Source organism: Pagrus major, chromosome 19 (assembly GCF_040436345.1).
Source record: "Pagrus major chromosome 19, Pma_NU_1.0".
Taxonomy (NCBI): Eukaryota; Metazoa; Chordata; class Actinopteri; order Spariformes; family Sparidae; genus Pagrus; species Pagrus major.
In genome coordinates, this window is record NC_133233.1 from 11,586,893 (window position 1) to 11,658,981 (window position 72,089).

The window sequence follows — 72,089 nt, forward strand, 5'->3', positions numbered from 1 at the left end:
GAATTAGCAGAGTATTTAATCAGCTCCAATAGATGCTATCTCACATATTTGTAAAGCCTTCCCTTTGTAGATTTTATTTTACTTCTGTACTGACTTTGTGATTATTTGGCAAAAGATTTCTCTGTACACCTTTTATATGGCTTAAAGTGATCCCTCAGTGCAACCGTTGTGATTACGTAAATGAGCGCATGATGCCATCTGGCAACTATTAGCAAATGTTGGGGCTGGTGCTAGCTACTTTTATTCAGATGGCGACCCCGTGACCACAGCTGCTTTGCGCCACAGAAGCATGAAATGAAGTGCGTCACATGAGGCGCGTCAATAATCGATAACCTTACCACCGGCTCATTTTTCAGCCAGTCACATGCCCCCTTACATTACGCAAAAAGCTTAACAGCTGCTAGCTACTAAATTTAGCCGGTTAGCACCTGTGGCTGCTGCTAATGTTACCTCAGCATTGTTTTGATTCTATCAATGTTCCCCGAAGAAAAATATACAAGTCTTTGAAGAGCAGAACAGAGAAAGATAGCTAAAGGGAGCTCGCTAAAACTGCTAACACACTAGCCTAGCTAATGAATCCGCCAGCTGGGTAGCATTATGAGCCTTGGTAAGCTGAGTAAACAGTTTAGTTCCCCTGTCAGTGCGCTGTGTTTGTTTACAGCCGTACTTCAACATTGTTGTTGCTAACTGCTAACAGGAGCTAACCAGCTAAATCAGGTAGCAGCTGCTGAGCTACGTTGCTTACGAGGCAGAGCGAAAATATAACAATTTCATATACAATATCACAATTTTTAGGTTCATTAATCATTTACTTTATCTACACACTTTATTCATATAACTTATTTTAGATTTTATTTTTTAAGATTTTCAACTCTGCTCACCTCGGGCATCTTACTGTAACCTAATAAAGCCACTGTTTTTGAGGCTGCGTTAGCTGGAAAGACGTCATACAGTTCTGACTCAGAGAGTTGGATGGCAGGTCAGACAGGGTGCGGCTCAGTTTTAGCCTCAGAAAACAACTTTTTTTCATGCGATGGTTGTCCAATTAAAGTATTTATGAATTCTGAATATCGGCTACATATTCATGGAGAAGAGTCACTCGCAGTTGAATTCTGAATTTCTTATGAGCTTTGCCCAGTCAAATCCTAACAAAGTAAAGCTTCTCCTGTCCTCTGTCCGCTGACATGAGCTCTGCCGGGGTGAGGTGAATTTAATCAAACGATTCTCTGTAAATGAAACCTCTCATTAGACCCACTGAGTCAGAGAGACATGGAGAATTGATATGGGCAGCAGTTGGTTGCTACCCTCAAGTGCTGTTATAATTAAATTCACCTTTATTCCTTTTACCATCAGTTGTTGACATGGTGTCCATGCTCTCCTCCCTCTTCCCTAAAGACACATCCACTAATGGTCACGTCTCGGCAACTGTGTGGGGTATTACTGGGAAGAGATAACCGATCAAGTTTGTCTATTGAATGAATACAAGCCCAGAGATCCACTAATGTTCAAGGCACAAGAGTAAGTGTACTTTAATGAGCATGTTTTACCTGAGAAGCATTTCAAGATAACCATTTTGCTGAAGATGATATTCCTATAATCATAAAGCTCCGGTATCGTAGAGAGATTTTGGGCTTTGCTTGTTGTTTTAATGGCTTTTTTAAGTCAATTTTGACATTGCGTCAGTGAGTTACAGTAGTCCTGTTGTGTGTGGGCTTTCTGCTGAGTAAACTAGCATCCCTATCATATCAACAATGAGCAAGCACAGGGACTCAGGGAAAGACTGCTACTAACTCCTTTTCACACATTCAGGCAATCCCTGAAATGTTCAGGAACATTTCCTGCATGGCGTCGTGTGAGAATGTGAGCAGGCATCAACATTCAGGGATATCCGTACCGCTAATTTTCCACGTCTAGACCTAATAACATGTCAGCGTAATGCAGGTTAGGCTTTGGTGTGAATAAAAGCAGTAACATTACAGGGACGAAGCACTTAAAGTGTAACGTCCGTCTGGTTAAAGATGCTATGGCTTGGAGAGAGCGACCCAATCACAGAGCTCCACTGATGATGCAGCTGAAAATTGTATATTGTTTACGGTCACAGGAAACATAACTTTTGTTAATGGTTCTAATATTTAGTTTAATGTGCAGTTTTAATGAAAATAATAAAAGAGGCATCTTCCACCACGTGAATGCACATCCAGTCTTCTTCTTCTGTTGAGTTTTATGGCAGTTGGCATCCATAAGTGTTGCATTAGCGCTATCTGCTGGACCGTCCCTTACCATGTCATGTGTAAAAAGGCGCAAGATGGAATTTGTGTTTGTTATTCTAATGATTTGGCAACATTACGGAAACGTCTCCTACGGAGAACGACCTTTTTGTCTCGTTCAAGTCTTATTCGATGTGAGTTATTGCAGGAAGATGGAGGTGGAAACCTGAGTCAGAGCTGGAGAGAGGACTTTGGAGTTGATGTAGAGGAACTGCCGGCGAGAATTCATTGCTAAAGTCACGGCTGAATACTGAACTGATTTTGTTGAATCTAGCTGAGGCAACAACTGTAACAACTCACCTCACAAGATTTCAGAGCGAGACTTGTGTTACTGGGAACAATACATATCTATCTTCATAGGAATCATTGCCGTAATGTTAGAATCACAAGCTCAGCCCAAAACAAATACTTAGTGACGGTCGGAGTTGCCCCAAAGGATTATGTTGCAGCCACAGCAGAAGTGTCGCAGCTGCCTGCTGAGGACTGATCCTAAAACTTTTGGTAAGTATGAATCATTTACACACCAAAGTATGTAAATACAGGACCCGGGTTTACAAATACTGGCGCTCCGCTTTAAGGGTGTGGAGGTGGTGAATGTTTGTGTTGAGCTTTCCAACAATTAATATAACTCATAGTCCTATCACCAGGCAACAAACTGAGACTCTCAAAGGTTTCCTTTTACAACAACACAGCTCATCTTATCTCATCATACACAGCGAGAAACAGTTTGTACTTTTGTCAGTGATAATACATGCAGGAAGGCTTGTGAATATGCTGATAAAAAAAGTTGTTAAAAATGGATGGAGGAACGGTCACTCTGCTGTATCTAAGCTTTCAAATCCATCTCAGTGTCCTGAAAAAGCCTCCCTCAGTAACAAACAGCAGAGCAGAGCTTTAGCGGATGGCTGCGACCACAAATGAACTCCACCAACAAGACAAATGAAGAATACCACAATTCTGCCGCCGATGGATTATGTCCTAATGTCCAAAGTCAGGCGAAGGTTTCCATGGACTTTAATCCCTGTCTGATTTGAAATCTATTTATGTGGAGACACTATCTTTTTTCCCCAACTTCTCCCTAACGCCCGCAGAGCTTCTGTTGATGGTATTTTAAGGAGTGGAGGACTTAAATCTCATCAAGACTTCTGGGGAAGATTAAGAATAACATTTTGGGGGTTGACAGCTGATCCCTGAACAGCCTGCGGTGTGGATGCCAGCGTAGCTGCAATCCGTGTCATTAGGACAGACATAATCAAGAGTCTGGCCTGAATTCACCTCAGCGTGTGATGCAAAAAGATGAAAACACGACACAGTTACCCTTCTAACACCCTCTGCCTGACAAAATCTCACATTTGTCCGACCTTATTTGGCATAACGGTAAGAAAAGGGAGCAATATGATATGTGATTTTTTATCACTTCCACATATTTACTGGGATTTTATTTTTAATCTGAAGGTGTTATAAGCTTGCTCTCATATATTCTGGTGACCACATGACAGTCAGAATATTTTGCACACGACTCTCCATCACTGACCGCCCCGGATTATAAATCTCTCTGATCTGGTGTGCAGATTAGCATTAGGATGAGTGTGTGTTGTTGTCGTGCATCTCAGACCTCAGCTTTATCAGCTGGCGTGATGGTGAGTTCATACATCATATTAACAAGGAGCGTGTCAACAAACACGTATACACCAACAACAGGCTTACTGTACGTTTAAGAGGAGCGGTGGTTAGCAGATGAAAACAAGAACTTTAAACCCACAGATGACTCCTACACACAGCAAAGAGGGATTTGTTTCTCTTTTGCCCTGTCGACCACTCTCAACACGCACACACACACAACAGCTTACACATGTGTTCGGTCGGCCTAGGGATGCATAAATCAAAGCAGGACTCTAAACGTGCCGTGCTAAGTGAGGAGTCTAACCCGCAGCTTTTTTCTCAGACGCCTCTCAATTTAAGAACATCTTCAGCAGGGGGAAAAACACTTTAAAAAATGGGTGAAAGGAGAGCTAACAGCCTAAAATAAGGCTTTTCTTCTGCCGCTCAAAAGAAAGACTGACATCCGTTTGCTACACGGAGACAAGTGATGTGTCTTGTAATTGAATTCCTGTCAGATTTGCTTAATGTGCTTGCTGTCAGCTTGTCAAGACGTTGTCATCCGCACATCTTCCAAAACGTTCATTATGCATGTTAGTGTGCCCACACAATTGTGCCCACATGGAGGAAGACACAGTTATGCACACATACATATGCACGCCCACAAACCCTTTAAAATCCTGTCTTTTTCTTCCAGCTACAGTTCCAGCCCTAACCATCCGTCTTCTGCTACGGTGGTCTTTATTCAAAGCCGTGTTTGACGTGTCATCCAACTTCCCAGTGACTCACTCCAGGACCACAGATGGAAGCAGCCCTGGCTGGCTTTGCTTTTTTTTTTTTTTTATGCCTTCACAATTTGCAAACTCCATACCATGAAGACGTTTAAAGCGAGCTGTGGCCTTATAAGGCAGGAGAAAAGGCTCTTCAGAGGCAGTGAGGGGGGAAAAAAAAGCAACAGGTTTTATTTCATTTGCTGCCATTCTGCCAGTAGCGCCGGTGCCAAGGCGAGAATGGACTGAGCGCTGTTTGCATCTGCAGGCACTTTGGTGTAGCATGCAGGAAACAGAGGCAGATTAAAGGGCGGATTGTGAAAGAAAAAACACAAAGAAAAGATCAAAAAGCCACACAAATTGATATTTCAGGGATGAAAAGAGGGATTTTATCATATTTCTTTCATGTGCACTGTGATTTTGTAAAATAGGCCTGCCATGGTGTTCATTTGTGTTTTGTCTCTCTTCCAAAAAGCCTGCTTTCACCCCTGCCAGGGGTACTGGCACATGAATTAATAGCATGTATAAATCAACGATGCTATACGCCACTTCAGGTGTCAGGAGAAAAATATGGAACTTTATGTGAGCTCTTTTGTCGAGACACATAATAGCACCAAACGTGATCACGCACTCACGTTGTTAGCAAGCCGGGCATGGATAGAAAAGCACAGAGAATAATGAGAGACCTGATGCAGCACTGCAGTTTCTCTGGCCATAGACTGATGGGCCGGGGAACTCATTGCATTAGGGAGAGAGGGATGGAGGAGGAGAGCACTCTACAGTGAAATAGTCACCACACACACAGCAGTAGAAAAGCATCCCACAAACACAAATTACCTGCCAGCATCAATTCCAGCCCCTGTATGTCACGTTTATGTGAAAGGTTAAACAGAAACAAATGGTTGATTCGGCCCTGCTGCTGCTGACGCTTGGCAGGAGACAGACTCTATTTGGCCGGAGGATCCCAGGACAGAGGTGACCACAGTCGAAAGGGGCACGACTGTAGTGCTGATTTAAGAGCCACGTTAGAGAAAAAGGAAGAGTTGTGGTTTGGATGCAGATGGATTGAGAAATAAAGTAGTTTTGTTTCTAGACTCAGTTTGCTGTGACACTACTGTCTCGTCTTGACTCTGAGTTTGAGAAACACCTTGGTTAACCTCGAGTGCTGCTGACAGCCGGTGACTTTGTCAGGGGATTTAGTGACTGTTTCAGTATTATATATGGGTAGCCTATTGGTTTTATCAACAGCACAACATATATTTTGAGCACATGTTAGTGTAATGTGTAATTTAGGTCATTTGTTTTATAATAGTTCAACACTTTAGATATAAAAAACATTCCCTCTGTAGCAAGGAATTAGATCAAATATTCATACAACTCTCATTTATGTTCACTAAAGGTAAAGCTACAGCCGGGAGATGGTTAGCTTAGCCTAGCATAAACGCTGGCAGCAGGGGAATACAGCAAGGAAACTTCTTTCATCTTACTACTGATGAAACAAAAATAAAGTGTTAATTAGAAGGCTTTAGAGGTGTCACTGGTGTAGCCCCATAGATGTCAGTATAAGCAGTATGAGCTGAACATGTTACTTTCGTAAAAAGTTCCAAGTTTGCATTTTGCAAATTGTAGGTTGACTATTGTGTAGGAAGTGGACTTCTTCCACTGGATTTACATGCCTCCTGGCACAATATACACATATGTGACCTCTATGGCTCTATACCACTGAACCTTGAGGCTTTATACTGAATACATTTATGCACTCGGAAAGAAAAGACACTCTCATCTTCACTCTTACTGTACACTGGCACCTTATTAACAAATAAATTGCTTGACTGACTCTCATTTTTGTAGGCTCTTTGAGAACTAAGCCAAGAATGTGGGAGGCAAACATGCTTTCAGCACGTACCGTCACAAGTGAGTAGACCTGACAACATTTCTTACGAGTTAAATATACAACTGCTGGCAGCAACTTCATGAAGATTCAACTGATGTTGAGGACTTGCAGTGGGAATGGATGCAGAGAAATGGAAATGAATCACCCCAGAGGTCAGAGTGAGGACGGGTAGGCGTTGCAGCTGATCTGTTGTACTTTTTCCCTCTCTCAGATATTAAGCCTAACCTACCTACTTCTACTAAACTACTACTGCTTCTGCTGCTGTGTCAAATGCAGCAAATACTACAGTTGTCATTTGAATTGTAAATTAAATCATAAATTAATTAAAGCGGGATTATCAGCTACAGTTGTAACCATGGTTTTAAATCTACTAATACAATACCCCGCTGGTGTAAAGCCTGAATGTGCTGAAGCTGATTGATTTGTGCCTTGTTCTCAAAGAACTGCAATAATCGAATCGGCGCTGTAGTTAAACTTCTCGCCTCCGCACATACAGGAACATGCTGGCATTTCCAGTGCGCTGGCTCATCCCCTTTCCCTTTTCATTTAGTTTTTCAGCTCTGCCAGATTAGATGAAACTGATGCACTGACTCAAATGTTGTTACTGACGTCTTTGATGAGTTAATTATACATTTGCATAAAGGTCAGGGCAACAGCAGACGTGAATAACTAAAGTGTACAGTAGGGGGTCGATACCCCCCCTCCCTACCTCTACGCACATCTCTCCTCTTCAGCCTGCATGCTGGAGTTTATTTTCACACGTCACGTCATCAGAAAAGATCGTTCCTGTTATAGATGTTGAGAGCGTCCAATGAAGCAGGTTGTTAAAGGTGTCAAGGATGAGTGACGCTCAAGAAACAAGGCTCATCAGTTATGTAAAACCAGTATTGTTAATAGCAGGTGTCTTGTTACATTTGTTACTGATACACAGTTTGTCAATCATCCTAAAAAGAAAAAAATATCAGTAACAGCACTTTGTTGACTGTTAAACCGAACCATCAAACAGCATTTAGCAACTGTACTCCAGGCCTGTCAGGCTTTGGATGTCTCCACGTGTTAATGCAGTGTTCATGGGGGCTGTAGGAAGACCAGCTCAGAGGATGATGTCTTACCAAAACCAAAAACGTGTGATGGATGGATAAAACTGCTGTTTTGTCTGCACGTACATACGCAGCAAATGTTAGCATTTCTAGCTAACTACAACAGTAGGAGCCTGTACTGGTTGTTTCCAAAGTTAAGGTGCATTAGGTGTTAGCTGAGATGCTGGGTCTACTCACAATTGAAGCATAGGCTTTGAAACTATGAACACTAATACAAAAATCTGACCACTTACTTGTCCAAGTATCGAAACAACCAAACTAAAAAAATAAATTAAATTAGAACAAATTACATTTTTATTACATTTGTATTCATAGTACTGTACTATAAAACTAGGGCATGCTGTTTTCATTATGTCTCCTGGCCTTCATGGATCATCTGCTGGTGAGAATGCTAAGCTTTTGGCTGCACATAGCTTTAGCCTCAATCTTTAAAGGCCTAGTGTACAGGATTTATGGGCAGAAAGGAAATATAATATTCATCATTATGTTAATATTAGTGTGTAATCAACTAAAACTAAAAAATATTGTGTTTTGTTCTCTTAGAATGAGCCTTTTATACCATCAGTCTGCCATGTTGCACTGCCATGTTTCTACAGTAGCCCAGAACGGACAAACCAAACACTCGGTCCAACAAGATTCACGGTCGTCAGCTGGAAATTACAAGTCCGCTGTCACTTATTTCTATGTTAGTTTAAAGATCTTTTGTTTAAAAAATAAATGCAAATGTTCAGTGTTAATTCTGCCTCCTTTATAATATATTATAATTGTAAACTGCTGTGCGGGAACAGAAAAGGCGTAGTTAGGGGGGGCAGGGTCAGTATGTGTTCTCAAAGGTTTTGGATGAAAATAAAGGTCAGCGAAGCTTCAAGCATGATGACTTTTTACTGAGAGAGTGATGAACTGACAGAAGCCAGAAAGAGACTAAATGAAAAGAATTGGCCCGGCTTATCTCCTCGCAGAGTGGGCCGGTGTAAAATTGGGTTAGGAGAGTCTACAGGGCCTGGAGAAACGGTGAGTTTTTGGGGAGACTTCAGAGCGAGAATGCGATAAGAATAACAGCTCACCACCCACAGCTAGCCAAAGGGGGACGAACACAAAAACCAGAGCCTACCTGTGAGGAGGAAAGAGTAAAAGAGACACACAGAGAAATGCAACAAATCTGAAGTATGTGGCCTAGGATGCAGAAAGCGGCATTGATTCAAACAGGAGTGACAAATCATTAAACCCTAGCTGTGCATTTGCTCTGTGAGAAACACAATCAACAACAATTCACAGGAAGTTCATTAATTTCCTACAGAGCCGAGGGAGCGTGGGGGGGAAACTGGCAGTCGATGTCAACAAGCCTGTCAACTGAGATGTTTGCCTCAGCTGAACTTTTCACAGCGACTGGCTGTCAGATTTGAAATAGTCATGCAACCTAGTAACTGGATTTTCATAACAGCCAATCGGTTGTTCATGAAATTGGACCAAACAACATTTCTGATTAAATGAGGCTGGAGGGATAAACCAAAACAATGGTGCATATTTATTTTACGTATAACTGAATTGCTATTTAAAGGTCTGTTACAATAGAGATTTAAAGGTTTCATACCATACTTCTGAACGCTCCATTTTATTACCTGTCTCTTTCAGGCCCATCGTCCAGAAAAAGCTCATACTATCCTGATTGGTCAGCTCTTGCAGGCCTGAGCCAGTGTTTTTGCAACCTCGGACCTTTAAGCTACGATATTAAAAGACACATTAAGAATGAATTAACCTTATTACAAATGACATAATTTTAAATATTTGATGGTATATTCTAGAAAATGCATTTGGGCCAGTTTCTTGTGAATTAAATTAATTATTTCAAACAATAAACATATAACTGTTGATTGCATTGTGTAAATACTGTATGTACAGTCATGAATTTGAGACGTAAAGGTTTATTTAGACAGAACACAAAGTTTAACTTAGTTTAATTTTAGTTTTGCATTCCATGTTAAAGGTATGGTGTTTAGCAATGTTACACCTGGGACCCACAGGGAAAACGCCACAGGGCATCTTTAATTGGGCACAAATAGCCACAACACCAACTATGCAGATGTTAACTGTAGCTAGCTCGCTAACATTCGTGCTTGTGCTGGGTTTTTCCGACATGCAAAATGAGTTGAAGTTAATGCTGTAAATGTCGTGTTTTATGTTCTGAGGTCCAACAAGCAGTAGTACCGACAGGCTTTATGCAGGGTGTGACACAGAAGCTGACTGATCACTTTTTAATACAATTTACAGTCATGAATTCACCTCCAACAGCTCTGTCTCGGAGTAATATCCACATATTAATGGCAATCAATGAAATTAGGGAAAGTGCGGCTCATTTTAGCACTTTCTCCTTTGGCATGTGCTCTTTTTAATAAAGGAGCTGAAGCTTATATCAGTGTTAATCAGTCTATAATCTATGAAGTGTCCATACACTCAGAGCTGAGCTGTTCACCCGAGCTGCCAACAACCTCCTGATAGGCCCAGTTAAAGAAACACACACACACACAGGCGCGTGAATGACTCTGCAGTATGCAACAGATGCCTTATGTAAACTCACTCCCACACACACTTAAGACTTATTATCATCATCATAAGAACACAAGCAGACACATGTAGGTGGTCAACTGACCAGTCTTTGGACGACTCAGTACAGTTGTATAATTGCAGAGTTCATGTGAGCGTGACTGTGCATCGACAGCACAGCTCTTTATCTGTTAAACTTAAGTTTGATTGAGCCTGAATGACAAACTTGCTCTGTTGTGAGACAGACATATTTGTTCGCCTTTTCGGGGAAAGTAAGGAAAATATATTCACATACAATGAAGTTTCAAAAAGTTTTACATAACACATTGAGGCCGGTGCAATATGTCAGACTGTCAGAAACTAAAATTATTATCAACAGAATGTAAAAAAAATAGCCATTTTAACGTCATAACATCTTTGTTTTGTGTTGCAGAGATATCTACACAAGCTAGCATGCTAACCAGCTAGCCTCGGCCCGTCCAGTCCTAATCTCCTGTGCCATCAGTGTCAACACTAACACTGCCCTGGTGCTCTGAGCTCTCAGTCCGTACCACTACATGCACAGCCAAACAAGCTAACTAGCTTACCAGCAGTTAGCAGTTACTCTGGTGTTTGGAATGTGAATTAGACAGCTGGCCAAATCTTACATATTGCACCTTTGCCTTTAAAGGGAACTAAAACTTACATTGACCACCAAGTCTGATAAAATCAGTTTCCCCAGTTGTAAACTTGAATGTTGACATGATACTGTTAACATGTGTGAAACTGGACAAAATGGTAAATGCGATATGACATAAACACAAGATTATTCTGCAGCCATGACCCCAGGTGAGCGCCGAATCACTCATGCACTCCTTCAGTTGAAAAGTCGAAAACTACAAACAAGTGCAACGCTTTTTGTGGAAAATGGTCTGAAAGTCTACAACGTTATGCCCACGAAAGATCATCGTGTTTTGCCCTATGACGGCAGATTTTTGACTACACCTTAAAGTGTGGCATTTAGAAATATAAAAAAAGTAAAACAGAATGAAATTGTTTTGTCCTTTAAGGTCAGTTTGTTTATTCAGTTTGTTTAAACAGATAAAATCCGTCAATAAAGATCTTTCTCTTCTGATTTAAATCCCTTCCCCAAAACTACATAGTGCACCTTTAAGTTTAGACGTGACACTAATAGATTTTGTAATTTAATTCAGCCAGAACACCCCAAAGTAACATAAATTACAAAATGCAGAATGCTCAACCTTCCTCCTAGTTTCTACATTAAAAAAGTCTATTGATTACATTTAGATGTTCCGAAAGATATTAAAAAGAATAATTTCACATCTTCTTGATTTTTAATTGCATATCTATGTGAACTGACAAGGAACATATTTGAGATTTATTCCTCCAGTGGCAATTGTGATCTAATGTATCAATGGCTGAGCAAGGCAATTAGATAACCATATTCATATAAACTATCTATGGTATATGAGCAGGAATTACTGCAGTTAAAGGTGACTCATGTTATGAGTGTACTGCAATCTTCTGGTAATCATATACTGATTAATCATCACTTGAGCTCACAGCATGCAGTTGCACATACTAATCAAATAGGTGTTTAGCAATCTTACAGGCAAACCACAATTAAACTCAGAGCAGCACACAGTCTCTGTGGGCAACGATCTCGCCTCATCTTATTTTTTCTCTGTGAAAATAAGAGCAGTGAAGGAGCCACATGCAGAAATGTTCTGATGACACAGCAACTGCGAGGCGCTTCAGCAGATGGAATAACTAATAAAACAGTAATAACTGGATCTTTTGTGAGAGGAAAAACAAGTACTTTCATCATAATGTCCAACTATGAGGATATATACAATTATATACAACAGAACCAGAGGTATCACTATTTCCCCCAGATATTCTTTTTTCCTATTTAAAACCTGCTGCCTACATTACCCACAATGCAACTTAGCCACTGAGTGACATCACTGGAGGCAATTTATCATGCAGCTCTGGACTACTTTTTCACATATGTAGTAGTACTCCAAAACCTTTTTTACCTTAAAATGACATTTTGATGGTACAGTGTCTTGTAATAGTGTGAATGGTGTCTCTGTCTCAGCCACTCCGCCCCCCTATCACTTGTTTCTGCACTATGTATCTTCAGTGAGAGGGTAGGATCACAATGTTACATACAAGTTTACTTCAACATACAAGTTTTCAACATGTAACATTGTTATGATGTAATGAGTTTTGTTTGTAGTTAGCACCTACATAACGCCTGACATATTTTTACAGATCTTGGATCTTGGATCTTGGATAATGTTGCTTTAAAAAGGAAAATATTACTTAAAATATGTTGCACCTTTCGTTCACTCGCTTCCAAAACAATCGCACAAGCTAGCCAGATCAAGATCTTTACAAGGCAGTGTTTTCAATACCTTTGCTGTCCACAGGGGGCGCCATACTCAACACAAAGTTAAAGCTCCTTGTAGCTGCTTCAAAGAAAAACATGTTTTCATGTGTGAGACAGGATATGATGTTGTGACAGTGTGTTGGCAGCTCTTCAGAGCTGTGCTTTGTTGCCTTGGTATATTAAATTTGTCAAATGAGGACAGCTCACTGGATGCAGCATTGAAATACAGCATCTCGGGTAATGCATACGAGACTAGAGGCTAAAACACTGACAGTTCTGAGAGGAAAATCACATCATAATACCAGCTTTGTTCAGTACAGATGCAGCTTCAGCAGCAGGTTTCTGTCCGGCTTTATGCGCAAAAGAAAACTGGTTTATATAGTATATACTCTACATTTTACATCAAGTAATCATCTATAATGAGGACAAATTAGCCTCCATGTTTGAGCTCTATTATGATACTGCCTCAGCTTCCAGACCTGACTGGATCAGACCTGTACCTGACATTTAATCCCAGCTGGAAAATGGAACTAGCATTGATGAATTTTACGCAGTGGAAGCAAGATACCCGACCAGGACCTGTTTGGACCCGACAACAAAAGATTAAGAAATGATGTCCAGTTTGGTCATATCATAGATATAAAATATATGTTTGTATTTTTTAATTTTATATCTATGTGCATAGAACAATGCATTTTCATGGTAAACTGCTCAGTACATGTCTGTAATGGGTAAACAGGCATCTGTATCCATGGCAACAACTGAGTGCTTCAGCTTACATTACCCACGTCAGAGTCAGACGTACAAAACAACGCCTGTCGAGTTCAGGATGGGCTCAGTTACCAGTCTCGTCCAAATTGGACTCTAAAGCCAGAGGCAATTGGGTAAAACTGAAAAACTTAATTACCCAGAAATCACATGTTGACAAACCAGACAGTGTTTTTTTTTTAGGATAGTGAGGTGTCACGTCTTATATTGTGTCATGGCACAATCTTGAAATGTGACTGTGATAAAAGTTCTTCCTTGCGAGCGACACCAGCTCTATCTGAAGGACAGAAAGCAGGGTACAGGTCCAGGTCGAACCCACGATTTCAGAAACATAGTTCGATGCTCAAGGTAAGTCACTGGGAAACCTACAACAAACCAGAGTTTATCCACTGTTTTAGCCTGAAATAGATTTATAGTACAGTCTGTATATGTTATCAGAACAGCAAAACCAGAAAAGAATAAAAAATAAATAAATAAAAAGCAGCGGTGGTAGTCTTGACTTTGAGTTGGGGTCTAAATAATATGTATAATGTTCTGTTTTTTTTTTCGTGTTATAAAGTAAAGTCAAATTTGCATTAACGAGTTGTAAATAATGCCAAAGAGGCTTTAGTATTGAAGTGACACGTTCAAAGACTTTATCAGCCTTCGGAAATCCATAGACATCAGAGTAACGCTGCCTTGAATTTTAAAATGTAAAGACATTAGAATCTACAAACGCTCCCTGGTGAGCCTTTAAACTTCCTCAAAATCGAACACACCTCCAACACAACACAATACATCAAGGCCTGGCGTCTTTTCTACATATTTTTTCCGCCTCTCTGTTTGACTTATCGAGTCCTCATTGTGATTCGCTGAGCCGCGTTTATGTGGGGTGGGTAGTATAGAGAATCGAGTCAAAAAGTTTCTCCAAACAAGTGCTGTGCCTCGGGGGGATTCTCCTTGTGTCCTTGAGAGGCATCATGGAGTGTGACTTAAAGACTTTTTATTCCTCCTCCGCTCCCTCGTTTCACCCCTCCGCCTCCCCTCCATGCTTCTGCTCCCTCTCTCTTTCTCCCTCCTGTCTTCTCTCCTCCTCCCACCATCGCTCGGTCGCCGGAGGGGGGTCTCTCCACGCTCTGATTGGTTTTATTGGCAGCAGTTCAGTCGTGGAGGATGCCGCCGTGGCTCTCGATGTCGTGCTTGATAAAGATGGATCAGCACATAACATTAGGCAAAGCAGTTCTCTTTTCCATCTCATTAAAAAGACAACATTCGATGAGAATAGGAACATCCTCCGGTGTCAGAGAGATTCATGTTGAGTTATTCATCTCCTAACTGTGTCTTTTCGAAAGGCTTGCAGTCAGGCGACGTGTTTTTAAAAAAGCACAGGAGTCACTTCTGCCCCAAATGAATTTCTGTGTGTATGTGTTGTTAAAAGGACACCTCTGCATGTGGCCCACATCCACAAGTCTCCTTTTTCTGGTGTTGAAAGAGTAAACACAGCAGAGCAATAACTGTCATGATGAATAAACAAGCTTTTTTGCAGTGAAGATGGTTTGTATGCCGTATGACACAACAGAGAAACTGCATTATGCTTGAAAAAGGGTCAAACTTTATATGAAAAGATGTGAGGTGGCAGACTGCAGTGGTTGAGTCTGGTCTTGGAAGCTCACAAAAAAATAAGCTTTTAGTTTACATTTTTAAATAACGAGCTATTTGCTGTTGCTTCACAAAGGCACAGACGTACCACAGAGGCAGTAAAGACTTGTATTTTAATCCAAAAGAATATAATACAACCACATGGTACCTAAATAATGCAGATACTACACTGTCTTTTCATGATTTTCACAGAATTCAAGCATTAAATGCAGTTTAATGCTATTTGGTTTGTACCAAATAGCCTACTCAAGTGTCCTGGTCTGTCTTGTTTGTTAATGTTGTCTCTGTTATGCATTGTCTGCTATTAATAGGACAGGAAGGTCGCCCATCACTGGTACCCATCTACAGAGCATCAGTGACATCACTGAAGTGAGATGTCTGCAAAGAGCCCAAAGGATACCAAAATATGACACCCACCCAGCCACAGTCTGTTCACCCTGCTGCCGTCTGGCAAAAGATACAGAAGTATCCGCTGCTGTACCACCAGACCACAGAGCAGCATGTTGTGGGGCCCAAAGAGCGCAACGCACCTGGGACTTCCGTCGACCGAGCCGGCTAACTTCTGGTTTAGCGCCTAGCTAACTTGAATGGGGATAAAATAATTTAATCATGCGGCTCTTCTCGACTCTCAAAATTTTATTGGACTGAGTGGCTCAAAATGTGACGGTGAAACGAGCCATTTCACAGAGGTTGTGATGCTCAAAACAATATATCCACCTTTTCAGATTGTCCTTCATGACACAGTGTAGCAGCTTCTTCTACTTCTCTTGGAGTGGAAACAGCTGATCAGTCATGTGAGTTAGGTTTGTAAAACCAGTTTTTCTTCAGCTTGACTTCACTTTTTTTTATTTTGCTGTTACCATCAACTTTTCTAATGTGATACTTCAAAAAGCATATAAAAATACGTTGATGGAAACCCAGCTATTGTTACGGCTGCTCATTTATTGCAGGTGCCAAAAAGTCAGGGAACCCTCTTGACTCAATTTTGACCAAAAATGTAGTTTCTTTGTAGGACAGCGTGTTCAATAATGCTTTGACCTGATCTTGACCCACTATTGGCCAAGTCCAGACGAGACCTGTCTGAGTTGAACTTACACGGATTCGACAAGGTAAAGGGAGAAAGTAAAAAAGAAGGTGCAGGTGAGAGACGGATAGCACGACATTTTATCCATCTGTGAGATGTGGCCAAAGTGTTTTCAGCGGCAGACGGAGGCAGCGTGGACGCCAAGGTGAGGCTGCGAGGGTGTCTGGCATTTGATGATAGAGTGGGAGGGGGGCCTGTCCTTTACAAGGTGTGGGATGCAGGTTCAAATTGTGTTACTGCACTGCGATTGATGGAGACACGTCCACCACCCACTAAGAGGGAGAGATGAAGAGAGAGAAGGAGTGAGAGTTTACCGCCCACAACAAATTGATGTTAGGCTGCGCACCGTCAGTCAAAACCCAAAGAAAAGACGACAGGCAGTTGTCTGTTTTGTCTGTGTGCATCATATACGCCTTGACACAGCATTCTCATTACCGAGCATTGCACTATGACTCGTGCTTTTCTGCTTATTGACGCCTCGATTTTGAGAGTTTCAGAAGAGTAAAAAGACTCGAGCAGCTTTTATATCATCAAATTGCCCTAAAGGGGGAGGAAAAAAGCCTCCAGTTTTCCTGTCAGTGGGTGCTGCTGAGGCGCAGACCGTCAATAAAGAGGCTGACAGAGCCAGCAAGGAGAATAGCATGTACCACCCACTGAGGCTCTGCAGGAACGCAGCTATTTGAGTGCAACAGCTCCAATCAACATCTATTTAAAGACTGTAGCGCGCAGAGTGTGGGTTCAAGTCCACAAGAGTCCTCTGCATGGGAACTTGTGAAACTAGACAACATGTGATCACAAGGGAGGGGTTTGGATATACTATGAGGAAGAGTATGTGCAGTGATGTGGCTGTGATCATTAGCATTAATTAAGACTCGATCTCATTCTCGGCAAGTTGAAGTGGATCTGTGGCCATGGCAACCCACTCCCCAATGGTGAGCAGCGGTGAGGCCCGCTGTCTCTCCACTTCCTCCGGCAGTCATTGTGATTTGTGGAGCAATTACCACACAGCTAAAGGAGAAGGAGCACTTCAGCGAGACAAGTCGGTGTCCCGCCTAATGCGTGACATCCTCGCGGTGTCTGCCAGCCGCGCGCACTCACTCATGATGGCAAGGACCTGAGTCTGGAGTGGAAATTAAACCACATGTTATGTCAGCCCGAGCGAGATAGAGGTGGAGGAGTTTGCTTTGGGTCGCCGGGTATTGTTTCACAGGTGTCGTGAGGAGACACCTGTGAAACAATACACTGAGAAATGAAATGAAAGTGAAGCAGAGAATGTGTTGGTTTACTAACTGGGATTTAAAAATAGCAGCGCGGCTCAGTGAACAGTGCCCTGGAACAATAGCTAAATCAGAGTGGCAGTGTGTGGGAAATCTCTCAACAAAAGACAACAAAGCGAGGTTTATTTTTCGCCTCTGAAACAAACCCGCTCGAATCTAAATCACTCCTAATAGACATATCTCTTTAACATCGTCAGAACTGTGTCTTATCTTTGTCAACAGCAGTCATGTTGTGGGATGAGACAGATTAGTGGTACCAGTAACACGCTCACGCTGGGTTTTGGATCTCATGCTCATGATCCGTCCTGAGATTGACGAGTTGGTGGGTGAATACTTACTAGCAATGTCTTCAAGTCACAGTCGTAGGCAGATATCATATAAACTGTTGGTGTTGTGGTTTCAGCCCTGTTTGTCTTTTTCCCCCGGTGCTGGTGACTATTTACGTCAAATGCATAATCCAGGGTGGTAATCTACCCAACCTAGTTTAAAGGTCCCATATTGTGGTCATTTTTAAGTTCATACTATTATTTTGGGTGTTAACCAGTCCGTGTTAACAAGGTTTAAATCTTCAAAAACACATTACCTTTCTCGTACTGTCCAGTGCTGCAGCACCTCTATTCACCCTATGTCTGGATGCTCCGTTTTAATGCCTGTCACTTTAAGGCCCCCCTCCTGAAAAGCCCAGTCTGCTCTTAATTGGTCAGTTCTCACAGGCCTGAGCAGGCACCACCCACCGTGTATCCGCAGCAGCTCTGCCGGTGTTTTTGTGACCACAGCAGTGACTGTGTAGTTGTGATGGTTTAGATTTAATGACCAGCGAGAGAAGCAGCCTTTTGTTTGACAGCGACAGTAGGCCTAACGACTCCTTAAGAGGTTAGCATAGCTGCTATAGCATCAGTTATATCAGAAATAAAGTATATTTCATTGAAAGAAAAGCAAAGAACGGCGATGAAGACTCTCCTGTTGCCTTTTTGTTGCCTAAATTACTAAGTGTTTTTATTACCTATACCTAACCGAGTATTTGTTACCTAAAACTATCCAAGTATTTTTTGTTCGTTGCCAAAACTAAACCAATAATTGATGTTGCCTAGACCTACCAAGTGTTTTAGTTCCCTAAACATAACCAAACAGTGACAGAAAACTGTAAAGACATGGAAAATAACAAGTGAATTTATTAATTTGAAGATGTTCTAGGAATAACACCAACGCAGCACTGCTTGAGCAAGGATCGCTAATTAGTAGTAAACTCAAGTCAACGCTAAGTCTAATAAGAACGTCATTAGTTTGGCAGATATTTGGTCAAACTATTGGAAAAAATAAAATCTTTGACCTGATGATGGTGCTACATGCAACAGTCGTCGAGATGGTTCAGCCACATAAAAAGTTATGTTCAGTGTTACAGTCTTACAGTAAATAATTACAGGATCTTTTGGGCTCACTCCAAATGCTGAATAACAAAGTGTGGTACGTTTGTACTCTGCTGACTACGCTAGTACACCAGAGTACATTAAAAGGGTAAAGTTATTTCCATGGAGATATAAAGGAGCCCTCGACAGAACTTTTATTTATGACTTAACGACTTGATGAATCCCTTCTTCGACCAGCAGTTAGGAGCAGATGCCCTCAGAGGCGAGGTCGGGTGGGGGGTTTATGTACATTTCTGCAATACAATAATCACCATCTCCAGCAAATAAAGTGTGATTTTTTTGAAAAAAGTAATTTTCAGGATTTATATAAAGCCCACACTAATGAAGGTTAAATTGCTCTTTAATGGTCCCTGTGAGGATATTTACTGTGAATGTTCTATGTACATATCCTGTAGGTGTAGAGAGAAACACATGGGTGGTAAAGATCTTTGCATAAACAACAATCGATCAAATCCACATTCTTTACTTTAATGTCTTCCTACATTCAGCAGAGAAACAACAACATATGAATCATTCAGAGGAATTGCCTCAGTTGACATCCTCCCCCACATGCTCTGAACTATTTCTAATTACTCAGTAGAAGTCTGTAAACTGTATTCATTAACACAGCATTGCTAGTTTGTAAAACATCCCTGGTGTTAATGACTTCAAGTTTTCTGTTTTATATAAGATGTTAAACATTTTTTTCTCCTTTGGTATACACCAGCGTGCTGTTTTAACTCAAGCATTATGCATGTTGTGCACTTTCAGGCATGGCATTACATTCAGCCGCATATGATCTGGATTTGCTCAGTTACAGTACATGCAATATTGAAGTCACAGGGGATTGGACAAACAGATCTGATGTATTACAGTATGTATTGTGGCAACCAGCTGCCCTGAGCTGACCCACAAGGAGTGTTATTTGTTGTCAAAGACAGCATCGCGAGCCTCTAACAGCCTCGGGCTAAGCTGCTCTCCAGCCATGTATGAACAGTGACATCAGCTGAGGCCCCTTAGGCACCGGGACAAAATGTCCAGAGCAGAGCCGGTACCGACACAGGACCTGGTTAAGTACTGTAGTGTGCTGGATCAGAAACTGGATGAGCAACGAGCAGGAGGAGCCTGTGTGGATTAATACTGCCATCTTGTGGTTGAAGGGAAGACAAGAGAAGAATGGGATGAAACTTGTTGGTCTGGTCGTAAACTAAACAAATAATAACCGGAGAGTTTTAGCCACCAAGGAGACTTCTAACCTATTATGACCTGACCCAAATCTGAAGGGGTGCTTGGAGGATGTTAAAATGATAATGGAACTTTATCCTGGATATAAATGTAAACACTAATCTAAAATTATACATCATAGGAATTAAAAAAAAGTATCCCACACATAAAACAAAGGCAACATATGGTGAACATTATGGAAAAGGTCACAGCTAAAATACAGCTGAAATTGACGTTTCTATAGATATATGGTCACCATGAATATTAGCCAAGTCAAAAACAAAGCCAATTGCTTTGACTCATGTGTCTTTGGTAAAATATTTCTATATTATTGTATATTATATATATAATAAATGAGGCTTTGTTGTTGTTTGGTCTTTGTTTCTTATCCATATGTCTCCATTCAAATAAATTCATATGTAATGCTGTATAAAAGAATGCAGAGATGTTTATTAGGTAAATGATAAATTGTAACTTTGAGTTGCCTCCTTGTTTGAAAGATGATACATCCCAGTGACTCATGTTGCAGCAGGAAAATAGGCTACATTATCATAATATGTGGGGTTGCCAGCTTTATTAAATGAAAACAAATGGACATAATGAAGTCGGTGAAGAAAGTTATTGTGATATTTTGTGAGAATTTTTTAAAAATAATTAATAAAAACAACTTTTCTTTAAATGTTTCTATGAATTATTTATGTAGCCTCTAAAAATGCAGGGAATTATAAAGTGACCATGTATAAATGTAGCTTTAGAGCTCTTGTTTTATGTGTTTGTAGTAGCAGTCGTAACTAATTCTTTACAGTGAATGGGGCAAAACAAGTTCCGGTATAAACTCGACCGTCGCGCATGCGTAAAATAGCTCGACATGTGTTAGAAGGATTTCTCTCTCGACACTCAAATCTTCTTTGGTCGCCACCGTAAGCGTCGGAATTGCTTTGTTATCGTCAAGCAGAGCCTGCTCTTCTTATTTTTTGCATTTAGACCACAGTTTCGATCAAAGTGTTCGTTAAAATGTGTTATAAATACCAATACTCGCTGCTAATTAGTAGATACGCTTTGTTTAAAAGTAAATACTTCCGCGTGACGTGTTTTCCCAGCATGCTCTGCAGCCGAGGATATGTTCTAAATTTGACAAATTCAGGCTTATAGCCAGCAACAGATCTGTTGTGTTGCCATGAATATTACTTATAAATGTTTAAACAATACACATTTGTTTATAAGTAGACATGTTTACAAGTGTGCCACCCTGTCCTAGAGACATATGCAGACGCACTGCTATAAATACAAGAAGAAACCCTTGCTCCCCTCGGTTGGTCCGATGGCGGTGAGATTTCAATTGATTGCTACAGTGAGTTACAGAACCTCTACGTTTCTTCTCTCCCCTCCCTCACCGCCGACCTTGACCAACCTTTTGACCATTCTACCTGCGTTTTAATGATATAAAGCAGATTAGGATGAAAATGATACTGAAAAAATGTTTTCATTCAAATGGCATTATGGTCACAGTATAAATCATACTTCTTCTGATGCTGCTATTTGTTTACAGAGATTAATGTAGTATACTAACCAGCTCTTTGTAGCCAATATGTGATGCAATGTAGATTTAATTCTCTGTACAACTTAAACTTGATCGTAGTAGCATCATATACTGTCCCCCATCACCATTTTAAATAACTCCGTGTCTGCTGTGGAAACCTTCAGGTTTATGGGATCTTCCATCTCCCAGGACCTAAAGTGGTCTCTCCACATAGACTCCATAATCAAAAAGGCCCAGTAGAGGATGTACTTCCTGCGTCAGCTCAGGAAGTTCAACCTGCCCCAGGAGCTGCTGATCCAGTTCTACACAGCAATAGTTCAGTCTGTTCTCTGCACCTCCATCACCGTCTGGTTTGGATCAGCCACCAAACAGGACAGGAAAAGACTGACACGGACAATAAGGTCTGCAGAAAAAATCATTGGTGCTAAACTGCCCACCATCCAGGCCCTATACTCATCCAGAGTCAGGAAACGGGCAGGAAACATCTCTGCAGACCCATCACACCCTGGACACAATCTGTTCGAACTTCTCCCCTCCGGCAGGCGCTACAGAACACTGTTCGCCAAAACAACCAGACATAAGAACAGTTTCTTCCCCCAGGCCGTCGCACTGATGAACACTTGATCAGTCACCCAGTGTCAGTGACCCCCCTGACTCCAAAAACCATCCACTCATAGTCTTTACATTCACAGTACAAATTGCACTTTATATGTATATATATATATATATATATTTCTACCTGTACATAATTGAACAACATATATCCACACTGTAAATAATATAATATAAATATACTTAAATATATATTTATATATTTATAATAGTCCGGACTTCTGAACACCTTTTAACTCACTGTTCTTTGTTGTTCTTGTTCCTTCTAGTTGAATGTTGTTATGTTTGTTTATGTTCATGTCTATGTCTATGTACATTGTGTGCGAAGAAAAAACCAAGTCAAATTCCTTGTTTGTGTTTCACATACTTGGCCAATAAAGCTGATTCTGATTCTGATTTTAAATACACTGATCCAACACTGTATTTGTTTTACCAAGTTTATCACCAACAACAAATGATTGATTGACTGAATGATTGTAGGCAGCTTTCAAGCAGCTCCATATTACAGTAGTGCAAAAACTGAGTCACCTTTATTTCATACCTTTCATGGATGCAACTTATCAAAGCATGATAATCTATTACTATAGATCTTAGTGGTGTAACAAACTCCTGTAATTGCTAGTCTTGGAATGTTGCAGTGAAGCATTAGTGGCATCGAACAGTGGAAATGCTATCACATAAAAAACACCAAACTGTGACAAACATTAGCTGTAGAAAGACATTACACAGAATGCTGTGACTTTATCAATCATTCTGCTATAATGCCACATAATTATTTAATTTTCAGTTCATTTCATTATTTTGATAGCTCTAAGCCTGTCACCTAAAAGTGTGACAGCAGTATTTTATCCATGACCAAATTTGATGGCTCTTCTTGATGCCATTAAACGTGTTTTTCTAATGCCTAACACATGACAATACGAGCAGAAGTACAATTAAATAATGCATCAAATGAACACACATCATGAGGAAGGTTGTGAAGTTTATTAGAAATACCAACCAGACTGGAATCATACAAAAGCAGCACTGAATGCTCGCCTGAATAACCTTTAACTCTCCAGATCTATGTCATTTACAGGGTAACCCCGCCCCACCATCCCCCTTTCTTTGCCAAAAAAATCTGACTTCAAACCTGATTTAATGATTTATGTTTTTAAGCCAATAAACAAATGCAACGCAGACAAATAATAATCCTAACTCTATGTGTAGATGTGCCCGTGTGTGTCCATCTTCTTTCACAACAGTCCCAGTTTGCACTCCACCATCATGTGTGGCTCGCCCATCATTTCACTCTGGCCTGGATCTGCAAGGTAACAGGACACAGACACAGTGTGGCGGTTAGATATCACATTCAGACAGTTGTGTCTGTGACTGTGTAAAGGTGAAGGGATTAAAGTATCACCGTTGAGGATGTCCTCAAAGCCGATGGCCTCGTCGCTGCCTCGCAGAGTGTCCAGAGCCAGGTTTGAACTCTGTAAGAACGGCAGACGCTGGATCTGGAAGGAGGAGGGACAGACATCAGGAGTTATGACAACGACTTAAAATTGAAGAAGATTAACACAAGTGAAAAGGGTGAGAATGGTTATTAAGGGTGGGGATTTGGGTTAGAAAGTCATGCAGTTACCTGTCTAGCTGCCCTGTACTCCATCTGCAGTTTGAGAGGAGCATGAAGACCCTGAATGTTTCTGAGAGTAGAGAAATTCATCTTGTCCTTGTTCAGCTGGAACTGCAAACCACAGAAACGGTACAACAGGGACATAAAGAATTATTTCCACATATTCACATACTATAAGTTGAGTCTGGGCTACTGATCTGCTTCAACCAAATATGGCTGAACGTGGGTCATCTCTTACGATTCAGATTACTCACATTTTTTTCTGACAGCTCCAGCGAGTGGCTTGGAAGGAGCTCATTCTTTACACTGGAAAAGCTGGGTGGGCGAAAGAAGAAATGCAACAAGCAGGTGAAAAGGAGCATCACGTACATTTGTAAAAATCTATTAAAGTTATAACAGGGGTTCCCTGATGCGTTTAGCATCAAATTCTGTGAGCGTCAAATTAAACAGTACTTGATTATTAAATGAAGGTATTGAAATAGGGTGTGAATGATTAAAATATGACGCACGCGTGTCTGAGGGCAACACTTTGAGAAACTCTGACTTAAAACACACTGTTATGGCAGCTCCTCTTGACAGAAACAGCTGCCACACAAACTACATCGAGTCATTACACGTAAATGTTCAGGCTAATTAATTGTGCTTGTTAAAATACTTTCTACATGTTACTCTCTCTTATGCAGACAGTCACTCTCAAACCAGATATCTAGTGCTTTTATTATTGACCAGGTTATTAGGAATTTGTAACATTGCACAACGTATACTGTATGTAGTGTTTATGTATATAGCATTGCCTGAACAATACATTGAGTCAGATAAGTATATAAACACAGATCAACCAAGATATTTGAGAAGCAGGATATTTTGTAGTTGACTTGTGAATTACCTTAAACATATTTATGGGCTTTTTGTCCTGGAATTTCCTGATGCATAAATCCAACAAGTGAAGCAATGGTATTTTTTTTCTATATGGATTGATTATTCTATGTTTGTTAAAATGGAGCACTATGTAGTTTTGTGGAAGGAATAAACAAACTGACCTTAAAGGACAACACAGTTTCATACTGTTTTACTGTGGTTATATGTGGTGGACCCTGCCACCTTTCTAGCTTCAAACAGTGTTCTGGGGACCTTATTTTCCTCTGAGAACAGCTTGTTTATTCAGTTATGGGGAAAAATAAATACTTCTGACTTTGTACTATCAACTTATTAATATTGTAAATATTTAAATTCTGAGCTTGAATTTATTCTCCAAACCAGAGGCAAGCCGCTTAACACTGAAACGGACAGTGAAATATAAATATTCATCAAATCATGTTGGGACAAGTGTATATGTGAATTTACGGAAACAAAAACCTTAAAGCTTTTGTTTGAGCCAGACACAAACCTGTCTGTCTGTGAGAGCAGAGTAAGACATCTCATTAGTTTAACAAACAGCATTAAGATACAGCAGCTGATGTTACGTGTGTCTCACCCGCTACGCAGAGAGTCCTGCACTCCATAAGCTCCGTGTGGACATAAGCCTGCCACAGGTACACTGTCTTTGAGCTGAGAGCGGAGTCCTCGAGTGTCCTGTAACAAACACAAGCAACACACATTAAAACACACTAGTAATTTCGTCTTAGACACCGAGAGTTCAAATCACCTCTTCAACCCTCTGCGAGCAAGTTAAGGAGCATCATGGCTAAGCGCTAACTAGCATTAGCTCGAGTGACTAATCAAATTCGCGACTACTGGATTTCCGAGGACACAAAGACAAAACACAAATGTGCCAGGAGGTGAAATGAATATACGTTTAAATGCAGACCACAATGGCGTGCTATACAGTGTGGTTACGACAGGATAAATTTTAATAAAGGAGATAAGACCGCTAACGTACCATTATGATTCCGTTTCTTCCACTTTCCTTTCGATGCACTTCAACATCCGGTTGAGACGCGTTTTCATGACGACACATCCGGGATAAGCCGGTGAAGTGTGACATTTACTATTTAAAAACAGGACATTGTGGCACACAGCCGTTCACTGTATGTGTGGTTGGTTTGATTTTAACCACTTTGGTGTGTACATCACACCGTCGACTACCTTTTCACATAACAATAACGTGAACACTGGTTATACTTGGCTTTATAAATGGGCCCTGCTGTCTTTCTGTCATATGGGGGTATAGCTCAGTGGTAGAGCATTTGACTGCAGATCAAGAGGTCCCCGGTTCAAATCCGGGTTCCCCCTCTTTTTACACATGAAACACATAATGCTTATGAGGGTAACTACCATATTGTTGTACTATGTATATTTGCAAGTCTTTAAATGCTTTAACGTCCAAATCTCCACGATTTTGGTATAATGTCTCATACAGGAAGCATGCTCGACAGTAGTACTGCATTGTTTTAAAACATAGAATCATGACCAACAATCATGCTGTAAACATGTTTAAATGGTGACATTTTTATATATAGAAATATATATAGCTCATATACATATATGTGTATATGCACATTTTTTTAAAAGCATGGTTAATTACTGCTATAACCACGGGCAATTCAGTTTTACTAGAGTGAGTTGGGCTGGTCTGTGATTCCCCCACATATTTGACAGCATGTAAATGTTGTTACAAATTTCTTATTAAGAAATAGAAACATTTTCCACTTTTATCAGGTTGGGATACATTCAGTTTATTATAAGAGTAGAACAATCCAATATAGTGTCAGATACAACTTTTGAAGGCACAAGCTTAAAATACATGATTGAGATAAAAAGTCAAGCAAACACAAGCAGAAGTTTCGAGTGAAATTAATCAATCAGATCCTTGTATCCCGTTTCCTGTTCATACACTTTCACATACACTGCTCTAACGCTCAAAAGTGGGTGTCACAAACATTTTACACGGGGTGGATAATAGTTCTAAGGGTGAAAATCTAACTGGGGAAAAGCAGACTGATGAATAAGACCACATGTGACAGTCATAATGAACTCGATCAGTTTCTCTTTAGAGAGTCCGTCTCCTGTTTCTTCAGGTACTCGGCTCCCCATGAGAGCGGAAGCAGCTCCTCCAGTGTCATCATGGTGTAGGATCCATCCACCTTGGTCATGAAGACAGGTATATCTCCAAACTGAGAGGGGAGCGGTGAGATTTTAAAGATTGAAAAAGAATCTGCTCCGATATAAAATAAAAATAAGTCAGTGTTATGATTGCTTTTGATGCTGAATATTGTTTGGAGCTGCGTTACCTCTCTGATGACCTGTCGGCAGGCTCCACAAGGAGGGATCACCCGGTCCTCAAGATCACTGCAGAGAGAAATTAAATGAATTATAGTCTGGTCCCTCTCTCTGCAGCCAATGTCACATACATGCCACTTTGTTAAAGATGTCTTTGTGAAAGAAGAATTAAAATCAGACAAGTGTAAAACTTCACAATCACAAAAATAAAAACAAAAACACCTCTGTAGTACCTGGAAACAGCAATAGCCTTAAATTTCCTGTGACCTTCAGAAACAGCCTTGTTTATAGCAGTCCTCTCTGCACACAGCCCGAGGTAGAAGCATGCATTTTCAACATTGCAACCTGTCAAGAAACAAAGACACAAGGTGTTTCACATTTTACAGATTTCAACATTTTTGTTTTTTATGCTGGAATCCACAAAATCAACAAGACATCTGTCCACAAAAAGCGACAACCTACACACATAAGTGACATTTCTTACTTTTAAACATGGCAAATACCTGCTGTAAATGTCTCTGTCACTATTTCAAAATGGCCAAAGATCACGTTGTACCTGTGAAGATCTTCCCATCCTCTGTTAGCAGGGCTGATCCTACCCTGAGCTCACTGTAAGGGCAGTAAGAGAACTCTTTGGCCTTGTGGGACTCCTGAATAAGAGATTTGATCCAGTCGGCTGTGTCTCCAGTCTTCAGGTTTGCCATTTCAGCTGCTTAGATTCAGTCCTATAAAAATCCACACACTCACTGTACAGTTTGCTCATGAAAACAAGCAAAAGCATTAACTTCCAATCAAATAGATACGTTATTGTAGAGCAGTAAAAATGTGTTTCGAGACAAAGACAGGTATAATTTAATAAACTTACACTGACCTGTGCGGCTGTGAGAGGAGGGATGTCAGCTGTCGTCTCTTTGTGCTTTATGTTGAGATCCCGCGTCTTTAAGTAGCTCCTTTCCTCAACATTACCGTCCGTTTGCATGAGAGATTTGGCTAACAGTCATGCAAAAGATTCAAATTTCCCTCGAAGCAAGTTCATCTCTTTTCTTTATTTTATTTAGACTACAATGACCCCCCAATCCAGGTCAAACATATACATAAACATACTTTAAACTGATATTTCAAATTTAAATTGAAGTGTCTTCCCTGTAATGGGTGAACAGTTCCAAGTGCTGACACGGCCATTAAGTGCAATTTAGTCTGCAGACATTGGGTACACGCTGTGACAGATGTCTGAAGCGTTTACATCTATTTTACCTACAACATTTAAGGACACAAGCCTTTTTTGAAAATCCATTTTGAATGCGCACACTGTCGCCTCTGCTCCAGTCTATGTATTTGGCTGACAAATAGGCAGAACATTCAAATGACGCCCTCTGATATTCAGAGGAACTGTTTGAAATGTAAATCAGCTCTGTGGCTGCAGCCAGATGTCTCCAGATATAACCAGCTTGATCTGGTCCAATGTCATATCGATTTCATTAGTTAGATTATAGATTTGTTTGACTTTGGGTCACAGAAGTTCATCTCACTCAAAGACGACATGAGACTTATTTGAATGAAGCCTGTTTAACTGGTGACAGAGAGTAAGTGAACAACGTGTCCCCTACTTTGGAAAAGCACACAGCCCATTCACACTGGGATGGTTTTAACATAAATGATTTTATTCTGTTCTTACTAACTGTCTCCAGCAGCCACAGCAGCAGCAGCAGCAGTCTCATGTGGATCTAACATGGATGGATGTGAATGAACATCTGGAAAAAGAAGAGAAGGACGACAGAAAGTGGGGAAGAGAGGGACAAAGGGATAGAGCCGAAAACAGAATGGTCATCAATATTTTGTATCACAGTAGATGAGAAGTATGCGGATGGGAACACAGCATTGTTAGTCCCAAAGCTGAACAGCAGATGGCAGTACAGCACACACTATGAAGCAATGATTCTCACCTTTGCTCTTCTCAGAGGAGTGACTGCAGGCCAGACACCTCCACTCCTCCATGTAACTGCACAGGCAAAAGAGCAAAGTATTAAAACATGTTCCAAAATAACACACGTTCAATTATTTTCACCAACATTACAGCTGCAAAGCATCAGAATGTCTCAGACTTTGTGCATCTTACTCCTCAAAGTTGAGAGTGTTGGTCCAGGCCAGGAGCTCATCCAGCTCCCACTCCTCCAGTATCTCATCGTCTCCCTTCTCTTCAGTGACGCCCGTTGCTTCCTGGGCTGAGTTCCCCACCAGCGTCGCCATGAATCGGTGCCCTGGGTGAGTCTGCAGACGTCCCCGGTTATACCTGTACGTAAGGGAGGGAGGGCATTCGCACTTCTACACAGGACTGCACACAACCCTGTCACAGAAGTGTATTTTCCACATTTTTTGATAGAAAAGGGCAGAAAAGGACTTTAATGTTCATGTGACAGTTGGCAGTCTTGCAGTGTGTTAAAAAGTAAGCCTTTGTTTTTCTGAAAGAGTCTACACCATCCAGACTTTTCCATGAGAGACCCGTGGCTGTATACACAATCAACTGCTCTCAGACTTTAAACCTGCAGCCACACGGCCCTTAATGGGATAGTTTGTCAAGGCCTGCTGCATGCTGGGAGGCAAACTGGTGCTTTGAGTTACACCCTATGTTAATGCTAACATGCTAATGTGTTAGATCTTCCCCTGGGACATCATGCACCTAATTCAGTGTGTCATGGTTCGGGTTTTATTTTGGCTGGTTCATCCGTGTGTCATCTTCTACTTGCCACTTCCTGTCAGTGTCTGTTTCCACCATTTTTGACTGTCCCATTAGTTTCACCTGCCTCTCGTTAGGCTCCCCTCCCTGTGTCTTCCCCTCTCTCTGTTTTGTTCCTGGTTTCTCTGTGTAACTCCTCATGTTCTCTGCCCTCATGTTTTTGGATTCCTGCCTGTGTTCTCAGAGTTTCTGGTTTGTAATTAGTTTTTGTATTTCTCTTTGATTCTTTTTGGTTTTGTCCCAGTCGGTTTTTGTCCCTCAGGATTTTGGATTTTGGATTCTTGTTTTCAACCTTTCAAGCAGATTTGTGGGCAAGTTGGCAAGGTAAGGGTAAGGGCAAGGTAAGACTCCAGCAAATTAATGTAAGTCTATGCAAAGTCCTCAACAGTCACACGAATCAACTTGTGTGTAATTAGAGCAGAGCCACCCCAGCTGCATCTCATCTCTTTAATCAGGCTTCCAGAAATACTCAGCCCTGCAGTGATGCAACACTTTGGCCCAATTTATCACCAGTGTTGCTTTTTTTGCATTTAGATCTTGTTGCCTGTTTTCCAGGACTCCCTGTTTCCCTGATGATGATGCTAGATGAAAAGTCAGGGGGGATTATCGAGGATTATCGAACATGAATGTCTGCACCAGAGTTCATGACGATCCATGTAATACTTGTTGATATATTTCGCTCAAAACCATCGTTTTCAAACTCAAACTGGCTCTAGAGGGAAGTCAGGGGATCGCCAAAGTCGGTGGCATCCATCCTCATGACAGTCCATCCAGTAGCTGTTGATATAACAGCCTGTCCAACATCCCTCCAATCTAAAAAAATATTCAGTTCACTGCATGATAAAAATGTTTTCAACCCATTCCCCAGGCTGTGATTTCTAATTTAGTAAAAGATGGAATCCTAAATGAAACATGCCCTCGGTCATTTGTACAGTTGTGTATATTAATCATAGTCCATTATTGGATATCTCCGTACAAAAGACTAATGTCCAAATGTCCCCTCGGGCCACAGGGAATAAAGACTCACAACCTTTAATACACAATCAGAACAGCAGTGTTTTGTTAATCAACCTGCCGTTTTCAAAAGGTCAACAGGAAGCTGACTTTCAGAGAGACTGATGCTTCGCTCTGTGAATGAATTTAAATAATAATACACACTTGGTTAGACACAAACTGAGGCCAGAATTTACTGTTGCCCTTCAAAACCTCAGTAGCTGTCGTACAGCAGAAGACTAGTTTTCAGGGACGGACAAATTCATGGAGCTCTCATTTCAGGCCATCCACACCTCCTCAAACTCACATCTGCATCAGCCATTCAATTTTCTTCCTCTTCCTCCACTCGTCTACATCCTGTCGCCGCTGCAACTTGGAATAGTGAAAGTCTTTTTTTTTGTTGGCGCCGACCTCCGCGGGGTCAGCTGTGGGTACCACCTACCAGAGAGAAGAAGAAGCACGTGAGCAAAGACTTTATAACATCTGCTGTGAGCGGCTTACAGTTGGACTTATATCTGACTTTGTTTTGAATTGAATAAAGTGTCTGAGAGCATTATGTTTCAGCTTAGGCAATGTGTTTAATGTGGCTGTTTATCTGTTTAATACAAGGGCATCAGACTCTAAGTAACAGGCTTCTTCACCTTGCAACAGAAGAGCCTCCAGCTGTTGTTCTCCATACGCTGGTACCATCCCGATCGGTCCTCCTGCACAACAGGCAAGCCTTTTGCCTCAGGCTGCTTCAGGGCTTGTCGGGTGTAGTTCCGTGGGCTGCTGGCACACACGTCTGTGACGGGTCGATGGGTGAAGATCTTGTAATAAATGTTGGGCGGAAAAGTCATCTGAAGGCAAAAGTAAAGTTTAGATGTTAGAAGTTATGTCTGCATCATTATATTCGTGTAGTTGTTGGGTAAATAAGCGTTGTTTCTCTGTTTGGCTCTCACCCCTCCAAGTCGAAATCTGATGAACACCCCCGCAGCAGCATCCAGCAACTCTGCCTGTCGTGGGAAAATCAAACTCCACCATTTATTAACAATTATACAGCATAAATACGTATATTATTCATTTTTTAATGAGCATGGTTTCCGTCACCTCTCTGGGATTGACAGTTTTGAGCATCTTCTGTGGATCCTGCTGGTTGCAATGGCTGACGCGATTTTTGAAATACTTGAAGACCTCTCTGTACTACAGTGTGGGTAGAAAAAATAGTTTTAGTTGATGCATGTTGACTTTGAGTCGAGTATATGTAAGAGTGTGTGTGCCAACGGCAGCAGCACTCACCACATATCTTATCCAGGCCCTCTGAATTCTTCTGGCTGCTATCTGCTGTTCTTCCTGTAAACTGGAGGTGTATGAGGGAACGAGAAGAGGTTAAAGGAAGAGGAGAATGCCAGTTAATGACAGCCAGTCAAGTACTGTATACAATCTTGACATATGTGCTTGTATTTTACTCAAGTACTTTCATTTCCACTACTTGATTCTCCTACTCCAGCACATTTCGTAGGGAAATGTTAGACTTTTGATTCCACTAGAATTATCAAAAGGCTATAGTTGACAGATTTTGATTTTACATACAAAGCATGTGATCATTAAACAAATCCATTGTTATAGATTATTCTACCCTCAGGCAGAATAAGCTCCACCTGCTACAACATTAAAATGCTGCGTACACACTGATAATGTATCAATAATAGTCCAATTCAAAAATTAACTGACATTGTCAACAGAATGGGAAGAAATTAAAGTTTTGACGTTATGTCAAAGACTGTGAATTGTGTTGAAGAGATATCTACTGAAGTTAGCATGCTAACCAGCTAGCCCCAGGCCTGAAAGCCTCTTTCTCAAACGTTGAAATGGATGCTTGTGTCATTTTTGCGTTTTACGTTTTGGGTCAAACTCAGGAAAGACGGCACAAAACATGTAGCCTCGCAGAGCTGATGCATGTTCCAGTGTGTGCACTCGAGTTCAGTGTATTCGTCTTATCGCAGGGGGACATCAGTGTACAGGTCAGTGCATCACACCGCTGTCCTCTCTTCCTCTCATTCAGCTGGTTAATGCAGCGGACCAGAGCCCACTAGGGGTCAGTGTGTGCACTCTCACACTGATTCAGGTTCAGTGTCTTCATGTTCCCGCAGGGCAACATCACCTTACAAATCAATGCCAAATACTATGGCTGACACACTCTCCCAACCCACACTCACTCACCAGGCAGTTTTCAGATTTGAAATCGCTTTACTTTTCAAGTTATTGGCCTCCATTTCGCAGAGATAGCCTTGAAAGAAATCTCATAAGGCTTCCATAGAACATTAAAATTCAAACTTTCATCTTGCTTTGCCTTCAGCTCTGAATCTGTGTATCCATAATCTGGCCGTGGCATAAAATATACATTACCTCATGACTTCCTCTGTCTGTAAATGTAAGTGTAATTTAAGCTAACAGCCTGCTAACGCTAGCAGTCAGATTTTCCTTTTTCTTCGGTTACCTGGCAACAACAACAAAGCACACCTTATCTGGTACTTTCAAAACAAAAGTGATCACCGACAACGGTGGTCAGGTTCATCAAATGTTGGTAGATTTTAGTGTAAAAACTGAACAAAACAAACAAAAAACCTTGTTTACTCACTTTGTGATATTCATGTAAATATCTGTCTGACTCAGCAGGCTGTACATAATGATAGGTCCAAAAGTGTGCTTTTATTTTGAAGACAAAACTAGTAGTATATCCAGACATTACACACTAAACTTTGCTGGCACAAACCAGTGCAGAACAACAAAATTAATCATATGAAGCAGTTATTTAATTAAAAAATAATTAAAGGAATACATGCTTATATTCAGTGCAGGTCAAGATGAATGTAAAGATACTTAACCTGTTGGCCTTTAGATGGAGCTCTTTCACAAGTAACCACAGCTTTTCTTTTGGCTCCCCACCACTCACACATTACACTACTATTGAGCTTGCTTATGCATGCACCACACACCCCAAATCACTAAAGATCTTTGTAAATATGTAATGAATAATGTTCTTCCTTTAAACGTCCTGATATGAACAGCCAGGCCCCCAATCCACTTTGTCAATTAGTCTGTCAGACAGTGTCATCAGCAGGGTGTGTGAGATCTCTCTCTGGGTATGAGCAAAGGCGGCAAATCAGACTGGTTGATGTGGTTAAAGCGTTCGACTGTATTTAAAAATATATATACACTTGAGGTGTGACAGAGTCTTGCAGGAGTAAGAAAACACTCAAAAGCTGATAACATATGTCCACAGGTACACAGTCACCTGAAACCTGAAATCCTGTTTGCTCTCCAGACAAACCGTGCTCATAATCCGGGACCAAAACAGTTGCTGATATGACTTGCTAACAAGACAGATGTCCATTATGCAAATATCTGCAGAATGCATTTCCTCTCTAAAGCCTACGGGCATCTAACAGAAATCAATTCCCATTTATTCAAAGCTGAAATCTCTTCCTCTTCCAGTCTGTTTATTTTCTCCAAGGGGAATGCTCTGTCTTCTTGACTCCTAACAAGGACAGCCTGGTTTCCATACTTCTAACACAGAGAAAAATATTATATTGGCTCGTACTTATGATACATGGCTTTTGGACAATACTGTAAATGTATTTAGATTTCTGAATATTTTGCAGACATTTGGCTTCACGATCTGATTAAAGGTGCATTATGTGGGAATTTTAATTAATTTAATTCAATCAAGCTTTATCCAATATCAGACTCTATAGCCCGGTATCACTCTAGATTTTAAACCACCCACAGCTGCTTCACAGTCAAACACTAGGGCAACAAAACCATGCAGATGGAACAATAATCTCCACTTCACTGTAAGTAAGAACAAAGTAAAAACAAAATCCTGGACTGTCCCTTTATTTGGATCCACACCAAAAGTAAATGGGGTCTATTCTGGGCCAAGACCCATTCTCCATCCAAGTATTGTGGAAAACCGTCTGGTAGTTTGTGCGTAATCCTGCTGACAAACCAACAAACAAACAATTTGACAAGGGGGAAATATAACTTCACAGGTGAGAATTAACTCAAATTATTATTATAACTGTTCTGTCATTATATTAAAGATGTATAAGTAATGTGTTGCAGAGATTACTGAAGTTAGCATGCTAACCAGCTAGCCCCAGGCCTGAAAACCTCTTTCTCCAGGCAGTGGTCCAAAGCTCCTGCCATAGCGGTGTACACCGCTGGTACACTGTTGTACACTGGTTGTCTGGCTAGCTGCACAGCTAACTGAGCTAACAAGCTAACAGCAGCTAAAATCATGAATGTATAAATGGAATATAGTTCGCAGCAGTCAGCAGTTACTCTGGTGATATGCAGCCCCAGTTTGTTGGGAGCATGAATTCAACAGGTGGCAAATTTGCATGTGTTGCACCTTTTTAAAACAGGGTTTGACTGATAAGTTTTGAAGTGAAGGCAGAGAAAAGAGAAAAGAGCCCACAAAAGAAGCATTTTTCTGAGTGTGTGATATGAATCAGTTTCATTAAATGAGTCTGGGAGCTTGGTTTGGCATGGCAGGGTTCCTGTTGATACAGCTGACATTTCTGTGCGAATTGCCTGTGTGATTATCACAAAACTAATTTGTTGATGGCTTTGTATTTTTCATCAGTTTGGAGTTTGGCTTCCGAAAGCAGCAGTAAGCCAGACGACAAACATCTAGCATTGAAGGAGCACAGAGCCCCGACGAAAGGATAAAGATGATATCTGAGCAGATGGGGGAGGAGGTGTCTCGTGGTCTGTGCTGCCTGATTCATCTCAGTGCCTCATTGTTGGTTTGTAGCAGAATGAAAATGTATGCGTGGAATGAAAATCAAAGATTTGCATCGATTTACAGCTGAGCCTGACCTGTCACACTCTTCTAATGAGAAGACAGGAAAATGTGTGGAGTCCTTGTACAATGACACACAAGGGCGTGTTATATATTCACACCATTACCACGGATGTTCCCATTGTCATATCAACCCTGCATTTTAACTAGGTGTGTCCAATTTAGACCTCCTGTGTGTCAGTGAATGAATTCTCTCCTTCTCGCTCCTCATCAGCCACATACTGGAGCTGTGTTATTTCCTCCATTAGTTTCTGATTGTTGTGAGCAATTACGTGCAGGTGTTAATGGCTTTTACCTCAGGGGCCAGGAGAGAATGCAGCCGTGTTGATGTCCTCTCTCAAATGGAAATGCTTTGTCTTTCCAGACACTCGTCAACATGGGAACAACAACAGAAACACAGCAGTCAACATCTATCTTGTTCCAGAGTGCACACAGTCAACAGAGAGCTGGATTCTTTCACAGGTATCGCAGCATGTGCTTCAACATTACTTCTTCCAGGGCAGTCCTCAGGGCAGATTGTTCCCTCTGCAGGGCAACTTGTTTCATCACAAAGACGGGGGAAACTGCCTCGAACTGAAGGAGGCAGCACAAGACTGATGCAATGCAAAGCCGAAGTTTAAAAACATCTGGGAAAACACAACATTATTACGGAAAAGCATTGGTCAATACTGGTACAGTGTGTGGATTATAATGCCAAGATGCACCCATTTAATCTGGCAGCACCCATTTTATTTCATTTTTATATTATTGGTGATCTACATGGACAGTAACACCAAAGAGCAAAGGCAGAGAGATAGTGGTGTTTAACTAGGAGATCACATTTGTGGTTTGAGTCAGACCTATTTGCACATTATGAATACATTATGACAGCGTAATGATTTGGTAAAAATGTACGCATCCATATTTGTATTAAGAAGAAAAGAACCAACAAAAAAGGATATTAAGTTTGTGTGAGGCTGATATTTAGCATACTTATCATTAAAAAATAACCATTAAACTGGGAGGTGGTGCATGCTGTACAGATCATGAAGCTACTTGAGGAAATAGTATGAATGCAGGCTTGGGCAAATCATCATCAAAACAATAAAAGAAAAACAGAGACTAACCCTGAAGGCCCAGACACACCAAACATATGCCAAAGAACTGGTGGCGACATCGACAATTCCAGGATGACTACGGCCTTGGTCAAACTTCCTGCCCAATTTCGTTTTTTTTTGGCATATCCAGTAGCGATGGGAATTCCAGCTCTTTCGAGGGAGCCAGATCATTTGGCTCAAGCTCAGCAATATAAGCCAGCTCTTTCAGCTCCCAAACGGCCCTTCATTTTATTTCCCTTCATAATTCAGCCAAATGTTTTGACCTGTGATTGGTATGTGTGCACATATTGTGGCGGTACTGGCAGTAAAGTGCTTACAAACCAGCCCCAACCTACATAAAAATTTAAATGAAAAACATGTACATCTAGAGGGGATGCCCAATGTCAACTACATGGATAATAAACAAATGCATCTTCTGGGAAAATCACAAAATGCCTCTTCAGGGGATAATCAAACTGAAATGTGCTTCTACAAGCTCTCAGTTCCCCAGTGAAATTATATTTATATTACTCAGGTGGGAGCTTGCTCACATCCTTCACTTAAAGGAGCCGGCTCATATTGCCAACTCACTGATAACCGACACGTCACTAATATCCAGATTGATTTTACAGTGTCTGGACAGCAAAAAAACACATGAAATACGATTTTTACAAAGTGGATTCAAGTCAAATTTTGTAGGAGGTTTGAAATATGATTCAAATCAGATTTCCACAGCTCCTTCTCAGTCCAGACCATCTGGTGCTCTAAAGTGTCCTTTAGAGTTGCTCGCAACGCAACATGAAACAACAACGGAGAAGCATAGTAGATACAGAGATTTTTTATTTACTGATGCATATGTCGTATGTATATGTATACCATGCAGATAGGCTGGTGATATCTGGTTACACAAGTCCAACTTGATCACCTGAAGATAGCGGTGCGGACGGCCTGTCTTACAGATCTGATTTGAGACACAAATCTGTTTTGCCTGCAGTCTTCACAAAGCCTATAGCTCCTATGAAAAGTCTTACAACAATATCCAGTTTGATAGTGTATATCCAATAATATCAAGCTTGAAACCCATTCAAAATGCATATATTTGGGACTTGACGGTGGTGTGTGAGCTCATCTTATAGGACCGGGTTACGTCAGACATAAAAGGTTAGAGCAGACTCTCAAAGTAAATCAATAAAGAAACTGAAATATCATCCTTCATACATCTTGTAATTAACTCTATGTCATACTCAGTCGGTTAAAGATTTTTCCAGAGTGGCCACGGGACTGATCTGATCACCCAGATCTGCTTACATACTTCATTCATGCAGACAAATATGCAAAGGATTCTTAGACAGAGTAGCCATGTGGCCTCGATGTTCAACTGAGCATCTCCAGTTTCACAAGTGGGATCCAAAGTCAAGTCAAAATCATGAGCAACACACTCACTGTGGGTACAATCACTGTGTTAATACAGTCGAGCGCTCTGACTCAGAGCCCCGCGCAGCTGGTGATGGAGCTGTGACGTACAGTGTGAGTAATTCTAGTGCTGTTTCATCAGCCCCGAAGTGTTAGAGAAATTCACAATGGCTGCGCTGGTATTGAACCATGACACTTCATGGGGCTTATACATGGGAAGATATCTATGAGGCATACCCATACAAATACACCACACACAAACAGATACGAGATACCCTCAGTCCATTGCTCCCAACACCTCTAACAAGTCCAAACAAAGATCATGGAGGCTGGCAGGTTCATTTATTATTAAAGTGTTCTGAGCAAAGCCTGCCATCAGCTCTGAATTACATACCTGCCAGAAGAGCAGCTACTCTCCAGTTTAATGCTACAAACGCAGATTCAAAAATCAACCTCACGCTGTCTGTATATGACTTGTACAACAGACCTGGAGGAAGTCTGCCTTCTTCACAGGGGAAAAAGAATTAATTTGACTCAAAATCGTAATGCCTTAATCTGATAATCTGATTATCTTAATCTGATTTATTTCAGCACAACAACTGCAGTTTGAAAAGTTCTCCAACAACTGCCTCAGAGTCGTTTTTATCAGTATCATCTCTGCACATGACAGTGTAACACTGTGGTTCTTCTTCTGGAATGTTCCCGTTCAGAAGCCGAAGAACGTTCACCCCACCAATACTTATCAATCATTAACAATGACAGAGGAATTACAGGGAAAAACTGTTAGCAGTGTACCTGAGAACAAGAAGATCACTAATAATGCATTAAGGATGAATAGTGCAGCAAAACATGTGACTGCGTTGGGCTCTGTGGGATTAAGTGTGCGCAGGTATGTTTAGATGACACCTTCATGAATTTACAATGGCCCTTTTGATTATGTATTATGAATCTGTGTGGTTGTACAGTGCATGTATGCTCATACCGTACATAAGCATAACTCAGCCAGCTTGTTCCAGACATACTGTATCGCCCTGTTTGTAAAGCTCTGGATCAGCATCAGCATGACAACATCCATCTCTCCATCTCTTCATCACTCATCAACTGTTCTGGATGGTTGATGACACGGTATGCTTTGGGCAGAGCAGCAGTTATCTTCAGTCTAATGCATTAACAATGTCACACTGTAACCAACAATCTTATCATGCTATCGTATGCTCAAGACTAATCCTTTCATGTTTAGCATCTACCTGTAACGCAAGGGATCTGTCTGCCTATATGGTTGCCCTTTGCATATTTCTGACCATTGGCAGAGGGGCACTGGTGATGCAGGCTATCAGCTTGTGCTCATTGGCTCCAGGGAAGTACAGGAGAGTTTGGTTTTAACATTGGTATATCCAGTATCCTGCAGAAAAAGTAAAGTGCAGTCAACGAGCAGATATGCTTGTCTTGAGTCAGTCCAAACCCTGAAGCCCGGTCCGGCTGCTGCGCTCTGCACAGAGCCCTTTGCGGCATGTCATCCCCTCTCTCTCCCCCATTTCCTGTCTCTCTTTGGCTGCACTTTCAAATGAAGGCAAAATAAATATATGATAATTAATTTACAAAACAAATCTCAAACTTGTCTTGTTGATATGTCTATATTTTATTCATTTATCTAATCATCATCTGATCTCCATGTCCCTGCTGCGTTGCGACAACAATAGACGCTATATGTCAGATGCCTAATCAGAAAACAAAGACTGCACCTCAAATTGAAAAGGACTGCTGGAGAAATGGAGAGATTTTTGACTGAAGTACTTGATGCAAATCTTCAAATGCTTATGACATGGATTTATTTGATGACTGGGATAATACACAGTTCAGATGATAAGTGTATTTTTGCATCGGTGCAGAACGATAAATGAAATGATTTACAGGCCGTGACTATGGTCCGAAATCACTAATGTAATCACTCTGCTATCTCTAACCCATCTTCCAAGAGGTGAGATCTTAGATACTTACCAGAAATCCCAAAGGAGCATATGCAAATGAGGTTCATTAATTAATTTCACAAATTCGTGATTGGTATTCCAAACAGGCGATCTTTCAGACTAAACTAACTCCAAAAAGAGCATATGGCAATCACATTCTGGATTGGGTGACCAAGATCCAATTTAACGATCTGGTTCAGAGTTTAAATTCACCTTCCAGAAAGTGTATTTTAAGAAGCACCTGGTGGATGATGGACACAGGATAAATGCACAGTTTGAAGAGGATATTGTGTAACGCTAAAACTCAGGTATGAGATTGCTACAGGATAAAAAATAGCAGGAAAATCACAGAGCACGATACCACACACACACACACACACACACACACACACAGTGGTGACATTTCATTCCTTTATCAGAAAGTTTGCTCTACAGTGCTAATCTAGGATCTGTGCTTCATTATTTATTTCTAGTCTGTTGTGATGGAAATGAAAATCCCTGATGGGCCAAACAGAGCCAAGCAGAGCCAACATGTGTTTGAAAAAGCCCCATTACTAATCAGTGTCCGCACCTAGATGATGCAATGTTGCATAACAAGGGACTTTCAATTTCTCTTCTGTGGTAGTAAACAATCAACACAGTTGTCTGCAGCTCAGTTTGTGTATGTGTGTGTTTCTCTTTCACTTGAGTTGCAAGTTTATTTAATCTCTCCTAATATTGAAAGTGTCATTTGTCCAATTTGCACTAAATTCGGCACTGGACCTCTTTGAGTCCTCAGCAACAAACCTACGAAGTATGATGTAAATCAATTGAACCGTTATCGATGTGTGATTAACAGACAGAGAGAAGGAAAGAGAGGCAGACAGAGAAGACAAAGAGACATTTGTGCCGCTCCAAAGCAACAGCAGAGAAGTTCTGTGAGGCTGACTTGGACTTTGCTGAGGATTTTCCGACATGGAAGGACATCGCTTATGCCATTGCTGACAGCTGTAACAAAAACCGACATGGAAAACAGAAAGACAGCGATGACACAGACAAGGATCCATCAGATATCTCAGAAGAAGACATGCGGAAAAAACACAGTGAGCAGGCTTCGGAAAAGAGTGGAAAGAAGAGCAGAGGAGTGCAGCAGGAAAGTGAAATGAGAAGCAAGAAGGGCCAAAAAAAAGATGGGAAAGAACAGGAGAAGGCAGGAAGAAAGCTGCCCTTCAGAAAGTACTGAGGGCATTCCTAGGAAAAAGAAAGTCCAAGGTAATTAAAGAACGTGGGGAAAGTCTGATAAAAATGAGGATGTACAGTCACAAAGAGGATGAAAACAGTCCATTCAACAAGGATTCCTCACAAGATGACACACAACAATGAGCGACACGGGAAAAGAGACAAAGAGAGACACAGGAAGGCTGGGAAAGATGGAGGAGACATTCAATTTGACCTGCACGCCTCAGAGGATGACAGAGAACAGGAAATGACACCAGAAAAGAGACAGAGTAAAGTTTCACGTTACATGCTAAATTTGTTAGCATGCAGTTGCCTGTTTATGCATCCAACAGACATTCATTCAGAGTCATGTTCGTGTCCACCAGGCATCATTCTCTTTTCGTTCCGTTTTTGGTCACAACCAAATCCTGGGGGAAATATACGGAATGACTCTTCACTGATAAATGCTCGGCTATGTTCACCAGCTAGTTGTTAACTTTGAATTTTCAATCAACACAACTGCACACCGCTGCTAAAACGACGCTGATCAGAATGCTGGGAGTGAACAGAAGCAGTAAAGTTGCAGGCCCGGAAACCAAAACAACATGATGAAAGATGCTGTAAAGCTCTGTAGCGCTGCAGACGCAGGTGGTAATTCTCTGTGGGTTTGTCACTATGAACAGCATCTTTCACATACAAGTAGAGAGACATCATGGGCCCCCATTTTAAACGATCTAAATGATCTTAACGCATGCTGTGAAGCGCAAGGCGCTAGTGTGTTTAGGGCATGTGCATGGGCAACTCTCTCTTACTAGTTAAACGACAGATAATCTGGGTGCAAAGTAAGACGCAAAGGGGTTATATTTAGACTCTTCATTAGTCATGGGTATGTTTTGGGCATAACACAATTCCAAGTGATCTGTTATTTAGTTAGTTTTTCATGAAAGTAATCTGTTACTGGAAAAAATTGCTGTCTTGCTGCCACAAAAATAAAATTAAATCCCTGAAGCATTGGCTCTGTTTCTGTTCCTCTCCGGCTGTTTTCATTGAAACAGCTGTGCCTGATGCTGTATGCCTCTGTCTGCCCAGTTCGCTGTCAGATTGTTGCAAAATAAAGATCCCTAACTGTTATATTGCATCTGTCATTCCTATTATTAGGCTATTAGTTCTTTTAAAAGTAATGTTACCCAACACTGGTCCTGTCACATTCCCTTTAATAGCCGGGTGCCCCAGGACCTCACACCTCACTGATATTTACCTGAGGAGGAGGAGGATCATCCTGTCATTTTGATCAGCAACAGGTGGGTGAAATCTGTCTTACTGAGGAAAATATTAATGACATTACCTGCTTCGATCCTCCAGCAGCAGAAACAATATGTGTATCTCTCCCTTAAAATGTGCATTTGCGCACAAGGAACAGCAGATAAACTTCATTGATTATTTAAAACCCCTGACTCGCCGACAGGATCGATTAATATTTCATGTTAATTAATGTTCTGTGTCAGTCTACACATCAAACGGTCACACGCACAGTTCAGATTCATAAAATAAAATAGTTTCCATGAAGCAGCCTTCCTCCAGGTAAATCCTGAGATCCTGATAATAGTCATTTAAGAACCTAAAGTGTCATTCAGTTTTCTCTGTCCTGTTGAGTTTATGACCACAGCTTTTAGTTTTGCTGCTTAAATGTGCCGTGATATTCGCTACAGTGACATTAAACCATAAAACCATGTCAGACACACATTAGAGATTTCTTTGTATGCCTTAGTACATGTGTGGAAAGGGTCTTTTAATATGAATAATACTGCTATATTACAGCGGCTTTAAGGAAATCCATTTACATTCCAGGCGCAGTAAACATACTCAACCTTTTCATATTTCTGTGCTTACCTATTTTCAATGGTACATGTGCAATCAAATCTGCCAGGAGCAGCTGGTACAAGGTGTTTGTGGGATAAGCACAGTTATTTTTTTCCGTGGAGAAATAATGTATGCATTAAATAAGGACTGTGACATTTCAGTAAAGCAATAGGTCGTCATTATCTTTAAGAAGAGAGGTTTACATGTCATAATACTAATATGGCATTTCCAAACTCAACACTAGTTTGGCTCCTCCTCCTGATCTTTACAGGAAAGAAATTTACCGTTCTAGGAAAGACAATAAAGACCGTATGTAGAGTGACTATAGCGTGCACGTTTGTTTACAGCCCAAGGCCACCAGTCTTCATACTTTTAGCAGTTATATGATTTTCAAACGTTTGTACTCGAGCACTGTACATCAACCTTCACATATAAAAAGAAGTATGTGTGCTCACAAAGGCGGAGAGGATCACACACACTGACACACTGTAAGAAGTCATTATGGACTAAATTGATTTTTATTGGTTCAGCGACCCACCTTGACACTTGGTTACAGATGGTACGGGTGATAGAGGAATTGCTTTTGCACTGTGTGTTGAACACTTCATCATTTCACACCAGCAATGACTCAGTTCAGCTCGTGTCAGACTTGGTAAGTCTTGATCGTGTACTTACTATTTCACTAGATTTTTATTTTTACTTTTAAAATGTGAACGAAATGACAAAGTTTCTAGTTGATGTCATCATTCAATTAACCCCAGAGGCACAAGGTTGAGATCGCTGGGGAGTCCCTCAGCGGCAGACTGTACATCAAAGTGACAAGAAAGTGATGAGTAGACGACCTTTAAGATGTAGCAGAGATACAGAGAATGAACTTTATCAGAGCACCTAAATCAATAAGTGGGACAATAGACGAAGCTCCTTCCAATAAAGCTAATAATAGACTCAGAGGGGCGGAGGACATGGTATAGTGTCGGTGAGCTCATGCTTTTTCCTTTGTTTGCTCTTCATCTTTATCTTCTCTGCTGCTCCTCTGATATCTTTGATTATCCAGCAAAGTTTGCTCATTTTCTCCATCTCCTTGTTTGTCTTTATCCTCCTAACTTACTCATCATCTGAAAGAAGCTGCGCTGCATGGCTCTGTGGGTGGGAGGCAACATGCAGCTTCTTTGTCTTTCTTTCTTTCAATTACTTTTCTCAAAGAATATGAATCCACAGGTCCTCTAAGTGTCTGTCAATCTACTGTATCTACGCTTCCTCCATCTACCTGTTTGCTCCCTGCCTCATTGTTATCTCTCTTCTTTGCCTGTTATCCGGCTCAGTGTCTGCCTATTTCCCCTCTCTCCATCTCTCTGACCTGCCTGGTGACCCAATCATTCTGGTTTTTATCGCAGATGGGTTTCCATTTGCTGAAAAGGAGAATGTGCTGTTCTACAATGACATAAGCTCCTTGAGAATGATGCCGATTATCCTCCGAGACCTGAAAGGAAAGGATGGTGGTTAAAGCCACTGAGAAATGCTTCATAAAAGACCAAATATTGTACTAAATGTGAGGTAAATCGTTAAACCCAGCCTAATCTGGCGTATTTGTTTGCAGTGCTTTGAGTTTCTCAGTATCCACTCATTAAATCATTTCTAACACAGCAACGGCTTGACTTAAACTTCGAGATTGAAGCATGAATATGAGAATAATTGACCTCTGATACTCAATAACAAGTAGCCTACTAGCAAACACTCCTACAAGGTTTATATAAACTGTGGTTAGAGGTGCTCAGATTGAACTCAAAGTAAATTTGTTCTTCATGGTAATACTCACATCTTCAGGCGCCACTGCCTGACCTGACCACACTCTCTCCCACTTCTTCAAATCCGATTTAAAATGCGTACAAAAATAGCCAAACAAACAATTCATGAGTAACTAAATAAAAGGACAGAACAGATAACACAAAAATGAAGGAGCTGCTGGATCCAATCAAATAGGTCCCAATCTGGGAGGCTCCAGCCCTGTCTGCAGCAGTTTGTACACCTGGACTGCACCTTATTGATCATTTCTTATTTATATATGGGTCAGTGACATATACACCAGAAAAAAGTGTTTTTTCAAAAATTTCAAATAACAGGCATAAAAATGATTGACTTTTGTTCTACTAACTCTCATCTTTATAGAAACATATGTTATTTTTAGATTTTCAATTGGAATCAGAATTTATGTGACAATTTGTTGTATTAGTGCCTAAAATCGTCATATGGTGTGACATGAAAATAATTGTGTAGAAAATGAAAATGGATTATACCTTTCTTAAGTTGCTCACTTTATCAAAGTCCTTTATCATAACTAAACTGTGATCCATTATAGTTTTGTGAAAATTAATTAAATTTGTGTATTATTTTCTAAATCATTGCTCAATGTGAGACCTATGTCGTCAGTCTTTCAACGTATTTTCTATTTATTGTGACAAACCTTGCTATAAAATTATAAAAATATTTGTGACTCTTGCTCAAACTATTTTCTATGTATTCCATGAACATTTTCACATTTTATCATTAATAAAGGTATGTTATTTTCACAATTTGGAATGTCACACCACATGATATAGTGTCACACCATATGATCATGTCGCCATGTGTCAATGCAAAACATGTATTAATCTACCTATTGGTGAGTACTGATCACTCATATGGCAGGAAATATTAATTAGGGTTGAGATGAGATGAGATTCTCTGCATTTCATAACTGCGTTCCTCTTAGTTGCACTGCCTACAGTGTTCTAGTCCAATGATATTTTAGATATCATATATTGCCAGGCTTCAAGTCACTGCCCCAAGGCCTTTTGAATCAACAATGAAGGAACCCTCTAAAACCCTCCCTCAGACCTTCTTATTGGTCAGCGAATGGAAACAGACCGTTGTTGTTTACTTTTCTTTTCTTTGCCTCAGCAACTCCTCTCTCCTCGCAGGGTGTCATTATTTGCCTCAAGCTGACAAAAGAAAAGGGAATATATGGTTTAAGACGAAGACAAAACATTGTTTAGACTTAAACAGCATTCTAAGATTTCTGTGAAGGGGTCTGCTGTGTCTGTCTGATAAACTAGAAATCTGTATCACTGAATAAAACTAAACTAAACTAAACACAATCTATTGTGGATAATTACAGCTTTTATGTGATGATGGATGCAAACAAATGCAAAAACATACATTAGACTTTGTTATTTATTGTTATATCTGCAGGAAATTACAATTTGTATCATATGGTGTGACAATCAAAATCAAGTGACAGGCAGACAGGTCACACCATATGATAAAGTGTCACACCATATTATGTTTTCTGCACTTAGCACAACCTTGAGTCTTGTAGCTACACATTAACATGCTAACAAGATGCTAGCTATAACAAAGCAACATAGATTTACATGTAATTATGACAAAAAAAATAAAATTTCTTTTGCATTTCTATGAAAAATGTGTCACACCAAAAGACATCCGGAAGTGGGACTTTTGTCATAGTGCCAACAAAATCTGATTTATTGAAAACATAAAAATGATAACTCACCTCAGAAACCTGTCATGGTCTGGTATTAATAGTACTGAACAACCTTGCTGAAGAAGGACCTGTCATTCCCAAGGATGTCAAAACAGTTGCCCGTTAAAATAACCCAAAATAGTGTCACACCATATGATTTTGATTTGTGTGACAAAATCTTTTTGATCAGAACTGACTCAAAACATTATGCTTGGACTTTGAAAAGAGTAGGCTCACAAATAGACATCTGTATCATTTTTCTGTATTGTTTTGAGAATTTTTGCATTTATTTTTCTTAGCTTTATTCAAGTTCTTACTTTGAGAAACAAGTGCCGGACAGTCACACCACATGAGTTTTGTTATGTTTGGTTGAAAATTCTGAAAAAATGAGTGATGAACTGTTTTAATGTTGAGTATGTTCACATAAAGCATAATCTTCTGCACAATATTGAGAAGGTTTTTGACAAATATATTTCATATTTATACATGTTTGACACTGAAGACAGCAAAACTGCCATGTCACGTCACACACCCATATACATATATAATATTTTATTCTGTATTTTCACTCTTCCGACTTTGTACCGCATCTGGTGCACAACAATTTAGCTTGGGATGCATTAAGTTCTATCTTATCTCCTCCTATCAGCTGTGTCCTCATTTAACATGAGTTTGCAAAATATGGTAGATAAAATGTGATAAAGTTCCCTCTCTTCACTATAAATTTGTCACAACTTTCTGCACACTGGTGCCCCTCCGCACACAGCTGGTGCCCTTTTTATTTCTTTCGCCCCCGCCCCTCAAACATCCTGTGTTCGCCACTGCTGGAAGGTGCTCTTGTGTTTGTGTGTAAACACTGTCATCAGGTAGAGGTGTGTGCAGTCAGGAAGAACGTAGTTTTAAATTCCACACATGCATACCGACTGGGGGCTGATTGCACAACCACATACTCAAACACACAAACATCATCACAAAGAGAGACAGAGACTGCTGCCTTTTGTCTCATTATTTTAATTCGTTTAAGCTGAAGCCCGACAGGATTTGAAAAGCTTCATTAGGCAAAGCTTTCCTGTTTTCCAGCAGAATGTAATTGAATGTAAACAAATATCCGGCAGTAAACAAAGCAGTCGCCAGGGGTCTTCGTTACCACTTCCTTTAATAGTTACAGCAATTCATTATGTTATTAGAATGACTCACCGATGGTTTGGGGGGTTTTGCTTGTAAAATAAATGTCAGAGCCAAAATGGGAGTGATACGTTGAGGTGAAACGTTTATTCTGTTTTATGTGAAATGGGGCTCTTTAATATCCCTTTATTCCAATGGGAATTGGTTTCAACACTATAAAGAAGCTGGAACTTGTAGCCTTTTTCAGACACATTGTTGTTATTGCCAGTGTCTGTTTCAATGAGCTTGTATGTACATTATTAGCTTTGTGTGTACAGTGTTCAGTACGGTTTGCACCAACAGCACAGTTTCCCTCCATCCCACCACGCTGTCAGTCACAGTAGCAAACAAGCAATAAACACACTCAAATTGGCCAAGAATAGCAGGTTGCAAATGCTTTGAATAGATGTGGCAGGCTGAGTGTTTATTTGCTGAGCCTGGGCGTCTCATTTACCGTGAGGAAAGGTTGTGCTTATTCTTTAAGATGGGTGGAAAGTGTTTCCTTCAGGGCCAGCACAAAGGAAGCCAATCCCAAGCTTGAGGACGAATAATAACAGCGTGTTTTATTGCGCCCCGAAAGGAAACAGAGATCTCACAGCATCATTAGCTGCAGAACAAAAATTCCCAGGCTGGAAGAGCTTTACTTGCTCGCTGCAGAGCACTGGAGCTTTACAAATGTTTGACTGAAACCTTCATGTGGATGAAAGACAGTGAGTTGATTTCCCCAGGTCACCCAAATACTACTGAGAGGCTGTTGCCAAACACAGCTTCACAGTTTCCTCTAATGACCACATTTCTCCCAAAATGTGAAAGCTTCCTAAACAGAACTGTGCTCGTGGCAGCGACAAACCAAACAAGAGTGTGACATGTTTGCAAATTAATCGAAAGCAGCATTTTGTGGTTTGCTGCATTTCCATGCTTATAAATTTAATTTTTTATCCATTTGCAGTAAGTGCTGAAAACCGACAGAACAGAGTGAACTGGAGCTGCACCCTCTGTGAGTGTGTGCTTTTCACCCCTGACACCATGCTATGGTGATTATGCTCAAACAAACGTGTGCAATTTATTGGAAATGCAGTAAATTTGAACTGAATTGCAATTTCCGGGGCTTAATATCAAACAGGAAATGTTCTGTGACAGCTATGAGTGAAAAGTCAGAAAGCATTATTCTACCTTTTCCGAGCCGTCCTCAGTTTATCACTGTTTTTGTGCTGGTGTATCTCAGCCAGAAGAAGGTTCCTGCTCATGTCCCAGGGTGTGGTCTAAATACTTAGCTTTTTTCTCGAGCACCACCTTGGGATTGGAGTTGGTGGTTGTGAGTAAAATGTAGTTTGCGAAATAGAACAAGTGAATGATTCCAATTAAATTTGTTTCCAAATGTCATGGTCCTCTGAGGATGAATTTAAATCAGTGCAGAGATCCATTAAACACAGTATGTCATTTCCTCTTCTAGGGCTCTCGCAATGAAAAGAAAACAAAAGAAGCAAGAAGTGTGGCATTGTTGAACAACCACCAGTGCTAATGGAAATCTATCAGACATCTTCACGGATAAAATTAATTTTTTTTTACATTAGGTCGTTTTTACCGACCTCACCGCACCTCATCACTCTCTGACTTTCTCTCAGAAGTTATAGTGACTGGCGAACAAATTAAACATTTGAACATTGCTGGAATCATTTGGGATAATGGTAGTAAACAACAAAGTATATAACAAAGGTTATATCGTCTCGCTCTGTCGTCTTTCTAATTACGTATTTTCTCAGTCTTTTAAATTGACAAACATGTGTGCACCTCGTTCCGTGATCACCTGTATATGTGTACTTGGGATGGGCAGGGCTTAAACTGGAAGTGGTCGGGGCTTAAACGAGAGTGGGTGGGGCTTACCAGGATATGGGTCCACTGGAAGTTGCCATGTTTCTTGATCAAAACGGTAAGAGAACTTTTAAAACTTGAAGAATGGATATTGACACATTATACTAAAAGGAAATAACCTGTACCGGATACTTGTTTCAGCTACTCGCTCAACCCTATTTAGCATGCTAACTCATAAAACTAAGATGGTGAACACGGCATCTTTTGGCACTAATTGTGAGCACGTTAGCATGCTGATGTTAGCATTCTGCTCAAAGTACAGCTGTGCCTCAGTACAGCCTCATGGAGCAACTAACATGGCTGTAGACTTTAAACTTCATAACACTGTGCCCATTGTGTGTGTGTGTGTGTGTGTGTGTGTGTGTGTGTGTGTGTGTGTGTGTGTTCGTATGAGCCATGAGAGAGAAAACAGGTGCTTCCTCCTTTTGCAGATTTTCTCCACTGACCTTTCCCCTTAAGAAAATGACTTCACATGTACGTGATATCAATAGCCCACAGACACACACACACCCAAACATCCAGACTGTGTCCACTATTTTTTTCTTATTATTATTAATTTTAGCAGCTCATGGCTTCCCCCATTGTTCATGTTTGACACACTTGTTCACAGCTGGTCATGAGAGGTTTGATAAAGGCCTGAAAAAGCAGAGGCAGCCTCAGTCGGAGTTGTTATTCTTGGGTCTTATGTTTTGTGCTATTTTAACATGGCCTTAACTGGGACAATAAGCAATGTTTTCTTTCCCTCTGTGGTCGTTATAAAGGTTTGAATAGAGGCGCTGATTGTATCACATTTTCCCACTGTGATAATTGTTGAATCGGTGCAAATAGCAACATAAGCGGGCGTCTTGGGGTGTTCAGGACAAACAGGAATTATTTTTTCATCACGTGCAATCAGCAAAAACACCTGACCACCCTTCATTTGAGACAAATAACATGAGTCTAAATTGGATCCTGTGCACAAGACTGGTGTATTTGTCCTCATGTAAAGATGAATAACACCTCTGTAACATCTTCTATATTAGTTTTGGACTAATCAATCCCATTAGAATACCTCTATTGTCATATAGAATTGTTGGAAAGCAAGAAATGTGCAGATTATTATTTCATAAAATGAAGAAGCTCGGGCTGGACTGCGGCATGGGACATCATGAACATCCAGCTCTTCTCCCTGCAGCCATCACTCTTGACACAGATACAGCAGGAGTTTCCACAGGATGGGTGACTCAGTGCCGGCACGTGCAGGATAGCCGTATTTGGAAAGCCCGTTAATGGCTTTCCAGTCTGTCCAGAACTTCCCAAAGAGTTCCAGCCAGCACAGAGAGGTTTGCTCAGGCGGTAGATGAAGGCAGGAAGACGAGTCTGAGCTGCAGAAGCCTGTATTAAAGGAAACAGGAACAAATCTGTGTAAAGCTCCAGGTGTTGCTGCCATGATAATGTGTTATAGTTGGTAGTCTGACTAACTTTACTGCTAACAAAGTTCACAGACTGAGCCATATCCTCTATATGAAGGAAGAGGAAACTTTTTAAGTGGTAGTAAGTAATTTATGACCTCTATAGGACCAGAAGGATGACAAATAACTGTAATGGATTTATAATAAATGATAAATGCTGTGTTGTTGCCATGAGTCAGAGGCTTATGCAATTCTATACAATTAAATGGGATTGTAGATTTGAGTATAAATCCATTTAGATATATCAAGTTTTAACCAAATACTGAGAAAATCTACAAAAGAAAACGCAAATAATTGCTTATTTCAATTCACTCTGAGGGGATTTGTCACTATGAGTGATTTCACAGCATTTGAGTAACATTGGCCCCAGTTTAGAGCAGCTTGAAGTATTTAAAAGTCAGTGGTGTCCCAAGGGGAGGCCATGACCCCTCTGATAATGATGTCGTCTATATGGTCACCCCTATGCCCCCCCTACTCGCTAACGCCCACTGCCCCATTGAAAATGCCCCGCCCCCTTGGTGAGTGTCCCCCCTCCCATTATGAGTTGCGTAAAGTGAGTAAAGAGTACTGTACCCATAATATGCTTGAATCTGATATTTTACATTTACAAAAAGATTATTTACTGTAAATCAATCAATCAATCATCAATCAAGATGAAAATAAGAAATGCATAGCCAGCCCGACCCCACGTCTGTCCCTGCCTTTCAGGGGCCACCCCAAGATCTTCTGTTCCCCCCTATGAAGAAGTTATGTGGGTGCCCCTGTTGAAAGTATAGAAAGCTTATGCAAGATTTTCAAGAAAGGGTTAAAAAAAAAATCTGAATTCTCATGTTGATGTCGCCTCATTGAACTGGGGCAGGACTAATAAATGATTTCTCTCAGAACTTCAAAGAGACTTGGAGTCTTTCCTAAGCCTTTATTAAGCTACCTGTGAGTGAAGCGGGCCTTTTCATCCTGCAGGAACACTCACAGAGCTCAGAATACACAATAACAACAAATAATTATAATAATATAATTAATTTTAGCTGTTTATTAACAGGGAATCAAAGGATCAATTCATCATGCATCCTCCAAAGTAATACTTAAATCAAGTGCTTTAATTGTTGATTTCATTTAAGAGTGAAGCTTGGAGTGGTAAGTACAATCAGGCTGGGATGGTGCTTGCATTAGTCATGTTATTTTGACAGAGAGAAGCCATTAGCAAGGCTTTTGTTTGATGGTTTGCGGACAGTGAACAATGGACTTCACAGGAAAATGTTCACAGCTTGGATTCATTTTATGAAAAACCTTTTTTGATTCCTTTGATAAGTGGATTCTAATGGACTAAAGGAATAGAAATTATCCAGGAATGGACAAAAATGAGGAAGTCATCAAGTTTTTCTGTCTCTTGCTTATCATGCGGGCAAATCTGACTGAATTACTCTTCTGCTTTCCATTAAATGAACTGAATCCAACCATGTATATCACATCCTTATGTTAAAGTTACATTTGAATCTTTATGAGCCACTTTGAAAGAACTTAAGAGTGACCCAGTGGGTCTGAGCAGGTTGAAAAACACCTATACACTTAATTTAAGGTGGTAATATTAATGGGCATAGTAGCTGTAATCATGTTACCACAAATTAGAAATGGATTATTTACTTTGTTGTTGCTTTAAATAGTAATTCATCCTCTGGTAACCATGAATGTTTGTGCCAGTCCATTAAGTAGATGTGATGGTGTTTCATAGGATAAATGAAAATGTGGCCGGCAGGTGGCACCACTGACGTCATTAAGATGAGTCCTCTGGGGAGCATGAGTATCTGTACCAAATTTAATTGCAATCCATTCAATACTTGTTCAGATACTGATGATGCTATTCCCCGAGTTAAAAATGCCAGTAGCCACTGAGAAATTAAAGAAATAAAAACTGGTTCAAAGTGAATTGTAGTCACTGCAATTCTGTTGGGAATAAAAGGAGAAGGAGGAGGACACTCAAAGGAGGTTTTAACTGCTAATTAGTTCCTCATAAATCTTTGTGTCCACGTGTGTTTGCCCTGTGATTGAAAATCTAACTTCTCCTTCGTTCATATCAGCCAATATAATGAGAGTAACTGGAGAGCAAATAGACGATCGATGAGGGAGAGGCACGGTCCAGTCTGTCTGCACGTCCATATAAGTTGAAAACCATAACGGCAGTCTTGAAGGAAGTGCATCTCTTTCACTCTGTAGTCTGTCATATCTATAGACCATGGACTTCAAACCTTTCATTAAAGTGTGGAGGCAGAAGTGCTGCAGAGATAGAAACAGACGCCTCTGCCTATCAACGTGTCAGCATAATTATTCTTCTTTCTCTCAAGTTCTCATACTGGATCTGACCTTCTGATCTCCATCCGAGAATGCATTAGTGCATAACCGTGGATGGCCTGTCATTATATTGTGCTTATTTCATGCTCTTCTGCTTCTGTCTACTTCATGTATGTCTACTGAAATATCATTAAGAGCTACAATGTTAACAATGGGTTTGTCTGCACACTTTATGATCCACAATTACAACAGTTGTATAAGATGTTAAAGGTCATATTGACTGAACATTTTTATTTAGACAAATCATTTGAAAAAAGAAAAAAAAAAACACAAAAAACATGAAATGCCATATTAAGTGGCTGTTATCGACAAAACCTTTAAAGAGTAGGATCAGAGGGTAAGAAAAACCTCATCGCTATTAAAAATGACCAGTAGTTAAAACAAGCCTACCATCTCTACGGCTGACCTTTCTTCAGCAAACCTTTTCTCTGCCTGATGCTTTGGAAACAACACAAAAAACAAATAGTATGCTGCTGAGGCTTTAGTCAGTGGTAAATTCATCTGTTCTGCTCTCCTTGAAAAAAATATTTAGAGATACAGCAGGAGAAGGCAGTGGGATTATCAATGTCTGTCCTGCTGAAGTGGCTCCTGCAGACCTCAGGTTGAAAATATGGACTGCGGTCGAATCAGAAGAAGAAGAAGGTGCAGGCAGCAGTGCTGCTGTTAATAGACCTAAAAAAACAAAACAGCGAACACCACTCTGTACAGCAGCGAGGGCACGATCCCTCTCTCGTGATCTCATGGGGAAGCAGACGTAAACAAAACGGAGACTGAAATGGAATACAACTTGCTCTTGTAACGCTTTGTGGTGAGAAAAAATTAAACAAAAGCAGAGTATTAAATGAGTCAGGATGAGTGGGGAGATGTCAACACAGCGAGAACTGCCGATGAGGTTTTTAGTTTCTGTCATCAGCAGTGCTCGCTAACTTTAGCCTCTTGGGCTACAATGTTTACCTTTGCTTGGCAGCACAGTCAGCTGCTCTGGGATGCTTCTCTCAATAGTTGTTGTGCAGTTCAGGAGGCTTAAGATTGGATCTGTAAACCCCTCATGATACTGGATGTTTTTTGCCGAACAGCATGTTTTGAACAGGCGATGCAGTAGTCGGACTAATGAGAAACACCCACGTGTCTCTGCAAGCAGCGTAGTTCATCCTTTTCCCTTCAGTATACAGTGAGTCATTAAATCCACTTGAATTATCACAAGGAAGATCGACCTTTCAGAAATATAAAGTTTAAAGCGTGATGGCCGAAATCTTACAAAAACTCCATTCAGTTCAATCCAAAAATTGATCCCTTTGACAATCATAAATTTGCTACCTATCCACACTATACATTATGTGAGTGTGTATGGTCGGCAATCGTGGCTTAAGCTGCATTAAAAACTCTTATTGCAGGACAGTTAGATCAATACAGACTAATGTGGATATTACAGGATGTTCAATTAATTGGTCTCGTCTTTGTATTGCCATGCTCAAGTCAATGTATTTCTGAACAACTGGGGAAATGCATTAGCTTGCTCTCACAAGCTTCCTCGACATCAAACACAGCTCTCCTGTCCTCCCTTGTATTGACTTCAAAGTTATATTGTCTGCTGCTTTGATGGTAGCTGGAACATGTTCACTGATGTACACAGTTCAACGTGGGCTACTCAAGTGTGCTACTCAATTACCTTCAGCAGCTGCTTTCTGAATCCTTTATGAGAATCCTTCTTCCCTGATGCTCGACAGAAATACCTGTTTTCTCCACTCCACATCAGGAGGTAGGAGGGAGGATTACCTGTCACACTTGACCAGAGCAGCCTTGTATAAAAAGATAAGACCTCATCAAATCCCCTATAAATCCTAGCACTCTAGTGCTACAGATCATTTGTTCAGAGAGGTCTCCCCTCTTTGATGGCTTTTCAATCCGCTAGATTCATGTCAAAATAATCTCGTATAAAGAAAAAAACCTGTCTGCAAATAGGTGTTAGCCAAGAGTCATAGCATGGTCTACCATCTATACGATAAAGAGCTTGGTAAATGTTAGTTTTTCCTGGCATATTAGTTGAATGTGTAGCAAGTGGTCTAATGTGTCACTTGTGCACCACCTTTACATCATCGCTGAAGTCAGTGACAGCTGGACATGACCTGTGTATGAGTATGAAATTTCAGAATTACACAGGCGGGCTTACCGCGCTTTGTCACACACAGAAAATATGTATTTCTGACAGCTAGAGGGCAGGACTTTGAGCTACTAATACACACAACAACACTTACCTGTCATGCTGACATAACACCTTCATGGGTATGAGGATCTTACACATTCTCACACCCAAACAACTAAATAGGTCGATTCTAAGTGACTCCCAAAATGGCATGAGTGTTGCAGTGTAGTTTGGTGAGGTTAAGGAAAAAATTATGGTTTGGGTTAGAATAACTATGATCCCTGACAATCTGTAATTTCAGTTACGTTAGGTATGTGACACACCTTAACTATAATTAAAATAACTTGCTGTTGACTTTCACTTTCGCACTTGACACAAACTTTAGTCTCCTGGGTGAAAGTCCTTGCTTGACCTCCACCCTATGTGACCTTTATCACTTAAATACCCTACTACTTCACCTGAGAGCCTCCTTTGCTGCCGTAGTAATTTGTACGGCCACTAGAGGTCTTAACAACAAACAAAACATGTTCCTGGCTTGGTAGCATGTTCAACCACTAGCTTGAAAGGTATAGCAGTATAGCAGGTATAGCAGCAGCAAAGATGTGTGAATGAATTTTGTTGCGACACTTTACTTCTATTCCTGCGTCTGACCAAACAAACAAAGCTTGCTCTATCGGTGAGTTCGCCGTCTGAGCTGACACCAATTCGTCACACACATTACAGAGCCTGTAAATAAACTCACGGCTAAACCACCTCCCTTTTCTCCAAAGAAATGGCAAGTCTTGAGAAGCAACCACCAAAAATATGAGCTTGTGTGTGCTTTTGGGATTTGAGAATGATTGCCAAAGAATTAGAATGAGAAAGACTGAGAAATAAGCATCACATCTTTTGAAGTTGATTCTTGTTTATGTATGAGAGGAAGCCAACTTGAGGACACTGAGAGAAATGGGCTGAAAACACAACTGCCACATTTTTCACCAAGACTGTCTAACTTTTCTAAAAACTAAATGCCATCGGGATAACTTGAAAGATGCTATAATCATTTAGTTTAAATCATGATATTTGACGCTGTTGTGGTTCGGCTAAAATCCTCTCAAATATCTGTCTCCCGTTCGGACAAGGGAAGGATCTTTGTCAGAGTGTATGTATTGGGCTATAAATTGTCCTCTCTGCAGCATGTCAGCTCAGTAAACGTCTCAATTATTGATTATTTGTCGCAGAAGATATAGAAGAAATCGACTTATCTTGAGAGCTAATCGATAATAACTGCTGTAATTAAATCCAAAGCCATTTAAGCGGACAATTTCCTGGGGGGCAAAACATGGAATCTGCTGCTTGTTTTTAAAACAACATTTGTAAGTTTAATGGAGGAGTGGAGTTATAAAGGCCCTGTTAAAAGCAGAGGTGGATTGGTGGATGTCCTCCATCCTGTTGACATCTTGAGTAACCACTCAGATTTGGATTTGGATGCCACATGCTTTGGTTTGTTTATCTAAAATCTCAATCTTTGAAAATTGGAAATGACAAGGGAGCAGTCTTGTATGACTGCAGTCCAGACAGCAGGGAAATGGCTGTCATCACTCATAACCACGAGGGGAAGATATTGACGTACTGAGTCAATAGAGAATAATTGTAGCTGGAAAGATGGGATGAAAAACAAGTAGTGACAGGACTTTCCTGTCTCCTCTGCATACAAACAAGCTAATGTTGCAGAAAATTAATGTACGTACTGTAAGACAAAGTGCATAGAAACAGAAAAATTTCCTTCATCATTACTCCGCTCCTTTCTGTCAGAGCAATAGACTTTATTCACAGTTCATTTTCCTCTGAAATCCACTCAGGGTGGGAAGGTTGAATTCTGGGATGTTATAATGTTCTCTTCCAGGTTTGAAGTCTTATAAACACAGGGAATTTGACAAAGTGTTATTATTTCACCACTTCACGAGTAATCAGCAACTGAAAAGATGAAGAACGGTGAAAATCTTGATGGACATTAGGCCATATTTCAAGGTGAAACACAACATATTTGATAACCCATCAGCTAACATTAGCATTCAACCACTTCCAGGCTAACTTAGCGTTTAATAGATGTAACAGATCCGGGGGGTTCATATCCAGACTTCAATAAATGTGTCCAAGCGGTGTGGTGATATTTTTATAATTTATTTACACCTTTCTTATTGTATTGTGTTTCCCTATCAAACAGTAAAGTTAGCTAGTGGTTAGTAGTGGTTGACTGCTATCGTTAGCTGGTGTCTAAAGGGAGCAAATCAAATCAATCAAATAAAGAAATAAATGCGTTGCCAATAAATCAGGAAGCGGTGAAATACTAACGATTTGTCAGATTTCCTGTGTTCATACTATGTGAACAAAGCAGTGCAACAATTGAGCTTCCCATCCTGAGTGTGATGTCACAGGAAAATGGCCGCCATGTCAACTCAAGAAAGTTTCTCTCCATAAACAGACAGACACTCTACATGCTGTTTTTACTGTCACCCATGCAGTGCTGAGCCGTTGTACAGCTGTAGCTGTTTGGGTTTGAAATTATTGTGTCGCAACATGGCGCAGTTGGCTTTTTCACGTGTTGACACTCGTGCATGCATGTGCTCTACATCATACGACACAGCATTGTATACAATCTGCTGATGTAGCTAATGTATAGTTCCTCTTCTGTATAGAAATGGGATGACATTTTGTGATGCGTTTCACCAGGTTATTTCATGCTAGAGAAGTTTAATCAGTAATGTATGCTTGCTTCTGGACAGTGTGATATGATTTTATGTATTCTTCTTGTGATTAAGTTCCTCGTCAACCTAAACATTAATGCATTCAAGAATTTTTCTTTAGGAGAATGATTAATGTGAGCAAAACAGGCAGCTGAGCATTCAAATCTCCATTTTATTTTCCCCAAACTGCTGATCCAGCCCTTTTTTAGGAGACAAACAGGGCTGTGGTGGATAAGCATGCTGGGAGCTACTGTGCTATCTGTCATCTGAAATAACCTGTTTTCCTACCAATCTGCCCTCTGCGAATTAGGGCTGAAGCCCTCTGGTTTGATTGGTTGGTCAATACACTAAATTCTCATTAGTCGGACAATCGCTGTTGTCTCTTATATAAGTAGAAAAGCGACTCTTAATCCGTCAGCTCTGCTTACTCAGCTCAAGTCTGCGTATATGTTCCTCTCTGCCCGTCTATGACACAGAAGCCTTCAGTGTGACATGTAACCAATCAGACAGTGCTGTGGGCAAGACACTGAGCGGGACTGCAAAGTGGAGATTATAGACAGAAGCCAGTCTTAATATATTTTCGTTCTGTCACACCATGGAAAATTAAAGACCTGAGGTGAAGCTGAAGACAAAGATAACAGGAAATCCTATTGTGCAGAGTTTAGATGTTTTTAATTGTTCATAGTATTGTGGAATGTTATGTTAATTGGTACAGTTCCACTTTAAAAGGGCGGGAATCTCCATGTGGGATTGGGCGGGCCATCACTTTTATGGTTCAAGGTTGACCTTAAGTCTGAACATTGTTCTCTTACTGACCAGCCACTATAGACCAAAAGAGAGAAGATCACAGCTGATAAAGATGTTGAAAGACTCGTCTGAGCTGCCTTCAGTTATTACTGTGCACATAAAAGCAATGAGTGTTTGGTCAGTAACCCATGTCTCTCCTCCTCCTGCTAATACAGTAGAAGATAAAAGAAATGTTCTGGTATCCCTGCCCACTTTATCCAATCAGGACAGAGAACTCCAAGAGGCGGTCCTGTCTGCTTGTTAACCCGCAGAGTAGGATCGTCCTGTTATGTCTGGCAGCAAGTTCTGTACGAACTATTTTTGCCCTGGGTGTTGTCTGATGAAGGTTCAGGGCTTCACTTATCATTTAAATGTTTGCCATTGTTATAGACGGCACGATAACCAATATTATCTCTCAAATCGCTGATATTTTCACACCGGAGACCTTCCAAATAAATTCCACATACACTGTGCTGGCTCCGTTTGGATGCAAAATGTTCTTTTCTCTTTACTGTAGTCAGCAGTATTCATCACATTCACGTTTCAGTCAGCCAGGAAGCAAAATGTTATCAGTGCATAATACTACACCATATCATCATCTGCTCGAGCCACTTTGCATCGCTGAGAGCTCATTTTGAATGATGCACAGCGATCATGTGGAGTGAGTCCATCAACTGTCTCATCCTCTCTCTCATGTCTGTCCCTCCCCCCATGGTCCCCCATTCATTCCCATAATTATCTTTCCACCCACTCCTCTATTTCTCTCTCCGTCCTCCCATTTCTTCTTGTCTTTCATGGATTTGTGGTGCATCAGTCCTCTGATCTCCCCTGCTGCTTCTTCCACCTTACCTCTTATTCTCTCTTGTACTTCCATGTCCCTTCTTGGCTTCCCATGTCTCTAATCCTTCCCTCTGAGGCTTCACATTATTGACTGAGTAATGTGCAGCAGCAGTCTCGATGGATCCAGCAAGAATCCCTTTAATCCAATTACTTCTCTTCACAATATCCTCTGAGGCCAACACCAAGATCTATCAGCGGAAAATAACTCAAATGAAGTTGGGCAGCAATGCGGGCCATCTGAGATAACCTGAAATGAACTGTTACAGTGGTTGCCAGAGAGAATAGTATGTATACACTAGTTTTTCCCTGCAGACAAATGGTGCTGTAGTTACACAACGCACGGGCGGTGAAATAAAAAATGATTCTCATCACGATAAGCATCACTGTTGATGCCTCTGGGCAGCCCGTGCGCATTAATCACCAGACATTTGCATTGTGTTTCAGAGTCGAGGTAGTTTGAGGCTGCCTGCTGCATAATAGTTTAGATTGCCAAGCATCTGTCATAATAACGTGGAACTTCAGTGGATGTTACACTCCCACTGGTGATTGCTCTCTAGAGGCTGATGTGTGTTGATGTGTTTCAGTCACACAAAGAAGGTGATTATCATGAAACCCAACATTTTCTCACTCCCATCTTTTAAATACAGCTGCGTGGTCAGTGGCCATAACCTTTAAACTACGACGCTCCGCCTCCCCTACATATGCAACATCTGGACAAACTTTCAAAATATAGCTTCTTGACAAACAGTTCACATATACTGACATATTATGACTTTTGGACCGTCATCAACGTGGTCAAACAGTTGTGGTTTACTTAGGTTTACGCTCCAAAATGACTTGTTAAGGTTTAGGCACAAAAACTATTTGGTTAGGTTTAAAAAATGCTCGCATGGCCTTAAACTCCTGTACTGTTAGAAATTAAAGTTAATTCCAACATCCACATTTTTTTAATCTAATTTATTTTTGGCTCCTGCTTTAAGGAAAAAGCAGTAAGAATTCTTTTTCATGTCTGCGAATGCTGAATTGTCAGGCTGTATCACTGTTTATATATGCAATATACTCATTATTATTCCATAACAACATTGTATTCCTGTTGAGGCACATTACTGTGCAAGCACAAGATGAAAGCAGTGGCGAATTTTAAAGCTGTGGTAAATTAGAGAAGTAACACATCTGAGAGCAGCAACACAGAACTGACTTACTGTGAAGGGTTTCTGTAAGAGAGCAAATTAGCATAAACCTCTAACTTATCCTGAGAGACAGGGTAGAAAATAGACAAAGATGCATAAATAGGTAAAACAAATTTAGCTTGTTGTTTTCGTCTTTATCATTTTTTTATTTTGATTACCATGCAGCATCATGTTTTTATTGTTTTTCCATTTCCTGTATTCTTGTTATGACGCAGTCTACTGAACTACAGCATCATTAACAGGTGTTATGACAAACAAGCTAATCAGTTATTGGAAGCTCAGCATGAGGGCAGCACCCTGACAGAAAGACATGTTGTGGAACATGTGCTGCTCATAAACATGCGTGACCTTCTGTCTTTTTCCTGCTCCAGAATAAACACCGCCACAGCTCCATACATCTCTGCTTATTATCACGTCCAGTTGAACATAATTACATGAATGTTTTCGCGACAGTAAACAGGGTGATGTGAGCAGCGCGGCTTCAACTGACCTCTTTCAATGTATTGAACCATGGGCGTAGGTTTCTATATAGATGGTCGTGACATGTCACAACCAATGTTCGAGGATTGCAAAATAGTCACTACCAATATTTGTCTGCTGCTGAGCCAGTAGTAACGTTAGTGAGTGGTAGTAGTGAGCATCTTCCAAACTGTGTCCGCTACTTGAAATGGATAAGAGGAAGAAACAGCTGAGAAACAGCGATTAAAAAGTTGAAGTCTCTGGAGGTGGAGGCTGCTCAATGTGCGAAGTTGACGGAGCTTTTTGGTGCCGGGACCAGTGACACCGACCCGCCAGCAGCCACAGGTGCTGCTGCGCCGGGAGACGAGGGAGGAGGACCTGACGATGATGAGCGAGTGGAGGCAGACAGGGTCAGTAACGTCAGCCTGGGGCTGGCTCGGCTAAATGTTTGAGACACGTCCAAAACAAAGTAAAAAACGTTTTTACATTTAATGTGATGTGACCTCACTAACTGCATACTGATGAACGCAGCTGCCGCTAATGCTAACGCAGCTGCTGCTAATGCTAACGCAGCTGCCGCTAATGCTAACGCAGCTGCCGCTAATGCTAACGTAGCTCCTCAGGGACTGAAGTCGTTATTTTCTAACTTTGACAATCTAACATGTGGCAGCACATCAGCCCAGAGTTAAAGGGCTGTGACTGTTGGTAGTTGTGGTTGATTTTGTTCAAATACGCCGAATTGTGATATTATGGGTTATTATTGTTCAGATGATTTAGCTAAGCTAGCTAACAGATGCTAACGTCAGCGGTCTCTTGTTGCCATAGCAACAGTAAACATTCACGTGGCCTGATGAGCTGTAAACAGAGATACAAAACACAAGTAAACCTATAGCAAATAATAAATTTAATTTGCAATATTTACCATTGAATTTATTGTAATCTTTCAATTCATGTATTGTTTACTGAGGTGATAACTATCTAATAGGTATAATTTGTGTGTAAATGTGTTACTTTTACTGTAGTTTTCAAATGGCTGTGTATAGTGTTAGTGTATAGTCTTGAGCATTTTCAGGTCACAAAGATCTGGCTTTTTTGCATTGGGAAACACTAGTAAAGTGTCCTAATGAAAACACGACAAAGCCATTTGACTATCTTGTTCATAAATGATGGTGTCAGGACTTTTTTTTATGACACACACACTTTCATTGATAGGAATACTTGGTTTTGAGGAATGACCTCTATTTTGAGCATGTGACATGCTTTTGCAGGTTATCAACAAGGTTTTGCAGTTTGTACTAATTGTTTTGAGAAATGCACCAACTGTTGTGCAAATGTAAGTAATGATGTGAGAAAAACTCCACCCCGTCTCTGGTTTTGGGTTCTTCCCGTTAGTCTCGTCCCACCCCTGGTCATAACATAACTTCTGTTGTGATTTGACACTATAATGAACAAAGATTGATTGGTTGATTGCTATAGCTGTCAGTTTTAGTCCTTGAGTTCATAGCTACGTGCTTTATTTGTTAACTGCTATCAAGGAATATGACTCTCCTTTGTAGTATGTGTGAGAAAGGACGCCACGAGATTTGTGGACTTCTTCGTGGTGTCCGCTGATAATATAGTGGGCTGGTCTGGACAGAAAATGCCAGAGCTGAATTTTTGTCCCAGTCCACCCCTGGTAATGTCACTACCAAAGCTGAGACCAAACCTACGCCCTTGTATTGAACCCACCTGCACCTGTGGCCAGCTTGTTATCCATCTGAGCAGTGTGAAGATGATGGATTTCAAGCCTTACCTAATCCTGAATGATGGGCACAGCCGGAAAAGAGGAACATTAGGAGGTGAAAATAACATCCGAGACAGACGGAGTCTGAAGACTGGGCCTGAAATTTGTGTGGAGGCACATTTTTGCCAACAAATTAAATGAAACAGATTTATGGTCAGTCGTTACAACATAAATAAAAATGTCAAACAGATTCAGTATGAGGGTGAGAGCCACTGGTGTGCCATTTCCCACTTATTTTAAGCCTTTCAAACAGGGTGTCGTCACACCCTGATTGGCTGGGAGGGAAATGCCCCACACTGCTTCCACTCCTCAAATCAGGAGTCAGTCTCCCCACCTGTGCACAGATGATCTGAATCTCCTGCAATCAGTCATGAGGAAAATCAGCCCAAACAAAGAAAAATAGCAAGTCAAACAATTGGACTGCTACAAGCTGCAAAAACAACTTTTGCCAGAAAATAAAAAGCTCCTGTCTCGTCAGTTAATTTTTAAATGAGCTCCCACACTTTTTTCACCTTCCCAAGATGCTCAGCTGTTTACAGTAACATTACAGTAAATTCCTGTAAATAATGGTACTCTGTTAAAGTGGTGTAATCATGTTCTTTTTTCCCGAGATTGCCTTGCAATTTACAGTATGATACTGTAAGGCATAATACTGTTGAGATTTTACTGTAAATTTACAGTTAATGGTGTACATGGTGTTAATGGGATGACGTTGTGATTGTGAGCTGTAGTTTCCCCGCCGGTAAACACACCAACACCTGGCTGTTGTAGCTGCACTGCTCTCGGTGCATTAGGTGAAGCAGACACGCCAGATAGCAGAGCAGGGGCGGGGCAGCCCATCGGAAGCCCGCCCTGTGGATAGCCAGCCTGTTGGCTCGAGCTAACGAGCTTAGAGACACTCTTGTAGTGAAGAGCTACAGAAGACCGGGAGAGAGGCTGACAAAGGTAAGTGTGTTGGTGTTAAGTTGTCAGAGAGTTTCCTCGCAAAACAGCTCAATCACCGCCAAAAATCATGTAACTGTTGTATAATGTATGCATATACAGTAATGTCTTTATGTATTTATTATTATTTTACAGCCTATTGGAGTGATTTGTTGTGAAGAGGAAAGGCCTCTGAAACAGCAGAAACAGCTCCCCATGGGAGGTTTAAAAATCCTTTGATAGTCACACTAATGAAATTAATTAAAGTCAGTGAGGAGCTCCCTGAGGCAGGGTGAGGCATCACAGGTTTAACAGATTGTTGATTAACATATTCCAACACCACACAGGATGCATTTTCTTGGCCAATTTTCGCTAAATTACCATCTTAAATAATCTATGTGTATTATACAACATATCAATACAACAGCTTTATAATGTTCAGTTTTTGTCCAAAAATAATGATAATGATTTCAGCGAGTGGCATTGCTGTCTTAACAAATAATTACATGTAACTGTCATGCCCTGTCCTGTTATTACATGAAAACACAATTACTGTAATTGGTCTCACACAGAGCACAGGGTCAGTGTTTCTGCTGGTTCAATGAAGTATAGATTGTAAAAGCCTGTTTCTTCCTGTTGTATATTTTCAGCTGTTTCCTTGTGTAGTCGGGGCTTTATAATTGGCTCCTTCTGACAGTTTCCACAAAGCCCAGGTTGCAGTTTGTTTCAAATGTATTATTCCTTCAAGGCCTTTTTTAGCTGGTTTACAGATTTAACTTTATCGAGGCTGTAATAGTTGTACTCCGAATGTTCCCTCAGGCAAGGCAAGGCTACTACCTGTGCCGAGTCTGCTTCACATTAAAAGGTCCAATTTGTAAGAAAGTAGATTTTTTTGTTTTATTCCCAACTCGTCAAATACTGACGCTTTGGGATTGTATATCGGGTCGGTCGACATCCTAAAGCGTCAGTATTTGATGAGTTGGGAATTCTTCTTGCAAATTGGACCTTTAACAACATCTCTCTAATGTGATACTGTCATCAAAATACTCCCTTTGGGAATTTCACTGATTGTCAAAACACAGCAGTGACTTCCAGTACACAAAAGAGTCTGGATTTGCTGTCAACATAACACAATTTATTTTCATTCATATGCTTGTGTCAGCTTACCAACCTGCCAAATGGGGTCAGGTGTGTGACGAGACACAGCGGGGAGAGTGTCAATGCTTTGCAATTTTGGAGTCAGGATTGATAACTCACCTGTCTGTTCAGACCACATTAACAGAATTTAATATGACCGCTGCAATTCAAATGCTCAATTTGATCTCTGGTTGGTGACAGAATGGGTACCCTAAAAAAGAAAGAGCAGCTTACCATCACAGCTACTACAAAGCAGAAATTAATTCACATGCTAGTTTGTGAAAAATACAATATTACAACATTCATTATTTTGTCATTTTCCTTTTTGTGCTCCTACAGTGGTTGAGTAGGCTACATAGATAAACTCTTTATTTGTCTGTTTTAAGAATGTTTATTGTTAATATTTCCAACTTTGTTTTGAGATCCCATGTTTGCACAGGGTGTTTCAAAGAAGACTGGATGCACTGTGCCATTCCGCTGTCTGACTTCCCGTCTGGCTCAATCTGTTGAGTCACTTCTTGGACACTGCTGAGACGCTCCATGGTGCAGCTGGTGGAAACACGACCATTGTCTGAAATTGCAGTGTTCAGCTCCGACGATTGATCGCGCCTGTAACGTGATGTAGACAGGCCTGGTGGAATCTGGGGGTAATGCTAAGCTAGTATTTACTTTGCATGTCAGTTTGTGACTAAAGCATCATTTGCAAGAATATTAAGTCATGCTTGCTGTTCTGTTAGCTTTATGCTAACGTGATTAGAACACAATTCTGACTATTGTTCAGGAAGTGCAATGTTTGCATGTTTAACATCTTAGTTTAGCATGTTAGCATGCTAATATTTGGTAATTAGCACCAAAAACAGGGCACAGCTGACACTGATGGGAATGTCATTAGTTTTGCAGGCATTTAGTCAAACATTACCAAAGTCAGTATAGCTTCCTCTGTGGCAACATGAATGTCTTACATGGCAATTCATAAAAAACAAAAAAACAACCAAACAAAACACTAATATCAGATAGCTACAACTAGTCTTAGTCCAGTCACCATTATTAAGCTTGTGAAGCATAACAGGTTTGCACAATGCTAACAAACTATTCGGGCCAACACAGCCTGTTATGACACCCAACTTAATGATGTCTAATAATAAAGCTGATCTGTTTGTTTTGTACAAAGACTGAGAGAAAAAAAAAAAGAACCTTTTTGGACTGGACAGTGTTTGAGCCTTTCTATCTTCATTCAAACAAAAGGAGCAATTAGTGAGTGCCCTTTTACAGTGAATGGTTCAGAAAAATAGTGCAAATGAAACTCAAAGAACAGCACAGAATATAAGTGTTATTAACCATTCTGACTCAAGGCTGTGAAAAGAAGTGACATCAGTTGTTATGTTAAGATAAACATTAACTGCCTCCAACTATATTTCAAAGGCGTTTCTAATGAGGATGACATAAGAAGGCACTATGACAAAGAAGCTCCATCATTTCCTCTGCATTTTAATAATGGGACTAAAACAGAACTGGAGATGAGTAAATGTTAGAGCTAAACAAAGACTGGCAATCTTCATGTTATTGTAGGAGATCATTTTGAGCAGAAAATGCATTTTCTATCCCTTGGAAAGTGTAAATCTCTACCTTATTTTATCAGCGCTTAACAGACTCCAAAAATAGTATAGGAAAACCTTAAATCAAGCAATGAGCAAATTAGGCCCTTAACGTTTGCCACTGCTGTTAGCATGTTTTGCTAATTAGCTTACTAGTATAGAAATTGTGCTTACTGTCTCATACTTACCTACATATTGCACCTTTAAAGGTGTAAGAATATGTAAGAACTGGCCACCTTTCAGAGTCATACTCTAAACAAATAGGGGGCAGAATTTCACTGGAGTAACTGCTAACTGCTGCTAATTGTAGCTGCCTTTAGCTAGTTAGTTCAGTTAGCTGTGCCGCTGGTGGTCCAGACTGGGAGCTCATAGTGGTAGTATGAGCAAAGAAGCGCTGGGGCTAGCTTGTTAGCATACTAACTTCAGTAGATATGTCCACAACACAATTTGTAGATGTCTTGGACATAACATCAAAATCTCTTATTTCTTCACATTGTCTGTAATTTTGGGTTAACTTTTGAACGTTTGAGACTAAAATCCTGACATATTGCACCTTTATGTTGTTCAATGAGACATGTAAATATCCTCCAAGACACATAGTAAACTGTATTTTGTAAAATTGCTAAAAATATGACTATGATATGATATTTTAAATCTATAAACACTTGCAGTGTTTCCTTACAGTTTGTCAGTCTCCATTCATAATCATTTATAAGATGGACTGAACCCAGCTTCAGGCGGTTTAGAAGATTTATAGATGTTAAGAAAAGGACAAAGAGTCAGAGAAGAGGAATTAAGGATGACAGAGGGGCCTTGCACAGCTAGCAGCATTGTCGGCTTGTCAAAACTCTACACATCACACTTCTCTGTGCATAACAGAGACTACTGCACTCACCCTACTGAGAGATTATTATAGTCTTCACTGTGGATGACTTGACTTCATTTTACTCCTCGTCAAACAGAAAGATAAAAGCTGAAGATAATTCCAGTCCAATTAAAGAGAACAAACTTACACCGAGATAAAAAGGCTGAGAAGGAAAACTAACACTTCCTTGAAATAATATTGATCCAAAACTGAAAATGTTTGTCAGTGATGTGCTTTTTTACTTGTTTCTCAATCAATATAACAGCATTTTTTAAGTGTGCTTTAGTTTATGTTTGGTTGAATGCATACAATCAAAATCTACTTCTTTCAGTCTGAAACTGGGTACCTTAATGTACTGTAATGTCTTACCTAACCAAAGCCATTGTAGGTTCTCAGAACCTATCTGGCTGAACACCCTTGGGTACATCTTGGATCATTTGTCACAGCGGGATTCATAAATCCTGCTCTGCTGGGGGATAATGGTTGAATAATGCAAGCTGTGTTGAGAAAAATGTTACAGGCGGTGTACAGGAGGATGAATGGTTATTGGAAAACTGATGGAGAAAGGTTGGTTGGATGGCAGCCCTTATGTAATCGCACCACTGCTTCCCCTGCTGCTCACACTTTCTTTGCTCTCATTTTTCCTTCCACAATTTACCCTTGCAACATACTTCCTCAGAACTTTATTTCCTATTGCCTGCCTCACATTTTTCTCTTTTTTTCCACGTTTGTTTTCATCTTTTGCCTCACCTGGTAACTTTCTGTGAGGCACAAAACAGCTTGCAACACGTCGGCAAGGACGAGGTTTCAGTGCATGTTCTAATTCTCTATAATCCATCTTCTCTTAGATGTACAATGTGTAACTTCTGTCGCTAGGGCGGATTAAATCATGGGTCTTTATCTTCACTCCTGTTTATCAACCTGACTGCAGCAGTGATCCTATTTTTGGGTGTTTATGTTGTGTAATGTTAACTGCTGACTGTAGCTGAAGGGGAATTGTACATTAATTCATGAACAACATGACAAAGAGGAGAAGGAAAAAGCAGAGAGAGGACCGGAGTCGCCTGTGAGTACTGAATTCACCCTCAGTGTGTGCTGTTGCTCGCTATTGTTAGCTTACAGCTAGTTTACATGAAAGCAAGCTGGCTGTTTGGAGCAGATAAACACTGCATCGGTAACGCAAATACTCGCTAATCCTCCTGCAATCAAAATAACATCTGCCTGATGTGACTCAGGCACAAATGCTCACAGATGAGGTAAAGTTTTATTAGCCTTTAGTCTTGACTTCCCTTTCCAGCAAGTGGCGACAGGTGACTGCATGAAACGCACTGTTACCTTGAGTAAACGTGGATTTCTCTGGGTTTGAACATCGTTGAAAACATTTGGGGGAATGAAAGTACACAACTCAACGAAATATAAAACAGTTGTTTTTTTATACATTTTAATGCAGAGTTCCTACATATTATATCTATAACAAATCAAATACTGCATCCAAGACACAAACTGGTACCTGTGTTGCAGAAGTTTGTCATTCCTTTGTGGATTAAACTACTTCGGAAATGGCAGAACACAACTACGCAACATCGATACACTCAATTTTGTCAAACTGTGCTCTTTATTGTCTATGAAATATACCTTATCATCAACCAGACTGCCTCTGCAGGGGGAAACAAATACATGCATTTCTATCCATCATGCATTGCTAACGTGGGTAAACAGTTTTCATGATTGTCGGCTGAAAACATTGATGGTAATCAACCTGAATGGTGTCGCATTCTGCCGCTCAGTCCCTCCATGCAGGCACATTCCCACTTCCTCAAACCCATTCATTGCCATTCAGACTTTTCTCCTTTCATCTGAGATCCTGCCTCTCCCATCTGCCCTGCAATCACCTCAGTCCCCTCACCTGAGCTCCCCCACTCATCCACCCACCTGCAACTCAATGCCTCATCAGCCTCTCACTGCATATACCGGCTCAGATCCATTGTTCCTCTCCTTGATTGTTAAAGTTGCCTTGTCACCCATGCCATTCTGTTGTGTGGAGCCCTGACCCTGCATCCCGATTCCTGATTCTTGTTACCTGCCAGCTTTAAACCTTAGCCTGATCTCTTGGGACTTTGGATTTTCTGCCTGCGCTGCTTGATTTGTTTGCCTGTTCAGGCTGCCTTTCTGGCTCTGACCCGCTCTGACTATTCCTTAAACCTTTGGACCTCTTTTTTGATCTGAACTGTATAGGTCTGCACAGCTTTCTGCATTTGGGTTTTTTCTCTGCTTCCCTGCTCACACCAGCTGTGACAAATTGTTTCAATGCCCTAAAAATAACTTCAACTTTGAGGGCAACTGATTTTTCAGGCCAAGAGCAAAACACAATACAAAAAGTTCAAAAGACATCAAGCACAGCACTAGACAGCACAAAAGGACAATACAAAAAATTGAAAAAGACAGTCACTAGACTGTGCAGAGGACAATGCAAGGTTGAACAGACATTGTCAAACACATTTCAAAAGTCGATTGTAGTCTAGGGCAGTGGTTCCCAAACTTTTTTTTGCAAGGCCCACCTTTTGTAGATAACAATATTTTCAGCGTAACATCATTCACTGCTTTTAAGATGTTTTCTGAAAAATGCCTCTCTGCACAAAAACAGCAATTTTACCAGCTCCCTGAGAAAACAAGAAAGAAAAGAAAAGCAAAACTGAACTTGCAAGACAAACAAGATCACAGTTTATGCTCGACTTTTTCTTTGCGGGAGAAATTTAGCGGTTAATATGGCATGTTTTAAATAACCATAGTCTATATTTAAAGGGCAATAAAACACAACACACACAGTTGTGATCTGCTATGATTTGTCCAACCTGCCCTCTTACAAATGTTGCAGAAAATTACATATATTCCTTCCACATTTCCGAGCCCCGACGGTGTGTGTGGTGCGTCTGTGGAGCGAGGCCGTGTGGCCATGTTGCCTTGGGCCAAGTGTGACATTGACGAGTGGTGTGACTCTGTGACCTGCGCTGAAAGTTTGGGAATGTTTGAACTTTTATGTTCATCCAAAACTGCTAGATTTGATGTCTGGTTCTTAATTAAATGTTAATATGTAAATTATTTCTTAGGTAATTTAAATGCATAGATTTACACTGCAGTTGGAAAGTTTTTTGCCAGAGGGCCATGCCCCCACCATATGTTGCAAGGATGGCTGTTTTTCGTTTCTTGAGGAGGAGGAGGAGGAGGAGGAGGAGGAGGAGGAAATTGATGCTTTTTTGTGGTCTTGCTGGCCTCTGCTGCAGGATGTGTTGCACCATCACTTTTTTCTGTTAACCCGGCCCAGGGACGTCTGCTTCCCCTGTAACATCTTGGACTTGTATTAACTGCTGTCAAGCCAAAGTGAGGGGCTGTTGCTGGGGTATGCTGCTTTTAAATCCCTAGCCACATATATTCTCTTATTTCTTGGAAAAATGTTACTTTGGAGTCCTGTCAGTCCATGTGCAGAATCATGCCTCATTCATTTAGCTTTGGATGACAGCGTTACATTCATGTGTGCAGTTTGTAATGTGATGTGATAAATGAGACCTTCACTGTCTCTCTGGGTGGACTACAAGCCTGTGGACGATTTGTTGAAGTTTTGTTTTTTTTTATTAAGTGACACAAGACATAAAAATTGAGACAAGACATGACACAACAAGGCAGATTAAGAGACATGACAAGCATGTTATGTGAGAACAAACAAACACTGAGGACAGAGAGGGGTGAAATCGAAGAAAAGTATAATATATAATTGTAAATCCAACAAGGTACAATAATCCAACAAGGTACAAGGTAATACATAAATATGTAATAATAATAATAATTGAAAGAGAGAGATGTGGCTTTATGCACGTTCTCAAAGACCTTATCTCATTGTCTCTCTCCGCTACCCTAACAGAGCTCTACAGTAGCTAACGGTGGTGTAGAAATGGAGTCTGCTAACATTATGACCGGCTTCCAACACAACACAGAAGTTCCACAGAGCCCGGTCCAACAGTTTATGTTTCCTGAAGACAAGTCAAAATACATTTAAAAAATGTAAAACATGTTTAATTAAGGTTAAATTAGCTGCAGAATAACACTCACGCACACATTCAGCTATGCGTATCACTTCCATGACATGCGTGTGTTCGGTCACGCGCATCGCGGGGTCATCCAAAAGCCGGCAGGTGCATAAGCAGAGGTAAACTTTAACTCATTAGTTTTTACCTCCTTCCACACACACATACACACGA

General features: G+C 40.6%; 2 protein-coding genes and 1 non-coding gene across 3 annotated transcripts; 1 reads left to right on the forward strand and 2 right to left on the reverse strand.

The window, feature by feature from the left end:
• Positions 1-23,080: 23,080 nt before the first annotated feature.
• pomp (proteasome maturation protein) lies at positions 23,081-25,664 on the reverse strand. The gene is made up of 6 exons (XM_073488339.1): positions 25,610-25,664; positions 25,205-25,302; positions 23,985-24,045; positions 23,740-23,841; positions 23,518-23,611; positions 23,081-23,418 (listed from the first exon to the last, which is right to left on the reverse strand). Exons 1-6 carry the CDS (start codon positions 25,610-25,612, stop codon positions 23,351-23,353), a joined length of 426 nt encoding a protein of 141 aa, XP_073344440.1. The 5' UTR covers positions 25,613-25,664; the 3' UTR covers positions 23,081-23,350.
• Positions 25,665-25,890: 226 nt separating this feature from the next.
• Positions 25,891-25,962, forward strand: trnac-gca (transfer RNA cysteine (anticodon GCA)). Its single transcript has one exon. It is a non-coding gene; the product is annotated as a tRNA-Cys (tRNA).
• A 746-nt stretch (positions 25,963-26,708) lies between these two features.
• Positions 26,709-27,894, reverse strand: LOC141014310 (cytidine deaminase-like). The gene is made up of 5 exons (XM_073488048.1): positions 27,821-27,894; positions 27,506-27,674; positions 27,183-27,294; positions 26,961-27,018; positions 26,709-26,843 (listed from the first exon to the last, which is right to left on the reverse strand). Exons 2-5 carry the CDS (start codon positions 27,651-27,653, stop codon positions 26,709-26,711), a joined length of 453 nt encoding a protein of 150 aa, XP_073344149.1. The 5' UTR covers positions 27,654-27,674; positions 27,821-27,894.
• Between the last annotated feature and the right edge of the window lie 44,195 nt (positions 27,895-72,089).

Coding starts and splice junctions, on each gene's coding strand:
- LOC141014310 (XM_073488048.1), bottom strand. CDS start 27,653: ATGGCAAACCTGAAGACTGGAGACACAGCCGACTGGATCAAATCTCTT. Junction 27,295..27,505: donor GGATGGGAAGATCTTCACAG/GTACAACGTGAT, acceptor GTTTCTTGACAG/GTTGCAATGTTGAAAATGCA. Junction 27,019..27,182: donor AAGGCTATTGCTGTTTCCAG/GTACTACAGAGG, acceptor TTCTCTCTGCAG/TGATCTTGAGGACCGGGTGA.
- pomp (XM_073488339.1), bottom strand. Junction 24,046..25,204: donor CAGGACTCTCTGCGTAGCGG/GTGAGACACACG, acceptor TCGCCCACCCAG/CTTTTCCAGTGTAAAGAATG. Junction 23,842..23,984: donor TGGAGCTGTCAGAAAAAAAT/GTGAGTAATCTG, acceptor TGTGGTTTGCAG/TTCCAGCTGAACAAGGACAA.